The sequence below is a fragment of the Cryptomeria japonica genome, chromosome 2 (genome assembly GCF_030272615.1).
Source record: "Cryptomeria japonica chromosome 2, Sugi_1.0, whole genome shotgun sequence".
Classification (NCBI taxonomy): Eukaryota; Viridiplantae; Streptophyta; class Pinopsida; order Cupressales; family Cupressaceae; genus Cryptomeria; species Cryptomeria japonica.
In genome coordinates this window covers 132175811-132247899 of record NC_081406.1, presented here as the reverse complement: position 1 = coordinate 132247899, position 72089 = coordinate 132175811, and the positions used below count along the sequence as shown (strand labels likewise).

The window sequence follows — 72089 nt, the reverse complement described above, 5'->3', positions numbered from 1 at the left end:
TCTTCTTGTTTGAGTTGTCCTTTCCTTGATTTCATTTGTTCCCTTGAGTTGCCACATATGCTTGAGACTTAGAAGTCTTTAAAATGTCCATGCTTATCAACTTAGTTTCTTACATCATCAAAATGTTTGTGAAAGCATAAAATGTAGGCATTTTGTAGCTTGAACCAATTGTCATCCTATGAGTTTGGAAACTAGAAACAAAGGCTGCATAATCTTGTGGAAGCTTGCCCATCAAATTGTAGATCAATTGAGTATCCTTTTTATCAATGCCACAATCTTTAAGTTGTGCCCTCAACTCATTTGCCTTAGTGACGTAATCTTGTATTATATCAAATTTATTGGGATCTAACATGGTGAGATAACTCTCAATTAGATATCCCCTAATCTCAACCATACAAGTCTTGAAACTTTTGCCAAGAATCCTTAATGTTCTTAGTGAGCCAATCCAAGTGACCATTGGGATCATCCTTAGGATTAGCGGGAGCAACATAGTTCTGTCAATGTAATGAGTTACTCATTTTTCCATTAGTTTACTCCATGCATCAATTTTCCAAGTAGCATAATTATGTGGAGTTAAGAGAGGAAACTTAGGAGAACCCATACCACCAAAATGAAAGAACACAAGAGCACAAGAGACACCCCCCCCAAATTCACTCAATCAAAGTACCCCCTTCCCCCCAAAATGATGATTTTGGCACTTTATATGTACTGTGTGTACAATAGGCCACTTGCAAACAATGGCAAAGTGGACATCTGATTTTGTTTTACAACTTGAACCAATAAGATAAGAACTAAAATGAAAAAGACCAAAAGGATAGATCTATGCAATACAAGTGCCAAATTGACCAAAAAGGACCATATGTTGAAAGTACAATTTCTAGTCAAAATCACTACAAACTGATAGTTGATTATGAAAGTAGATGAAAAATCATGCACTTTCAAAAAAATGGCACCTAAAAAGGAGTCTGTATGAGCCAGAATGGAGTCCTGGAAGTTGCAAAAATGGGGATTCGACAGGTATAGTCACCAAAAACTGAATTTTTTGAAAAATTTGTCCACCCAAATCAGAAAATAACACCACCATGTGAAAGTACACAAAGCATTAGCCCAAATCAAAAAAATGTGCATTTAAAAAGGAGCCAAAATGAGCAATATATGGGCCTTCAAAGTTAGGCCAAAAATCAAAACTGCTCAATAGAGAGGGGTCTGAAAAAAATTTTAAAATGATGACACAGGATGATGTCATCATTTCACTATCTTAAAATTGACGGTTGTATGACCGTCACAAAGTTGTCGCACCCCTTTTGGTTGATCGTACGAATGATGACGTCCACAAGTATTGAGGATGATGATAGCAGATGACATAGCAGAATCTGATTGGCTATGTACATTACGGATTTGTTGACATGTTTGTTGGTTGAGCGTACGGTCAATGAATTGGTTGTTGACTGTGTGGGTGACATGCCAGCTGACTGGATGCTGATGTGGACATTGAGTCTATTGTAGGATATATTATGTGGTGTATGTGTGTGTTGCTGACTGTGTAGGCTGACCTGGCATAGTACGCTAACATGGACCAAAGAAATGTTGTCAGGTGTCCTACTTGGCAAAAAATGGCCGCATGGGATAATTGTTGAGCACCACGTGGCACGGTCTGACGAGAGGCAGTGGGGCCGCATGGCACGGTCTAATCAGAATCACATCAGTGGAGGAGGTGACTATCAGTCAAGAAGGACATCGATGGGAGGGGCTGCAGCACATCGGAGAAGATGTTGGCCAAGGAGGTAGGGCGGTCAGGAGGGAATTGGCGCTGGCAACAGAGATGACTGTTGGAGCGACCGAACGAGGACCGGAGGCTGAGGGTTCCTCCGAGAGTAAGGTCATCAGCTCAATAGAGCCTAAAGGTGAGTGGCATCAGAAACAGCTAGTACGGAGGGTGCCATCAAACTGTGCAGTTGTATAACCAAATTGGCTAAAAAATTTCCTCCAAGCCCCGAAATTGATTTTCTCCAAAATAGGCCAAATTTATAGTCAAAAATTATGGAAATGGCCACCCGAATGCAATGGTGAGGTCGGATCTGGTCTAGGATGCCTCTATAAGATGTTTCTCCTTGGGTCTACCTTTTGACCTCCTTCAAAGACACAATAAAATATCTCCAAAGGCTATGCAATGGTACTCCAATCACTTTGATACCATGTGAGATTATGCTTGAAGAAACAAAGATCAAAGGGAGACAAAATATCTGATGAGAATAAAGTGTATTCTAATCACTTAGATGCAAAAGAGATCAACTGGATCATTACATACAATGAAAGATGAGCCTGCTTATAAAGGCAAGGCTAACAGACAAGAGAGAACACAATGATGGCATGTGGCTCAATGAGATGCAAGGGTAGGTAGGGGTGGGTAGGAGAAATAGTAAAATTTTCCACATGAGGTGGATTACCCACCGAAGGTGGAATTATCATCCCAAAATAAGGGGATATGATAAAGTAACAACAATATCACACCATAAAAGGTGGAAATTCTCCTACATACACACTCCCAATGTATACATATCTCCCTAAATGTCTCATATGAAAACTACAATGTTATGCATGTACCTAAGTAAAATTAAGTAAATTATAATTATATCCAAGATGAATAAATAATTACACCAACAATGTGAATATCTTGTTGATTTTGTAGTTTTACAACCTAAAGCCCACCTAGTGGATATTCACTAATTATAGGAAGACCATGGTTGCTCATTGTTGATGTTTCATTGGTTGTAGGTCAGGAAACATGGCAATATCCAATGAGGATATAACTAAGAAACTAGTTCTCTATCCTCCAGCTCAACCTCATTCAAACTTGGAATAGTCCATCTAGCCTACTTTGGAAAAAGAAGAACAATATTTTTTCCAAACTCTTATGAAAATAGACTAGACTACTATGATGGAAGTGCAAGATGAAGATGTCTTTCTTGCTATAATTATGTAAAATTATTAAATCTTGGACCTGCAGTAAGAGGAGTTCTTATCTTGCCTAACTTGTCCATTTCATAGTTTGATGGTTAGTGAAGATCAGTCCATTTCACAAATGTTCATCGATATTTTACCTAATGCTTGCGGTATGAATATTACCAATCTAGACCTTGCCTTTGCTTCAACAGCAGCCAATCCCTTGGAAGTATCTCTAGGGAAGACACTCAATATTATCAATGAGTTGACAACATAACATGATCAACTGTTGTATATGCTACAAGCACATTCTTCAGTGTTCACATGGGACTACCATGATATGAGAGGTATTGATCCAAACCTCACATGCACAAGATATATCTCAATGAAGGCTACAAACTAGTAAGACAACCACATAGGTGAATGAATCCATCACTTAGAGACATAGTTAAAGATAAACTGCAAAAACTCCTTGATGCCAGATTCATATTCCCAATCTTGGATAGTGAATGGGTCTTGTTATTGGTTATTGTGCCTAAGAACGAGGGAAAGTGTTGAGTACATGTAGACTAGAGAATTGAATGTTGCCACTAGGAAAGACCAGTTCCCACTACCTTTTATTGATCACATGCTAGATTCATTGGCTAGTAAGAGATACTTCTCTCTCCTAGATGGGTTTAGTGATTGTAACCAGATTAAAATAGCCCCTAAAAACTGAGACAAGATAGCTTTCACATGTCCTTGAGGGACATCTACATATTCAGTATTCCCATTTGGGTTATGTAATGCACCAACCACCTTCCTAAAGGCTATCTAAAGCATATTCTTTGACTTTGTCCATGACACCATATAAATTAATATGGATAAATTTGCATCCTATGGTCATACTATGATGAGGCACTAGCAAATTTTGAGAAGGTACTACAAAGGTGTTAGGACCACAACCTCTCTTTCAACCTTGAGAAGTGTTTCATGGTGATGGAGGACTCCTTGCGCACTTTGTTTCAGCCAATGGAATTCAAGTTGATCCAGCTAAGATTGCAATCATCTTAGAACTACCAATCCCACAAAATAATTTAGGGATGTTAGAAGCGTCCTTAGGCATGTGTAGGATACTATAGGCACTTCATCAAGCATTTCAACAAGATAGCTTCACAACCATTGACATTGCTAACAAAGGACTCAAATTTTGATTGGACTTCTAGTTGCCAAAAAGCATTCGAAACACTCAAGGCTACTCTTACACAAGCACAGGTGCTCATAGGACCTAATTGGACAATACATTTCCACATACACACTAATGCATCTAATTTTGCAGTTGGAGCAGTATTAGAAAAGAATGTAATTTTGAATATGTTATTTATTATGTTAGTAAGAATTTCCAAGGTTTTGATTTCAACTACATATTTACTGAAGAAAAAAAAATCATTCTTTTTGTATATGTCATAAAAAAATTTAGGCATTACATCTGTAGCGTCCTAAAATTGCGACACTTGCAATTTCGACTGCATTTGGGTCTTCACGATGCCGGTGCAACGTTGAACCTGAATGGAGACCCCGAAACCTGCTTGTGACATCAAAAACTGCATATTTCTGCACCTTGGCATGATCCCTCCTTGCACCCTGCTATCTCGGGAGGTGGGACCATGGCGCCCAACGCCTTGGTCCTTCAGGACTAGGGCGCCCAGTGCCTTGGTCCCCTAGGACCATGGCACCCAGTGCCCTAGTCCCTGGCCCTATTTTGGGCCCGGTCTCCTTTTGGGCATCGGGTCTTTAAGTTTGCAAATTGGAAAATATTGTTTCTAGGTCGGCCTAAGGTCAGAAAAATCAGTCTCTCAACCCTAATTGACAAGTATATAAACTACTTTTCCTCTCCTAGAACAGAAGGAAGAAAAGAAGCAAGAGCAAGATGCGGAAGCGATATTCAAACATTCAAACATTCAAGCATTCAAGTATTCCTTCAAGCAATTGAGCATTCTAAGTCTCCATTCAAGGCTAGGTGTTGCATTCAAGACAAGGATTCAACCATTGAAGAGGAGATCACATACTACATACATTACACCTTCGCATGTAAGAATACAAACATTCTTACAACAAGGTATCAGTATTTGTTTACATTACAAACATTTACATTTACAGCATTCTCATTTCTTGGTTAATTCCAAAGTCGGGGTTTGACCTAAAGGCAAACCCCTAATCCCTAACCCCCCAATCATCCTCTCTTTTCTGTGTGTAGGTTGCAGGTATGCGGCTGTAATTGAAGATCTGGAATCCTTGTGCAGAGACGAACAAATCCCCCTTCGTTTCGCGGATTTTTCGGAGGACCGTGTGCACTCCGGGCACCATCGTCCTATCAAATTTTGCTCAAATTTACAGGACAGCACCATCTCGACATTTTACTGCTAATTCCAGGTCTGCAGCTTCATCCCGTATCCCTATCTCTGTTTATAAGCTAATCTTTCCTACTTTACATGCATTCCTAGTTCAATCATTCTATCTGCATTCTTTACAAAAGAGGGTATCCTTGATGTCTTAACCCTTGAAACTCATTTAGAATCTAGTCTTGCATTGCGTGGGATTGGATCTTGTGGGTTTCAACCCCTCTTTTGAATGTAAAGTCTCTCCTAAGTGAAAACCATCAACCCTAGTGACCTCCCTTCTCTCTCCTTGGAGTTAGGGGGGGAGAACAACTAGGGTTCGATTTTTCCGCTTTACATTTTGGTGAACCTGACGTGAACATCCTAATTCTGATTATTCATGATTAGATCTAAAAAATTTGCTTCCTTAATGACATTTCCATGTTTGATCTTTTGCAAATTTTAGAGGTTGATTGCATAAAAACCCTAAAATTTTCTTTTTAGTAATTGAGCTTGTGAAATGTTTAATTGTTAATGTTTGTTTCAGATCTACCCTTCTATTGTAAATCGTCAATTCATATTTGCGCTTTAATTTTGAAAATTAAGTGGTTAAGTGCTAAAACCCTAATTTTTAAAACCTTCTTGATTCAACCTTTGACTGATAATTTCACTGATCAAAACACCTCCAAATCAGCTGTAACTTTGGATTCCGCAACAAAATCACAATATCTTTCATCCCTGAAAATTTGGAAAAAAGTTGCGAGGACCGTGTGCACCCTGAGCGCCATCGTCCCCGACATTTTTTCTGAAATTTCGGGAGCTAGATCTTACTGTATTTTTCTGCTAAAATCCAGAATTTTGGCTGATTTTATCAATTCTAACACTTTCAAAAGTAAAGTCAAAGTTGGTCTAGTGATTGCTTGGATAAAGGCTTATAATCATTCAAAAATTGTTGAAAGTGAAATTTGTATCAAAATTGTGTTTCTTACTGTCCTAAATCTGAAAAGTGTGTTAGCATTCATTCGAAATTTCAATGCTTTATTCAAATTTTTACAATTTGTGACTTTTGAAATTAAGTGTTTAATTGCAACAACTTTGATTTCCACTTTCAAATTTGGATTTTGCATGAAATTGAGTCAACTTTTAAATTTCAAAGCCTGCATTGCTTTCAGTATTCCCTCTAAAATCATAAAATTCAAAATTTTAGTTTCCCTCATTTTTTTTTCAAAATTCAAATTTTGCATTTTTCAACAATCTTGGTAGGGTTCAATTTTGAGATTGCAACTTTAATTTGGCCTATCTATAGATCGTAAAATCACTCATTTTTTTCAGATTAGCTTTAAAATCATCATAGCTTTCATCCCTGAAAATTTTGAAAAAAGTTGCAAGGACCGTGTGCACTCCGTTCGCCACGGTCCCTAACATTTTTTCCAAAATTTCGGGAGATTGTCCTGATTGTATTTAATAGCTTAAATCTAGGAGATGGGCTGATTTTATTGAACTTTGCTACCTATAAAATTCAAAATCTTCTCTCTCTCTTTAGTGCATGAGTTTTACAACAATAGGCCCTACTTACACTATTCTCGTTAGACGAAGCCTTAGAATTAAGTCTTTCCAAGGTGTAATTACTGAGGAGATGGAACATAATTTGAATGGCCTTTTTAACGAGGACATGGGTAATTCCTCTAATCCTCTTAATGATGAAGAAGCTCTCCATGAGGTTTCTGTAGAACAACTTTCAAAATTGGATAACCAATTTGATGATTTTCGACAATGGATGTCTCAAGAATACCCAGATAGTGAAGCTCTTTCATTAATTGAGGGTCTAAAACATATGGTTCAAAGTGATAAGAATGGAATTGATATTTTGAGTGGTATTGCACACATTGTGCATTCAAATGTGATGCCTATGAAGAGTTGTGCTGAAACTTTGGGTTATACACAACCTCCTACTCAAGTTAATCATTCTATTCCTTTGACAACTCCTATTGCTAGTATACCTACTTTTACATCAAACATAATGACTACTTCAATACAAGACATTCCACCTATGATCACCAGTCATGGGGCAAATCCTTCTTCTTCAATCAACCCTCTTCCTTCATTCAATCCAACTTCTTCATTCATTCCTTCAATAAGTGTTCCTATTACATCTCCACAAATGAACATGACGCAAGGGGGCAATTCGTTTAATCATTCCATTCCTCCTTGCAGTGTTCCTCCTTTCCAATCATCTCCTATGACTAACTATCATAGTGTCCCACCACCTTACTCTCAATCAATACCTTCTTTCAATAACATAATACCTCCATCACAATCTAACACGTCTAATATGAACTCTTCGACTGAAGCGACCATTAACAATCTTGCACAAATTGTCTCTTCTTTACAGCAACAAATTGCCTCTATGAATCAATCTAAGTTTAGTGTGCCCACATTTGATGTTGCGAGCCCACTTTCTCTTGACATTGTTCGAGCTATCCCCCCTAAACATGTTGAAATTCCGCATTTGGAGCTTTATAATGGTAAGGGTGATCCTCTAACACATGTTAAGACCTTTCAAACAATATGTACTGATTTTGCTTATGACCAAAGGTTGCTTGCAAAACTGTTTACTAGAACATTAAGAGATAAAGCCCTAAAATGGTATTGCTCATTGCCTTCTTATTCTATTACTTCTTTCGAACAACTTGCAAATGCTTCCATTCAACAATTTCAAAACAATATAAGTCCTAAAGTTACTTTGATTGATTTAATGCATTGTAAACAAGGTGTTAAAGAAAAAGTGACTGATTTCATTAGTAGATATAAGCATTTGTATGCTCAAATTTCCTTTCCAGTACCTGTCAATGATATTCAAATAATCTTTATTTCTAATTTACAAAAAGATATTAGAGAAAAACTCCTGTTTTCTAAGTTTACTTCTTTCCAATAGTTGTGCGCAACTCTTCACAATTATCAACTGACTGTGAGTCAAATGGAACAAGCAAATCCTATGGCTCCGAGTGATAAGGGTGATAGTAGTCAACAACCATTTGGGAAGTTTAAACCGAACAGAGAGTCTATTAAATTCAATGAAAACATCATCAACAACAATGTGAATGCAGCATCAGGTGTGCCTCCTATTTCTAAGTTTTTCAAGAAAGAAAGAAAGTTTACTCCTTTGAATGAATCATTGCATAGTATTATGAATAAGTTATTGGAACAAAATGTGCTTACTCTTCCTCCTATAAAGCAAATAGATACTGCAAAGATTAACTCACCCTATTTTGATAACAAATCTTTTTGTCAATTTCATCGTCATCCTGGGCATGATACTGAAAAATGTTTTGCTTTAAAGGGTAAAATTCAAGATTTGATTGATAATAATACTATCTCTATTTCTGGTGTGAATGATAAAGGCAACACATCTGTAGCTCCTCCTAACCAAAATCTTCAGATTTTTACTGATCCATTACCTTCTCATACCTCTAATGTGGTTGAGACTAATGATTCCTCTTTCTCACCTGATAGTCTTGTGTCTATGACTCCGAATGTGATTAACTTTGTGGAACAGCAGAAAATCCCTAAAGAACCTTCTATCACATTTGATTCCAGTGAAACTATCAGGGCACCTGATGGTCCTTTATATATAGTTGCAAAAGTCAAGAATACACCTTGTCGTGGAGTGCTTATTGATCCTTCTTGTATGGTTAATATCATTACTGAAGAATTTCTTTTTACTTTGCAATTGAATCAAGTGATCTATGATGAAACAAATGTGGTTGTGAAATGATTTGATGCATTTTCTTCTCCTGCAATTGGTTCTATTACATTACCTATTGACGTCCATAACAAACCCCTTGATGTGGACTTTGCTATTATTCCATCGTCCAAACAATTTCGTGTGAAGCTAGGCTATCCTTGGTTATCTTCCATGAAAGCTATTGCTTCTCCTATTCATAAGTGTTTAAAATTTCCCCATAATGGTGAAGTTGTTACTGTCAATCATAGTCTCTTTAAACCAACTGAAAGAACTTCTAGCGTTCCTATTGATTATTCCTGGCCTAAACAATTCCAATCTCTTCCACCGCGTAGTGATCATCTTTTCAAATCTTATCAAAAGTGGAAAAAAGATATGATCCTATCTCTAAGTGAACCTAGAACACCCAAACTTGATATTCCTATCGTTCTTGAGAAGGAAGTTCTTCCTTTGAAAGATAAAACTAATGTCTTTCCTCAAGAAGATTCCCAACCCATCCCTATGAATGTGACTATGCGTAAAATTAGACCTATACCTCCTCGTCATGATGGACTTGGTCTCCTTCCTAAACCAAATATTCCTCCCTTATATGGAGTAGTTCCTCCTCCTTCCTCTTATGGAGAGAAGAGACCTTCCTCTTCTCCTATTATTCAACCTAAGAGACCACAACCTAAACACCCAAGTGATAAGGATGAGAACATTCCTCCTCCTCAATCTTCTCAACTTCCTACTAAGACTAGACGGAATCGTTCTGCATGTGAACGACGACAAAAGCGTCGTCTTAGAGCTCAGAAAGCTGCTTCTCAAACTTTGCAATCCCCAAAAACACCTTTAGCTAGTATTATTCCATTTTCTCCTCGGTCGAAAATTAAGCCAAAATCTCCTAAACATAAGATGCATGATGGTCTTGATCCTGTGCGAGTTAAAGATCCTATTTTTATAAATCTTGATGATGATATAGATGAAAATGTTATTCATGATGAAAATATTATTCATGATGAAAATGTTACTCCTGTTCATTCTGATAGTGAATATGAATATGTTGATGTTGATAACCATTTATCTAACGAATTTTCTAAAGCACATATCCTAGCTCCTAGACAAGAACAATGTGGCTTGGAACATGAACATAGCCCTTGTTTGGATCTTGTGATAGCTCCATCTGCTGTGTTGGATGTTCCTCCTCTAGCGTGTTTCCTGCCTTCCCGAAATATTGATCAGCAAGATCGGGGGGTAGATGACGTGCTAGACTAGTTTCATTAGCATAGCAGATTCTCTCCTCCTCTCTTGATCTCTTTTGTTACCTCTTCTATGTGTTATTCTCATCCTTCTATTTGTTGTCCTTAGTGTTGTCTACTTGAGGATGATGCAAAGCATTGAGATCTCTTTTGGTCTCTCTCATGTTGACTCAAAAGACACATGTGTTCCCTTCTTCTAGGTGACCTTCCTTGATTGGGGAATGAATAACAATTATACATACATACATGAATTATCATACAGCATACTGACCCCGAGGAAAGCGAAGTCACCTCGTGCTTTGTGTTTTGTGTCTATTATCCTTGGGCTTATCTCACACTTGGGGGCTAAATCCTTGTGATAACGTGCTCCTTTCCCTTCTCATTTCTTATGTGTATCACTACCTTAAAGCAATCACCCCCGATGAGGCATGTGCGATCGCTTTAACGTAGGGGGGCATACACCCCGTTCATATCTCTCCAAGATACTTGAAAATTTCTTGGCAAATTTAGCTTTGCCTTGAAAATTTTTGATATCTTTCTTGCATGACTCATAGTGAGGGAACCTTACTACTGACAGTCATGGTTCTCCCTCGTGATCTTCCCTTTTACTTTGTCAATCGAAGTCGTAAGATCCTTAGTCCACTGGGGGCTTGGTGTATCTTGACTCCTTGACATGGTGAAAGTCATTCAATGTTGTTTCCTTGTACTTTACCGGAAGTATGGGCGTACGCTTATACTCCCGCTAAAGTGGGGGCTAAATGTAGCGTCCTAAAATTGCGACACTTGCAATTTCGACTACATTTGGGTCTTCACGATGGCGGCGCAACGTTGAACCTGAATGGAGACCCCGAAACCTGCTTGTGACATCAAAAACTGCATATTTCTGCACCTTGGCATGATCCCTCCTTGCACCCTGCTGTCCCGGGAGGTGGGACCATGGCGCCCAGTGCCCTGATCCTTCAGGACTAGGGTGCCCAACGCCCTAGTCCCTGGCCCTATTTTGGGCATCGGGTCTTTAAGTTTGCAAATTGGAAAATATTGTTTCTAGGTCGGCCTAAGGTCGGAAAAATCAGTCTCTCAACCCTAATTGACAAGTATATAAACTAATTTTCCTCTCCTAGAAAGGAAGGAAGAAAAGAAGCAAGAGCAAGATGCGGAAGCGATATTCAAACATTCAAACATTCAAGCATTCAAGTATTCCTTCAAGCAATTGAGCATTCTAAGTCTCCATTTAAGGCTAGGTGTTGCATTCAAGACAAGGATTCAACCATTGAAGAGGAGATCACATACAACATACAACATACTACATACATTACACCTTCGCATGTAAGAATACAAACATTCTTACAACAAGGTATCAGTATTTGTTTACATTACAAACATTTACATTTACAGCATTCTCATTTCTTGGTTAATTCCAAAGCCGGGGTTTGATCTAAAGGCAAACCCCTAATCCCTAACCCCCCAATCATCCTCTCTTTTTTGTGTGTAGGTTGCAGGTATGCGGCTATAATTGAAGATCTGGAATCCTTGTGCAGAGACGAACAGATCCCCCTTCGTTTCGTGGATTTTTCGGAGGACCGTGTGCACTCCGGGCGCCATCGTCCCGTCAACTTTCGCTCAAATTTGCAGGACAGCACCGTCTCGACATTTTACTGCTAATTCCAGGTCCGCAGCTTCATCCCGTATCCCTATCTCTGTTTATAAGTGAATCTTTCCTACTTTACAAGCATTCCTAGTTCAATCATTCTATCTGCATTCTTTACAAAAGAGGGTATCCTTGATGTCTTAACCCTTGAAACTCATTTAGAATCCAGTCTTGCATTGCATGGGATTGGATCTTGTGGGTTTCAACCCCTCTTTTGAATGTAAAGTCTCTCCTAAGTGAAAACCATCAACCCTAGTGAGCTCCCTTCTCTCTCCTTGGAGTTAGGTGGGGGAGAACAACTAGGATTCGATTTTTCCGCTTTACAACATCATTGGCTACCCTATTTTTATTCACACTAGACATGCACCAATTTGTTACTTCATGAACAAACTGGTGGTCAATGAGAGACTTGTCATTGTTACAGGAGTTTGAAATTGTCATTGTTGACAAGTTGGGCAAAGCCAATGTTGTTAGGGAATTTCTCTCCCAGTTAACAAATTCAACAAAGGATTCAGTGGTGGATGACTCATCCTCAGATAGACATCTTTAATCCTTATCAATGCATTCACCATGGTATGTTGATATTACCAACTATCTTGTTGCAAGTTAGACACCTCCACACTTTTCTTAAAAAGGAGAAGAGGTAGTTGGTACATCTTAGCTCATCCTTTTCATGGACACCTGGATACCTTCCTACATAGTGCCTAATAATGTCATGCATATGTGTCTAAGGGAGGATGAGACATATGACATACTCAAAGCTTTCAATGATGATCCTTGTGGAGGCCATTTGTAGCCAAGTGCACTATAATCAAAATACTTAATTTTGGTTATTATTTACCTACTATACACAAGAATGCATTCAATTATACAAGGAGGTGTGACTATTGTCAAAGAATGGGAAGACATACAAGGAGTGAAGAGATGCCACTTCAACCTCAACCATCACTAGCACCATTTGATAAGTGGGGGTTATACTTTGTTGGACATATTGAACCCATGTCCAATAGAAAATCCTATATTCTGGTATGTACTGATTGTTTAACAAAATGGGTCGAGGTTAAAGCCTTGAGAAATGCTAGAGATACAAAGATGGCATAAGAAATCAACTCCCTACCATCCAAATCAAATGATTAGGTACAAGTGACAAACAAAGAATTGTAGACAATTTTGACTAAGATAGTCCATGTTCATAGGAGGGATTGGGTTGCAAGACTACTTAAAGTAGTTTGGGCATATAAAAATACAAGTTTCACACCCTATGAGCTTGTTTATGGGACAAAGGGAGTTTTGCTTATTAAATTTAAATACAAGGCATTGAGATGAACCACCAGGAATAATTGCAAAGGATTTCTCAATTCCTGGAAATGAACCTTTTGGTTCAACCATAGCCACTACCTCTAAATAACATGTTACACAAAAATCACATGCACACACTGCACTTGTTTCTTTTTATGCTATTTTGTTTTTCTTTTCAATACCACAAGGGGACATCTAGTTGGGAGTTGATGCAATATTTCTTCATTGGGACCTGACTCAATGTATTAATCAATGCTTCCTATTTTTCATGCAAACTGATCTTCTCTCTAGTTGCATGCAACAAAAGCAGGCAATACCTCACATGCATCCATTCATTCTTTCATGGCAATTAACACACTTTCATTTTTCATCCACATGTGCATTAATTTTGTCGCCAATTTTTAATCCTCCATGTGGCATTACCACGTCATCGCACAACTATCATCAACAAAATCTTATCCATTACATCAATCAAATCTATAACCTTTTGCATGTAATACATATCTTTTTTGTCATCTTTTGTATCTCATCAAGTGTACTTCAAATCATTTTCAAGATAACAAGTGTGATCTACATCAAATCTCGACATAATTAGCAATATTATCAATTTATGATTCACATTTGTTCTTCCTATCAACATGGAATTTATGAATTATTAAATAATTATTTCCTTTCAAAATCTCCCTCATTTCAATTTGAAGACAAATTAATACATAAGTTAGGGGGGAGGGATACAGTCATCATTGTATTCGTTTTGGAAAGGGTATTGTTGTCATTATTATCAAGATATGGGTAGTTGATGTGACTATTTATGTTTGTGTCATCTATCAAAATTTTGAACTATTTTGTAAGGTTTGGTAAATTCTGGTATTTTTAAACCATGGCTAAAATCAAATACCAATCTTGGCATCACATTTGGTCATGCATAGCTCACCTGCATATTGGGAATGGCAAGAATTGTTGAGGAAACTTGGTCTAGTAAATGTTTAAGCAAAGATAAGTGGATTTAAGTTGTGCTTGAGCTAAATTTCAATGGAATTGAAAAATTTTAGTTAAAAACAAAGGAATTGTAGCTCAATTTGTAGTGAAGAAGTAGGACAAGGAAAGAAAAAAAAGTGAAATAGGTGGTGACCCCATTAGAAGGGAGCCTTCATACCACACATTGTTGCTCACAAATGCGACCACTATGCCATTCTTTGAGAGAGCAAAGTGGGTGCACTATTTTCTCAGATGATAGAATATAATGACGAAATGACAAAGGAACTTGTGGCCACCTTCAGGAATAACGAAGCAATTGTTAAAGGGTTAAGGTTCGATGTGTTTAAGGTCACCATTTATGAAGTTTTAGTCTTCCAATAATGGGTGAAGAGTTTTCAATATCACCGGATGCAACATTGGAAAGTGTAGAGTTTACTCTCCCTAACAAGAAGTTTGATTCATCCTCTCAATCTCTTCCTCCACTCTGGCAAATAGTGGCTTCACAAGTCATAAGGTATTTTACCTATAATGGCAGACATTTTATGCTTCATATTGCTTATTTAAAATTGTTGATTCATCTTTACCAAAGAAGACTGGTTAATGTGCCAAATTTTTTGCATCATTTGTTAACCACAATAGTCATAGAATATAAGAAGATGATGCCCTATTCCTTGTCTCACCATTGTTTAGTTGTTTTATTGGTTAAAAGAAGTTTGTCTCGACAATTTCCAAATGTTAGTTTAGAAGAATTCAAAACATGGGATAATACCTATGATAGGCTTTTTGAGAAATGTTCAAGAACAGAGAACAAAAGGGTCGGGAAGGGCCAAGGGAGGACAAGCAATGATAGAGGAAGAAGTTAAAAACCTTGTAGGAGAACCCTCAAGGGCTAATAAGGATAATATAGACACTTCATCTTCACCTCACAAAAACCTTAGGAAATATAAGGGAAATAATTTGGAACATGATAATGTTAGTGATGATGAACATGTGGCCTCACCCACAAAATCACTAGAACAACCTCTGCAAAAATTCCCTCTTCATCATCAAAACACGGTCTTAGGTTTTCTACAAAGAAGATTAAAAAAAAGTGTCTCTTCCTCAACTTCAAGGCATAAGAAGTACCTGAAGTAGATAATGTTAGAGAAGAGATACAAGGGGAACATGATCCTAAGACTAAGGATGAGAACCCCTGTGAAGAGATACAAGGGAAACATGATCATAGGACTAAGGATGAGAACCCCTTTCACCCAAGAAAGATACCTACCAAGTCATCTAGCCCAAACGAACAAGGGATTATTCCCCCTATAGAAGAGTACAGCCTTGATAATGAACCAAAAGTTTGTCCTGAAATTTTAATAAGTCTTGAATATAGTCTTGAAGGAAGAAATGAAAAAGCAGAGCCGCAAGCAAATCTACCAAAGATAAAGCGATTGGAGCAGTAGTTGGTTTATTATAAAGAGAGAGAAATGGGGTTAAAAGGAAAGATACAAGAATTAAAGATATAATTAACCTTGCAGTAGCAAGAAGGGTTTCACTTCATAGGTTACCTAATTTGGCCATTATAGAGTTACACAAGAAAGGGTGCCCAGATGTTGAAGACAAGGATGAATCGGCACCATTAACCATAGTTAATCATGGAATTACTTTATGGAAACAACATTTAAAAAATCGAATGGCATAAAAACCAATGGGTGAAGGAAAAATAGACATTGTAGGCAAAATATGAAGCAGCATTAGAGGAAGAGAACAAAGAGGTCAAGAAGTTGATCATTAATTTGAAAAAATGGTTGACTTAGCCAATCAACTTAGAAGTTGTCGTCTTATTGCCTGAGTTTATGCATTTGCAAGAAAAAAAAATTATGTTTTTAAATTAGCCAACTATTGAGTAACCCACCCATTTCTATTTTATAACTAGGATCATTTTTAATTTCTTATTCTAAGGCCACTTTAGAGACACAAAACTAGATGTGTGAGTTTTATCTTCACAATCTCGCAATCCCCTAAACACTACTTGGAACTATGTGTTCTATGTGGGAGGTTTATAGTTGAAAAAACTCACATCCTACCTTAGAAATGAGCAAGAAAGGGAGAAATCATATCAACTCTATGAGGACCAAAGAATACACACCTATTGATGATCATGGCTAAATGTGACAATATGAATAAAATTACAATGGAGTGGTTCAAAATGACTAACATGCCAAAGGTTGTGATAAAGCTCCATGAATGCAAACAACAGGACTACCAAACATTCAACACTTTTATGTGTGAAATAGAAAAGGAGAAGATGTAGGTACATTATCAATATAGGTGGTTGGAACTATTAGATGCAATGACAGTCCCAAAGACACTGAGAGGGGGGGTGAATCAGTGTCTAATCGGTTAATGAAATATTTAAACTTATTTATAACTTTGCAACCCAAATCAATGTACTGGTAAACAAGAAATAGTGCAGTAAAGAGAAATAACAGAGACAGCATAAATGCACACCATAACACAAAATATTTTGGCGAGGAAACTTGGTGTGGGAAAAACCTCGGTGGGATTTGTGACCCACAATATTTACTCACTAGCCAATATGAATAAACATTACTTACAACATGGGCATGCACATGCAGGAAGGCCAACAACCTAGAGCTCATTGCTCAAAAGAAGAGTCTCACTGACTAAAAGATGGATAATTAAATCCAATACAATGTACTGCTCAAAATAGCATCTCTAATGCCTGGTTCAGTACCGATTTAAGCTCGGTCAGATACCTTAACCAAAAACCTTTCGTTGTCTTTACATAATATCCTTCTATTCCATGCTATTACAAAAATGTCCTATGTGTGTCAAAATGATCTATAAGATCTCATACATATATGAGTCTTTAAAATACATCATGTTGGCTTACAAATAATTAATTACATTTACAATACAAACAAAACTTTGTCTCATGTCAGCCTGAGAGCTAGTATACTTCATTACCGGTGTAATCTGGATGTCGTTGAATGTGTCTGCCAGTCTATGATGTCGGTGCCTATGTAGAAACTTGTTACCGATTGGTTGCCATAAATGACAACATCAACCATATTCTCATAGAATGTAGAATGCCAATAGGAACCATCCCAAGAACTCAAAAAAAGGGAGCCACACTCTACAATTTTATTGCCTTAGAGTGTTAGGAAACTCACAGATACTGAGAAGGGGGGGTGAATCAGTATCTAACCGATAATTAGAATTTATCAACTTAAAACATGCAGAACATATTATAATAGTGTACTAGTCTGCAAGAAATAATGAAATAAACAGAATTAAAAACATCCACATGAAAAGCACACCATAACATAAGGATTTAACGAGGAAACCCGGTGTGGGAAAAACCTTGGTAGGATTTGTGACCCACAATATCCACTTACTGGCCAATAAGAGAATATTACTTACAAAAGAGGGGCCTGCACATGCAGGAAGGCCAATTGCCTAGAGCTCACTGCTCAATGGGAAGTCTCACTGACTTACAATGTGGATTATACAAATCTAATATCTTGTACTGCTTTACAATAGCATCTATAATGCCTGATCCAATACCAGTTTCTGCTCTGTTCTTTACATAAAACCTTTAACCTATATTTCGCATAGTAGGTCTGCCTAATATCTTCCTTTTTCGCTTCCTTCCCTTACTTACAAAATGTCTACAATGATCTCTCTTATATATAAGAGTCATGTTACAACTTGCCAAGTCGGCTTACAAGGTTTTTACAATAATAAACAAAATGTAATATAACAAAAATCTTGTCAGCCTCTGTGTCGGTATGCTTCCTTTCTCTATGTCGGTGTAGAGTGTGATCTATTGATGCTGGTGAACTATCTTGTCAATGTAATGCCTTGTCGGTGCCATAGGATTGTAAGGTTGTCATCAATGACAAAACCTTCAATAACCTACAATGTCTCATTGGAGTGTGCATATGCCAACATAGAGCTCAAAGACAAGAGATACATGAAAGCCTCTAAGGATGCAAGAATAGCATGGATGTCACTTAGATTTCATCCTCCACTCCTCTACCCAGTGCCACATTGGTCAAGACACCAGATGACCAATCAAGCAAAAGAAAGGGGACATTGGTAGAGGATTGCAAATGATGGTGGCTTCTACTTAAATTAGCTCTTAGGAGTAACCAATTCCATAGATTACAAATTAGACATTTTAGGATTTAATCTTAAGAACTGGTTTGCTTGAAGACAAGAAAAAGGGCAAAGTTAGGGCTTAATGATGAGTCCTAGGAATGTCTTAGTTTGATTGGTTTTCAACTACTTTATCAACCTTTTACCAATTTATTATTAGACATGTTTTAATCATCCTCATATCTACATTATCATCTATTTATAATATATAAATGATATGTTGATATGGAATGATCTATGTGGTTTAATGATTGATATATTGTTGAATGTTATGGATGATAATTTGTGTGGATTATTATTTGTTGTAAAGGACTGGCATGGAGTTTGAAGGGAGCCTGAAATCACTCACAGCATAAAAGATCTCTTATCCATTTGCAACCAAAAGAAACATACTTTGTTGGTCCATGTGGAACTAATCAAGGAATGGCAAGAGAGTTGTGTTTGCATGGAGTCCTTGTTGACTCTCTCTTCAATGAGCATAGAAGGTTTCTAACATCATAGAGCATAGGGAGGTTATACTTCATTAATTTAGATTTAATATAGTGAAACACGTCTCTGTTTTGTGCCACTAGGGAATAAATGAGTCTAACTCAAAACATGACCCTTTTAGGCTAGTTTTTATTTCCTTTTGTTGAATGAGTCATCTTAGTGTAAGGGAAGTGCAACATCTATCTAGGATTAGTTAAAAGAAGAAAGGATTCACTTCGCATGATTACTTTAAAAAGGGCAAGTGTTGTGTCTATTATGATCTTTTGTTGGTGTCAAGTTGTTTTCTATTTTACCAATTAATTGATGTTAGAATAACAATGCAAATAATGGTTATTGCTAAACTTTTTGTTTAGTTGTAATCTTGTTGTCTTGGATATGAACTTATGAATGAGAATAGACAATGGTTGTTACTTTCTAAGTTAGTGTATTATTACTCTTCGAAGATTACACTCCTCAAGCAAGGGCCACTTGAGGCAATGCAATCCTCCTTTCTCTTTCTATTATTAGTTATTTATGAATGCAGAAGCTAGATTACTATTAGTTTCTTAATTACTGTCAAACGCCTTCTTATGTTTTGTTAAAATTGTCGTAATTAGAATCTCGATTGCAACCAACTTGTTACTTGTAATTAGTTATTAATCGTTACCCACAACCACCACTGAGCCACTATTTAAGTCTTTCGTAGCAAATGTTGTATCAAATAGCAATTTGTTCAGCACTATATGTGTTTCCATTAGTTAGTGTTTCTACATGCAACGATAGGAAGCTTGAGAAATCCTTTGGTGCACATACAATGCCAATACCATCTTTGAAGAATACGTCCCTAGTTGATAATTAAGTGAACTTCCATTTAAGACATTTACTCCATTGAATGCTCAACAGTTGAGTGCATAATGTATTGCACCAACTTTATGGACATAGTGGAGACCAATCGATGTACCTAGAAGAGGACCTCATAAATGTTTCCCCTCCTTGTATTTCCTTACTATCCCTATTATGGTTGATTATAGCATTTAGAAATATAAAGAATTGTACATTATTGCTTATATTCTATATATAAGAGATTAAATAATAAAATTAGATTCCTAGATTGCATACATATTGATCATAAGTGACTAATTATGAATAATATTCATTATGTTGTGGTGGAGGGTCATGGTCTTCTCCTTGGGTTACAATTGTTCTTAGAAGAGGCGCCTCTTCTTGTTGATCAATACGATTTTGCAAATTGTGTTTAGCTTTTAATAATGCCTCTTAACTAATCCTCATGATCTGACTTCTCCTTACTAAATTGATTGACTTGTAAAGTGAGATCTTACATTGAGGATTATACTTAAACGCCTCCTCAAGGTTTACATTCTTTAAACACCTCCTACAATATCTTCGACTTATTGTAGATTTTTTTATTAATTAAGTTGTGAAGTCTTGCATATTGTAAGACAGTTTCATGTGGCTAGGTCATTGTTTATATAATGTGAAATCAAGGGCATTACAGACAGAGTAAAGACCAATCAAGGGAAATGCAGAAAGATGGAATTGGCTCACTCGTATAATTTCTATTACTAACAGCATCATTCACAAAACATTCATGGCACAATTTTAGAGAGCTCAAAGATAAAGAAGCATTTGTAGAAGCAAAGAAAAGAAATCGTGGTCAAAAAGAAGAGACCAAAGGCAAGAAGAAGATAATCAACTATGTTTGGGAGGAATCCCTCAAATCCCTTACTGAAAATCAGAACATGATAGAATGATTTATGTTTTACAAGATATGTTGCTTTCTTTTATTGTTTTTGTTATAGTTGTATCTAAAACTTAGTTATGGCTTGCAATCCAAATCGATATAGCTTAGGTATGTGCTACTCTAGTATTGCGTAGTTTGATTTGTTTTAGGTTCGATACTGTGTGTGGCTAGTATGTGATTTTGATTTTAAGTGAGGCCTATTTGGCTCACAAGTGCTTTTGATAGTTTATATTTCATTCTAACTTGGGATCAAGGCCCTTTCCCTAATTAATATATCAAAAATATATCCAACTTAAGATTTGTAAAATGTGCCAAGTGATCATAACTTAATAGATGATTACCTCAATATTTGAAAACTAGATGTCTATACTTTTGATCCAATTATGCACATACAAAATCAACCTTCACACTTATAGAACTACACCTTGCATTTGGATCTAAACATTTCACACAATTCTAAACTATGTTGAAATTGATGTCAAGAAATCAATTGCCTTGATATTTAGAACTTGTGTTTGCTACGCTATGATTATTCTCATTCAATCAAACCTTTATTATTAAGTCAACGGCAAAATGATTGAAGACAACAAGCGGTCTTGCAATATGACAAGGATATTGATGTCATGTTAATGTTGTTCTCTAAATGTAACACAATGTGTAATAGTGCTCGTGAACAAGATTATAGCTGATCAAATTGAAATTTGTTTTTGTTCTTTTATACAACACCCTAGCATGCAATTTCAAATATTTCGTGCTTTAATCAACCCATAACAACTAGTGGGAAAATGAACCTAATTTAAAATCTAAAATCTAAAATTCTGAAGGTCAACTATGCCCCTACAAAACTAACCCACAAAGGCGGTAAGGAATGCATAATACAAAATCCAAATCAATCCCTAGGGCATGTAAACATTAAATAAGAATTAAATTATTTGTCAACTTCCATGCAAGAATAATTTGTTTTGTACACTAGTTATTACATTGTGAACAACCTTCTCAAAATGAACTCAAAATAATGAGAAAATTGCAATTTTACATGTTTCCCAATAGTATTTTGCTCCCCCTTTGAGTTGGATGTGAACTATTATGAAGATAAATGTTAAATTTAAGGAGAGATAATATGAATATAAATATTCAAAGACTCAGAAAAAGATACAATTCTGTGTACTCTCCTTTGAACAAGCTCCTTTTACAACTAAAAGAGGGTTAAAAGTTTATTCAATCAAAGAAAGAGATACAATGCAAGAAGAGCCACACACCCAACAGAGAAAAGTTACACAACTCTCTCAACATCCACTAAAATATCCAACATATGAGACATCTATGAAGATAACTGCCCCTTATATCCACTATATTCCATCCTTGCCTATGATCAGAAGCCCATTTGGCCAAACAATCAGAAACTCCATTCCATTCCCTAGGAATGTGACAATAAAATAACAGATTCCAAGGAGTTGCACAGCAAAGAATCTACCTAATCACCACAACTAAATGTTAGCTAACCTTATCTAACCAATGCTCATTGTTAATAAACAAGGTGTTGGCTTGGCCAAAGAGATCCTCCATCAAAGACGCTAAGGTCATTGGTCGAAGACAAGGCTATTTGTTTGAGCTATGTACAGAGCCCAATCTAGCATTGATCCATGAAGCAACTAATGCAAATGAAGTATGGCACAGGAGATTAGGCCATCTGAATTATAGAGCTTTGTCAACCATGGGAAACCTTGTCACAGGTCTACCTAAGTTGAAGCAATATCATTCAGAGGCATCCAAAGGGTGTGCCTTAGGTAAAAATACCAAAAATGCATTTCAGAATAGTACTAGGAAAACTAGCAAAGTTTTGGAGTTAATTCATTCTGATGTATGTGGACTTATGTTCGTACCCTCACTAGGGGGATTTTTGTACTATGTAAATTTTGTTGATGACTACTCTAGGAAGACGTGGATCTACTTTCTGAAATATAAAGAATCAAAAGAGATCCTAAGTAGGTTTAAAGAGTTTAAAACATTAACAGAAAATCTCTCTGAAAACAAAATTAAAACCTTAAGAACTGACAATGGGGGGGAATACACATCAGGACTATTTAAAGACTTTTGTAAAAATTCTGGGATTAAGAGGGAGTTGACAATACCTTATAATCCACAACAAAATGGAGTAGCTGAAAGGAAAAATAGGACCATAGTAGAAGCTGCCAAAACCATGATATTAGATCAAAATCTAAACTTGAACCTTTGGGCAGAAGCAACTAACACTGCTGTGTACATACAAAATAGATGTCCTCATTCACACCTTGAAGATAAAACTCCTGAGGAAGTCTTTACGAAGACAAAACTAGATATCAGCCATCTTAGGATATTTGGGTGTCCGGTCTATATTCATGTACCTAAAGAGAAAAGACTAAAACTAGAACCCTCTGGAAAAAGGGGAATACTTGTAGGATACAGTGAAACTTCTAAAGCCTACAGAATCTATGTACAAGGGCAAAGAAATATTGAACTCAGTAGGGATGTAATCTTCAAAGAAGATTTAGCCTTCAAAAGGGCCCAAAATACAATAGAACCTGAAATTCATAATCCTACTCCTGAGCTTCAGAGGGAGTATCTTGAGGAAACTATAAGTGAAACACAAGACCCACCTATAGATAATCGCAAGAAAAGACCACTATGGGCCACCAAAACTATAGCAGAAACTCAGAAGTTCGCTGCTCCTTCAGGAACCTTCAGGGAAAGCAAGAGGCCTAATAAATTTATCAACTATGTTGCACTTATGAATGATCTCTCTAAAGCTGAACCTAACAACGTTTCAGATGCACTCAAACATCAAGTATGGATAGATGCCATGACTGAAGACTATCAATCCATTATGAAGAATGATGTTTGGGAGATTGTTCCTAGGCCAACCAAGAAGTCTGTTGTGTCTTCTAAATGGTTGTTTAAAATCAAGCATGTTGCAGATAGCAGTATTGAAAAACACAAGGCCAGATTTGTAGCTAAAGGGTTCTCACAGAAGGAAGGAATAGATTACGAAGAAACATTTGCACCTGTTGCCAGGTACACATCAGTAAAAGTTGTCCTAGCCATTGCAACAGCAAAGGGGTGGAAGGTACATTAGATGGATGTTAAGACAGCATTCCTAAATGGCGAGATCGTGGAAGAAATCTACTTAGAGCAACCTGAAGGGTTTGAAATTCATGATGCAAAGTCTCATGTGTGTAGACTCAAGAAAGCTCTTTATGGGCTCAAACAGGCTCCCAGAGCCTGGTATGAAAGAATTGACACCTATCTCTCAAAGCTGGGTTTCTCTAAGAATTATGCAAATCCTAATCTCTACCTCAAAAAAAATAAAGGTGATATGTTAATATTAATTTTATATGTTGATGACTTATTAATCACAGGAGATGATCACCTAATAGATCAATACAAGAAAGATCTATCCACAGAATTTGATATGAAAGACTTGGGGCTTCTTCATTACTTCCTGGGATTGGAAGTATGGTAGAATTCTGACAATATTGTACTAAACCAAGGGAAGTACACCTTGGACATATTGACAAGATTTGGAATGCTAAACTGCAGACCCATGACCTCTCCTATGGAAACCAACTTCCATAAACTTAAAGAAGCAGCAGCAGAATCAAGACCTACTGACCCCACTCAATATAGGCAGATGATTGGGTCCCTGATGTATCTAGTAAATACAAGGCCAGATATCTGCTATGCTGTTAATGCCTTAAGTCAGTTCATGTGTGAACCTAAGGAGATACACCTGGTTGCAGTAAAGCATATAATGAGATATCTACAAGGTAACCTAAAGCTTGGTCTTAAATATGAAAAGGTTGACATAGATATACATGGATTTACAGATTCAGATTAGGCTGGCAGTGTGACTGACACAAAGAGCACTTCAGGGTGCTGCTTCAATTTAGGGTCAGCCATGATATACTGGATCACCAGAAAACAATCTTCAATAGCTCAGAGTTCCACAGAGGCTAAATATATTGTAGCTTCAATGGCTACCCGAGAAGCAGTATGGCTAAGGAAATTGCTCGTGGGATTATTTGGAGAACCTATGAAACCTACAGTCATTCAGTGTGATAATCAAAGCTGTATAAAACTCTCTGTAAATCCAGTATTTCATGACAGGTCCAAACATATTGAGATTCCATATCACTATGTACGAGATATGGTTGATAGGAATGTGTTAAAGTTAGAATATGTGTGTACAAGAGATCAAACTGCAGATATTCTGACCAAACCACTTTCCAGAGTGAAGGTTGATCACTTCAGAAAGGGTTTAGGTATGATAGAAAGGTAATCTGCTTTGTAATCTATACTTACATATATTTAAGATGTTTAAGGTGTAAACTTCTTTTTGGACTATCTCTTGGCTTCTTGCCACCTGTGTTCATATCTAAGAGGTGACGATCTCTCAGATACTGAACACTTGTATGTAGACATCATAAGGTGACGATCTTATGATAGTCAAACCAATAATCATGTTGGATCACTGGTAAGTCATGGATGTGCCATGACTATGTTGTGATATAGCATTTGTACAAATGTTATTGCATTATCACAACTTGGATATAATGAGAACTTAAGCACTTCTCATATAGTTATCCTTGTATTGCATGTTAGGCAATACTGATATCACGTGTAGGTGATATCTCAACCATTGATCATGTTGGATCTCTGGTAAGTCATGGATGTGCCATGACTATGTTGTGATAAACATTTATAAATGTTATTGCACTTATCACAACTTAGATATGATGAGAAACTAACCTTTCTCATAGACTTATCCTTAAGTATTGTGTGTTAGTCAATACTGATATCACATGTTAGGTGATATCTTGATGAATCTTATAGATCACATGTTTTGGTGATTTCTCACATGATCAGGTGATGATTCTCTTACTTTTATCACATGTTAAAATAATACTTTATTTCACATGCTCAGGTTATGTTCTTCTATTTTGTATCATATGTCTTGATGGTACTTCTCATGTATAAATGATTTTTGCTGACTAACATTATCTTAGTTATGAAAAGGAAATGTGATGCAAGTTGCCTTATCTATCTTCCAAAGCTAAGAGGGAGTGTTAATGCATGGTAGCTTATGCAAGATAAGATCTTCCTAACCTTCCTTGTTTTGTTATTTATCTACATGCTTCATGTCTGATTTATATTGCATATGATTATCGGATTGTACAAACATTGCTTATCATTATGCTATCGGACTAACAACCCAATTGCATATTAATGTCAATTGTTAATTGGCATTAATATGCTATCGAGGTATTAACCTGATAGCATATTAAATGCTATAAGTTATCGGGTTAAATTCGCCGATACATACTTGCTATCGGGTGCATAAACATTGGCACCGATTCACATCTGTTATCGGGCTTAATTATATCGGGCATATTTGTTATCGAGTTTAATGAATAGACCGCTTCATTTGGCATTAACATTGGTTAACAAATGCACCGGTTGGATTATATACATCGTGCACTTTGAATCATCGGTGTTTATATGAACCGATTCATTAAATTGATCAATCATTATATTATGATATTACAATATGCCATCGGGGGTTTTTTGTGTTAATGGTATAATTGCAAAGGCACCGATCAATGGGTGCATTGATCGGTCATGCCTAAAAGGCATGACCGGTCAATACACCAATTGACCGGTTGCCTAAATGATATATATGCCAATTGAATTCATTTGGAGAAGACATAGAAAATATTAAATGATCTCTCTCCTTCAGACCTGCAAATAAAAATCAGAATTATTAGACATTGACATAATTCCTCATATCCATATATATCATTCATAGTTCATAACTTGTTCTTTAATTAAAATTGAAATAACTTTACACTCATTCAGCAAAGTCACCACCACCTGAGAATCTGATTCACAAATAATCCAATTCTAGCCAAGAATACAACTACACTCCACCACAGGCAAAATGGTTTAAAAATTGGCATAAACAAATCTGCTGAAACTATCTTTAGGGGAAGAGAGACAAGAGTAAAGGTGAAATGACTCCACCTACAACATAAATAGCAATACGACTAGATACCTAAAGTTAAAATAATAAGATCATATGCCTAGTAAAAAAATAATAGGACTTCGTCTCTAGAGCAAAAATATGACTCCATCCTTGAGAAAAATTAGATCTCTATCTAGAAAATAAATAATCATCATAACCATGAATTAATCACTTCAATCATAATCAAAAAGAGTGCCCTCTCCAATTGGTTGCATACAAGAGTTGCAAGGAACTGGAGCAGACCAAAAAAAAAAAGGATATAACCATGTAAAACTTGATAAACATGTAAATAGTTGTCAAAGATGATTGTGATGATCATGTAAGCACATGTATGAAAAGGCAGGAATGTGCTCCCAATAGTGAGCACAAAGCCACAATAATCATGTGTACATCTGTCAAATAAGATGTGAGCATGTAAGTGTAGACACCTAAGTATATCCACTGAGATGTAAACATCAAAAGGAAACATGCCAAAAAAGATGAGGACACATGAATAAACATTAGGTGTACCCAATAAAATGTAAACATCACAAGGAAACATGTCAAGTAAGATGTGAGCATGTTAGCATATCCAACAAGATGTATACATGAATGCTCGTTTAGTGCTATCAGATTTCCAAAATCCATGCTATGGTTCAATAATTTCTTCTGGATTCAATTCTGTATGCCAATTTTTTATCATACACAATCGAATTCAGAAGCAATTATTGAACATGAATGCTCGTGACACATGGAGCAACAGGACTACTTAAAGACAGATGAAATAGTAATGGTACAGAGTTGAAAAAGAGATAGAAGTACAGATAGGCTAAGAAGATCTGTTAGAATCTAAAACTATCCTCCATAAAACCATTACTTGTTTCAAATAGAACCCTATATAATCATAGGAATTCCTGTAATGTAATAATCTTTGTATATGTCATCTCTAGCCAAAGAGCTAATTAAAAAGATTGATCCCCATGGGAATCTGTAAACAATAACATAACAAGATCTGTACCATGTAAACAAGACTAAACTAGTAATCCAGAGTCATTTATTCTTGTCGGCAGACCTTAGTCAAGCAATAATATGAACAAAATGATTTATAAAGAAGGTACATCGATCTAATATAAACAAGACCAAGTAGAAAATATGGTCCCAACAAAGCTGACATTCTCACTAAATGAAACTAACTTGTGCCGGAAAAAATAACAGTAGAAGGTACAGCTAACCATCAGTACACTCTTAGCAGCTACAGTTCACTACCTATAAACAGTTAGAAGATGTGCCACTGTTTTAGATTAATGATTTGGATGCCTATTTTTGGCATGACCATGCCAAGGAAAAATGTCTAATTGTTGTGATGAGACCAAAAATGAAGGTATGATAGACAACAATATGAACAAACTGATTTATAAAGAAGGTAGATCAATTGACTATCACTAAATAGAAAACATGCCCCCAACAAAGCTGACATTCTCACTAAATGAAACTAACTTCTGCCAGGAAAAGGAACAGGATAAGGTACAGCTAACTATCAGTACACACTTGGCAGCTATAATTCACTACCAACAAACCGTTGGGAGATGTACCACTGTTTTAGATTAATGATTCAGATAGCTATTTTTGACATGACTATACCAAAGAAAATGTCTTTGACATGACTATACCTTCAAATTTGGTATTTTATCATACCAAATTTGAAGGTATGATAAAATAGCTGGTTGAAATTCTATAAGGTTTTCTAGCCAAGCTCATGCAACATTACTCTATATGCTTAATACTTCTGAACTTTTATGCTTTCAGGCTACCTTTCAAACATTTTCAGACATTGATTTGGAAATTTAAATTTATCATCCCACAGGAAGTCCCTGGCAAAAACTTCTCACAAATGAGTTGCAACATTTGTCATGCAGCCCCATACATGCAAGCACGCAGACACTTTTAAAAGTATATATACATATTATAGTAAAATGATACAAAATTAATTTCAAATTTAAGCAGAAAAAATAGCAATGTTTTTCAGAATAAAGTGGGCAAAAATTTTGCCAAATGTACAAATCTACACCACTAGATTGTCCTGAGTCATGATACAAATTTATCTCGGGGGAGAATTTTAGTCACCATTAGCATATTTGAAACCAAAACTTGATTACGTCACAAATCATTCTCCTTTAATACTACATTCAATTTTTAATACTTAATTAAGGCAACCAAGTGAGACAATCAATTCCCATCCACTTATAAGACAGCCAAGCATCACATTTCCTTCAAGTTCTTTGCATCAAGAATTGGATCACGAAGTGTTCCAAACATCCAGTCCATCCAAATGGTGTAGTGACCATAATTGTGTCGATATGTTGTATGATGGATAGTGTGATAACCAGCCCCCATAACTGGCCAAACCTTACCATGTATGCAGTCATGGATGTTGGTTGTCCAAACTCCCTCACAAAATAGAAGAAACTCGTGAGAAAAAAAGTGTACTGGAATTATAAACAAAACGATCACATGGGGAATAGCCTGCAAAATCCCATCAAGAGGATGGAAAGCCAATCCTGGCAAAAAATATTAGCAGTTAGAACAATGTTTCTTTTAAATATCACTTAAGTCAGTTCATACATTCATCATATTTTGAGTCTGCACTCAAAATAAAATAAACTGTCCATGGTAACTGGGAAGAACATGGACACAAAAAGATAAGACAACAGACACAAGAAAGCATTGACCATTTCCAATATTCAACAATTAGACCAAAGAAATTCCACCAGAAATAGGACTGGCTGAAAATGAAAAGGAAAATCCAATCTCAGAAGAATATATTTATCTATCATATAAATTTTGCAATGCTCATTCAAACAAGAATATTTATATTCTGACATGAAAAGATAAACACCAAAAAAGAATGTGGCCAAGCATAATCTGATTAGAAAGTAACCTGAACAATTAAAACAAAATGACTTTATTAGGCAAAGAACAAATTCAATGGAAAGAATAGTTTTGATATGACAGCATTTCCCCAACAACAAGAATATTGACCCAAAATTAAAAAATTCAAATAATATTCATTAAGATTCAAAATCTCTGCTTTGCATAGCACACCATTTTCAGTATATAGGCCATTGGATATGTAATGTAACTATAGGTGTGTATTTGAGTATGTCAATCAATAAATAACTTCAAAAAATACTTGCACTAAAAAGTAGCAAAAACTCTGGAAAGAAACTTCCTTTTCTTAAGAGATTTTCCCTACAATAATCGATTTGTTTTGCCCTTTCATATATGCCTGTCCTAAAGAAGAGAAGAATTTACTTCTAAAAAATATAGATTCCAATAGTTGAACTTTTTGTGCAATAATTAGAAAAAAATTATGGATGTACACAAGTCAAAACACACTACACATGCATGCACACACAAAAAAGTCAAAGCACACAAAGTAGTAGAGAAGAACTATCACAATAAAAACCCAGGCTCAATCACCCCTGGGAACTTTTTGAAAAGCTCATGTTGCCTTAATGCAGCTAAAAGTGCACATTAAGCATGCATGGGGACCAGCCCCCTATTTGTATCACATGAGCCAGCAAGCCAATAAACCCTTATGGACCAATCAAATGTGTCTGTCTCCATGTGTGTGAATACTCACATATACAATATATATTCCACTAAACCCCCTTATATAGGAGATGGAAAATGCAAAATCATGGAAAGGGGATGCCATATGGGGAACAGAAAATGCAGGAGTGTGAAAAGTGTATGCCTAGAAGCATCCCAAATATTTTAAGAACAGTATCTTGACAAGCAAGAAACACAAGGACAGAAAGGCAAAGGTGGAGGATTTAAAGGTTAGAATGTGCTCTTATGGAACATAAAATTGAATATACACGTGCCTCAAGTGCAAACTTCTTCTCAAAAATTTTCCTATCATTTTTTGTTCGGTCATTCTATGCCTGTAGATTTCATTACTATCTGCTATTTTTAATGATTTTGTAGAGCTACTTGTAGTTTGCATGCTTAATCTTGTACAACCACTTGGAAGATACAACAAACTCCCCTTTCGGTCTAGGCACAATATCCCACACATCATTCTTGAGAATGGATTGATATTCCTCATCCATTGCATCTTTCCAAACCTGTTGTTTTGAGGCTTCCTCTACGCTGGAAGGTTCAGACTCAATAAGATTACACATCAATGCAACATAATTAGAGAATCTTTGTGGTCTTTTACTTTCTCTGAATGTGCCTCTAGGAGCGGCAAACGGTTATGCTTCCCGCAAAGTGTTTCTTGCCCAAAGAGGTCTCTTTCGAGACACAACAATATCTCTACACCAATCAGTGGGATCCAAAGGTTCAATTGGATCATCATTCATATCAAGTTCTGTAGACTCCCTCTGAATCTCAGGAGCATGATCAACATCCATGTCTTGAGGAGTCTCATCATCTATCTCCATGCGTGAACCCTTTGAGTTCCTGAATGCAACATCTTCCTCAAATGTGACATCCCTGCTTACTTCTATTTGCTTCTGACCAAGGATGTAAATACGGTAGGCTTTGGAGCTTTCATTGTAGCCCACAAATATCCCTCTCTTGCCATAAGGTTCTAACTTGGTCCTTTTGTCCTTGGGAATATGAACATACACAGGACAACCAAAGATTATCCAGTGACTGATATCAGGCTTGATCCTTGAAAAGGCTTCTTGAGGGGTCATATTTTGTAATATCCGATGAGGATATCTGTTCTGAACATACACTGTTGTTCTAGAGGCTTCTACCCATAGAAAATTCTAAAGGTCTTGATCATGAATCAAAGCTTTTGCAGCTTCAACAATAGATATGTTCTTCCTTTCTGCAACCCCATTTTGTTGAGGGTTGTAAGGGGCACAAAACTCCCTCTTGATCCCTACCTCAATACAGAAATTACGAAAGCTACCTGAGGTGTACTCACCTCCATTGTCAGACCTTAAAGTTTTAATTTTCTTCCCAGATAAATTTTCTACAAGAGCTTTAAACTATTTAAACCTACCTAGGACTTCATCAAACTCTTTAGACCTTAAGAAATAAATCCAAGTCTTCCTAGAGTAGTCATCTATGAAAGTTGCATAATACAAACATCCACTTGGGGATGGAATTGACATTGGACCACATAAATCTGAATGTACAAGATCTACTATTTCTTCAGACCTACTTTCACTGCTATGAAAAGGACTCTTAATATTTTTACCCATAACACAACCTTTACAAGTACCATCATGTACATGATTAAGTTTAGGAATACCTTTTACCATCTTCTCCAATGATGGAAGAGCCCTGAAGTGAAGATGTCCAAGTCTTTTGTGCCAAAGTTCGCTGGAACAGGAAGAATTATTTAGAGCTTGTACTGGAGGAGTGGAGAGTTTATACAAACTCTCATGTCGATTTCCGATTACACGAGCAATCTTGATGCTGGAGTTCTTAGGCCAAGCAAGAACTCTTCCTTCAGAAAATGCAATTTGATATCCTTTATCCTCCAAGGCTGAAATAGACACAAGGTTTCTTTTGATCCCCAGCACGAACAACACATCACTTAGGTGTAGAGAAACTCCAGATTCAAGGTTTAGAGATGTAGCACCAAATCCTCTTACTGAATAGCGTGCATCATCTCCAATGATAACTTGAAAATTTGACTCTTTTTCCACTAAATCAGAAAGGTGCTCCCAATAACCGGTGATATGTCGAGAGGCTCCACTATCAAATTAACCATGTATCACTGTTCATAGGAACATTGCTTGATAATGCTGATATGAAAAGAAAACCATTGTTGTTATCTTCAACCTCCTTTTGAGATGAGACTTCATTGATGTTTGCTCCTTGATGATTAGGTCTTGTCAAACAATCCCTTGCAAAGTGACCAAACTTGTCACACCTAAAACACTGGATGCGAGAGAGATCTTTCTTCCTCTTCCTAGAATCAGGTGCAGAATCTGATTTCGAATCTCTATTCCTTTTGAAGTTGCCCTTCTTCCAATTCTTACGTTTCTTGGTAGATTGAGTGGCAAGAACATGTGTATTTTCATTTTGAGAGCTCTTGATAATTCCTCTAGCGGTCAATCTTGATTCTTCTTGAATACAATCTGCACGAAGTCGATCAAACTTAGGTAATTTGGATCTTCCACTTATGCTTTGGATAAATGGCTCCCATGAATGAGGCAGACCATTCAAGGCTAGCATGACAAGGTCTTTATCAATCACTTGATCCCCAATTGTGCCTAGTTGATCTCTCAATTCTGAAATTTTCATGAAGTAGGTGATGACCGAATCTCCCTTTGCCATCTTCACTTAGTGGAGTTGCTGCCTCAAGGCAAGAGCCCTACTTAAGTTGTTAATTTCATATAAATCTTCCAAGGTTTTGAACATATCTCTCGCATTTGTCATCTTGGAGATGAGAGGCACCAAGTGATCCCTCACGGAGTCGATTAATATCTTCTTTGCTTTGATGGCATTTTTCTTGAATCAAAGCTTCTCCGCATGATCTTCAAGTTCGGATAAATCCTTTTCCTCCACGAATTGAAGAAGATCATTTTCTTCAAGTGTAATGAGCACTCTAAACTTCCATGAGGTGAAGTTAGATGCACCTTCAAGCCTATCTTCGACTTTAAGACCGTTCACCATTTTCAAGACTTAGAGAAACTACTCAATGGAGAGAGAGAGAGAGAGATAGACGAGAGAAAACTTAGAAGTTGTAGAGAATCTGATCACGATCTTCTTTCACTGTGGCTCTGATACCATGTTAAATTTATATGATCAGCTTATATAAATAGAAAATTCACAAAAAATGCACAGTGAATATCCTGGGAAAACCTTCCTCTCGAAGGTGAAAAACCCAGCATTAATGTTCCTTATTGTATTATCAATATAATAGATGTCTTTACAATGAATTGGCTTCAGTCTTGAAGTTGTATATGAATGATAACAATCTACAATCTGCTATAAGACTCGATCTTCCTTGATTAATTCACCAACTGCTGTAGATGAATATTAATGGACTGCTGAGTTAACTGCTGTAGAATGAATGCGCTTCGATCTGCAAGAGAAGGAGCACGATCTGCAGAAGTGAATCGCTGAAGATGGAGAACAGTCGATTGCTATGATGATGATTCGATATGTCTTTGGAGGAGAAGAAGAACCGAACTATATACCCACACATTTGGATATGTCAACCAGCACGTCTTCCTTCAAGAGTTGGCTCCTTATTAACAATCATATCTTTTCGCATATATTTAATTAACACGACTTTTTGTTAGAGAAAGTTTATATCTCAATATGTCTTATAATCCAAGGGTGGTGGATTAGACATAACACACATAATTGACACATTAGCAAATTGCTATGACTAAATTGTCTAAGGCCGATAGGCCAATTAGATAATTTAGTTCTCTATGTCGGCCAGAAGGATACTGAACAACGCTATTACATTAACACTTATCAACATCGTGCATTTGCCATACTATTTCCAAGATAGCAGCTCTATCAGACATAGTGCCATTGTAGCAGAAGACACCCTTATAACTGTGCAGTTATCATTAAGAAAACAATCACCCCAATTGTGACACAATGTAATTCTTGGAACAAATGCAAGGGTGAGAGGAATTTGGTAAAGTTTTATGTTATTCTCTTCCTCTCATGCCCAAGCTTTTCAAAACAAAAGCAACAAAGAAATCCTCAAAATTGCAACAGTTAGCACTAGAGCAATGGATATCCACGTGCACAGCCCCTCATCTATTTCAGCAGTATATGTCCTTGAGTTACTTAATCTAGAACAAGAAGCACACCTAATGCATCCTCCCATTCTCCAAAAAATACGTGCAGCAAAATATGGCATAATACAAAATACCATCTGAAGGTGCAAGAAGCTTCACTTCTTTTGAAATTTACCATTTCTTTATGCACATGTTCTGCCATAAGTAAACCATAATCAAATAACATATTCACATGAGAAATTTGGACATTGGTCACTACCATCACCAAACCTGTTTGAATTTGCTTCTTGTATTTGATGCCTAGCACTTGGCAAGGTGCTGAAAACGTCAGCCTGAAGTAGCCCTCAAATTTATCTAAATAAAAAGGCTCCAATTCATCTTTTTGAATAGTCTCCAATGGCCTTGTATTCTTATTTGCTCTTCACCTATGATCCGGAAGTCATATCACTCTATTGATATGCATGTCCTAGTGATACTCTTAGGCTAAGTTACCGGTTCAGGTTCGGGCACCGGTTCAGGTTCGAAGAACCCGGTACGCCGGTATTGCAAAATTTTGAAAAGGGGTTTGGGTTCGTTTGGGTTTGTTAGTACAAACACATGTAAATTTTATATATATATATTGATATTTGTGAAGCCTATAAGCATGAATTAAAATTTGCATGTCACATAGCATCATATAAACAACAAAACAAACATAAACTTGTAATCATAGCATCATGATCATACCATAATAGCATCATATACATCAAGTTTAATCTAAGTTGCCGGTTCGGATTCTGGTTTGTATTCTGGTTCGAGATTCTGGTTCGCAAATTCGTTCATTTTTTTGGGGGGGTGGGTTCGGGTTCGCTTTGGGTTCGTCCGTACAAAAACATATAGAAACAAAAAAATAAAAATATATACATATATGCAGCAGCAAATAAATAGCAAAATACACCACCATATATATTAATGTTGTAGACTTTTAGTCCAAATGGCAAATAACATAGCAAAATGCCAAAATACACCACCATATCAATGTTTATGTTAAAAAATAATAATGTCAACATTAACAATCAACCATCACTGATCAAATATCATCAAAAGTCATCAAACATATCATCATCATCCTCCTGTGGCAAATTAGAAGCACAAACAGTGCCACTGGCAGTGGTACTAGCAATCTCAGCCTCGGGAGCAGCCTCATGATCACCAAGTAGCTCATCATTATCATCATCAACTCCAAGTGCATTAAGGCGGGCAATTGAATCATCCAACTCTGCATGCTCTAGTTCAACATCCCAATGCTTTGCCTCCCCTTGTTTGTAGGTATTGTCTTTGTGTGTTAGGAGCCTCAAGTTTGAATGCACATAGACCAAGTCTTCCGCCTTCTTGGAATGTAGTTTATTGCGTTTTATTGAGTGTATGAAGGAGTATGTGCTCCAATTCCTCTCGGATGATGATGAACTAGCAACCTATCAAGATTTTCAATTTTGAAATCAGAGTTAAGAGTTATCAGTTTTGATTCTATGAATCATTGAATACAAATTTTAAGAATGAAGAAATTAGAAATTAGAACCTTAAGAGTTAAGAGCTTACTTGTGACAAAACTTTGACGGCAATGGGTTGTAGGTTCTGGTATATTTCTCCATGGTAGTACCACCATTTATGAGCATCAACATTTGCCTTGTCTTCAAGAGCCTCAATACCGCAATCATCCGTGCTTGTGAAACTCATGACTTCAGCCCTCACCACAGCCCGTAATGAATCTGGAAAGAGTCTACGAAGGGCTGCCTTGTACCCAATAGCAACTTCATGATCTCTATATGGGGCAACTCTAGTGCTACTCTTATTGAGGACCTCCCGACTATAGTATTTGGGGCTCAATGCAAAGGCAAGGAGATGCAAACGGGTAGTCATTTTGTTCCATCTCTCCACCATGATTTTTTGTATTTCCTTGAAGAATTTTTCTTCAGGATCTTGCTCTTTCTGATTTATGATTGTTTTCATATCCTTGATCATGGAGTCAATGCCATCATATACCTCACCCAAGCAAGGCCTATCCATGTCAGTGTATCGGTTCATGCTCAATATGGGCTCCGTAAATCTCAGGAGGTACTCAGCAAGATCCCACCAAGAGTCATCTAGTATCATTGCCTTAATGGCAGCTCCCCTTGTACCAATAGATTGCCTCCATATGCTCCAATTAGCATTGGTTACCATTCTAGACAATGCCTCTTTAACCTTCACAAGACGTCTCAAAACAATAGTTTGGGAGGCAAAACGGGTCTCGGCAACCTTTTTCAAAATCAAAACCAATAATAAATTATAAATCAAAATTAAAATTAAAAACTTTGAAAGTTTACTAAATAGTAAATACGAAACTAAAGTCTAAAACATATTTAAATTTTAAATAATTTAACTTACCTTCAAGAGCTCCAATCTCGAGAATTGTCTAAATATGGCTTGTGACATATGGTGATTCGTGATGAACATTTGGATCTCTTGGGCATCACCATACATTTTTTTGATCCACTCAATTTTATTGCCAATTTTTTGCAGCATTAGGTTGAGTGAGTGGACAGCACAAGGTGTCCAAAAAATGTGTTTATAACGCTCCTCAACCAATAACCCGGCAGCCCTACAATTTTTTGCATTGTCTGTTATCACTTGAACAACATTTTGAGGGCCAACTTGCTCAATGGCTTGGAAAAGAATGTTTGCAATGAATGGACTGTCCTTCAATTGCCCTTCACAATCCACTGCTCTCAAAAACATTGCACCTCTAGTGTACACTGCAAGAACATTGACCAAAGGGCAATTTCTTGCATCTTTCCATCCATCTGATACTATGGACACACCTGTTTCAATCCATGAATCCCTAATAGGCTTCAAGGAATTCTCTACATTTTTCACCTCTTTGTCCAATAAAATGGTGCGCACCTTCTCATACCCTGGGCCCTTGAACCCCCTTGGAGCCTCATTAATTGATCTCACCATTTTTTGCCAATACGGTGAGCAAACAACATTAAATGCCAATCCATTTGCATAGATGCATCTACCTATGTCTTCCTCGGCAATGTCTCCAGCCTCATTCTGAAATGACATTTCCAAGGGCCCCTTTGCTCTTTTATTTGTCACTGGTTGTTCAAGAAGATTCAAGAACGGATGGCCTTCTACGGATTGTTCATTGGAAGTTAAAGACATAGAGGCCTTTGTTGCTTTTTTACTTCTGGACCTTTCCAAAGTATGAGTAACTACATTCCCAACTGCTTCATCTGCTTGTCTTTGCTCTTCAATATATTTTAGTACAATATTGTTTGCAAGCAAGGTTTTAGGTCTAGGCTGCCCTGGAACTTTTGACTTGCCTGGACAAAACTTGATGCCTTTTTGAGGGATAAAGCACAAATGTGCTTTCACTCTACTATAAGAGCTTTTATATTCCTCTTTGCAATGCCTGCAAATCCAAAGGAAACCTCCTCCACCTGGTAGTTGCTGAACCATTTCCACATATTTCCATAGTGGAGAGCCTGGCTCTGTTCTGAACCGGGAGTCCCCAGTGCTAGAAGCACTTGCCATTCTATGAATGTTGAATCTATAAACATTAAACAACATACAAATCCACAAACCAAAATGAAAAAATATAATAAAAGTAGAACTAGAGAAATCATTTCATTTTGTAAAACAATGTAAAGAAAAATTTAAAAAACAAACAAAATCAACAAAAACCTACCTCTTTTGGTGAAATCTTCCTCTTCAATGTCTTTGAGGAGTTCTCAACACTTGCAACTACGTAGGAATAACTCACAAACCAGCTCAAAGCATGCAACTATCACCCTTCAACACTCCTTCAGCTATGGCAAGCAAACAAGAAAGTTTAGAAATGGAGCCAACGAGTTTTCTTTTTCATTCACAAATGCACAAATGAGAAAGGTTTTACCTATTTGACCTTTTTAGTGGTCTAATTTAGGGTTGGAGGGTCGAATAGACTAAATCAGGCAAAAAAAAACTTTTAAAAAGTTTAAAAAATGTCTTTTTCACCCAAATTCTTCCCGGGTTCTGCCGCTGGAACTGAAATTTGTTCCAAATACGCCAAAATTCGGCCAGGGTTCCTCTGAGAGAATTTGGGGAGAATTTGTAACGGACCAGTATTTGGTGCAAACCGAACCAGGACCCGTGGGTTTTTTGCAGAATCTGGCAACTTAGAGTTTAATATCAAAATGACAAAATATTCAAGTATCATTGTTTCAACTTTCAACAATATAAACTTAAAGTTTAATCATCAAATGGATCATCCAAAAGTGACTTTCTTTTCCAAAACCAACATGACACCCCTACCTTGGCATATACGGGTTTTTCTGTAGAAAAGAGAAATCATTTTCCAACAAATGACGCATTAGCTCTGACAGACAAAAGAAACTGCAGCCCAAAATTGTTTCAAAAAGAAACGCATAAAGCAGAAATTGGCGCTGGAAAGAACATTTCTGACAAAAAAAATCATCGAACAAACTCACAGCCACAAAAGAATAACGCATATTACTTGGAATATGCGCCATTTAATATGTGCCAAATACAACGGCTGCCAAAAAGAAACGAAGCTCAAGAATAAACACAAGGAATCGACAGCTCCAGACCACATACATATAGCTGTCAAGATAAACACTGCTGGGTTCGACCTGGGTCCGCCTGGGTTCGACTGGGTTCAACCCCGGGTTCGACTGGGTTCGACCAGGGTCGAACCACCTCTAGGTTTTTCGAACCCTGGTCGAACCCAGTTCGAACTGGACCCGTACCAGGGGGGCCCAGAGGCAAACCCGGTAACCTAGCTCTTAGGGATAACTGTACAAGGCATATTTAATGACTTGCCTGTAGATTCAAATTGAAGGTGGTTCTAACCAACTCTTTATTAATTGTGAATATAACTCTTTTATTAGTACCCTTAACCTCCCTGTTATTTGGATCATAATGCTTGCATAGGCAGCCTAATTGGTATTCATTCAAGAATGCAACTTGGCACAATAAATTTGGCTAGGTCAAACCTCCATGTATTATTCAAAAGGCTAGGTTTGAAGTATTTCTCAATGAATATCAAGCAATTTAAAAGGAGCCAACAGAATATAGACAGGCACTTGATAATTGATCCAACTCAAATCAATTTGGATATGCAACAGTGCCAAGTGCTGATGGGACAGGAGCTTAGCAGCTGGCAATTTTCTGCTGTAGTAATCATTACAGTTTCTTCTAATTTTAGTCATTTGATGCAGTTGGTGAGGATGTACCCACCTAGAATATTTATTTATATGATTTATACCTCAATTGTAAGGGGGCAGGGAGGGGGGGCAGCAATTTCACTTTGCAAAGACTCGGTTAAAATTTCTACAATTTTAGGAGATAAAAAACAGTTATTTGAAATGTCAACTTTTGGATTGAAAACATGTGCATGGCAATGCTTCCCAGCCTCTCAAATTTGCTGAATTTATACTGTTGTTTAGTTTGAACTTTGAAATAGATGGGTTTTTGCATGTTTATCAAAATTATACTACAGCAAGTGTTAGAAAATTCATTTTCACTTGACTTTAAAACCATTTAATAGTAATTGATCTAATATTCATTTGGGCTTAGCATCATTTCTTCTATTTGATTTCTATTACTTATGTGAGTTACAGTTCATGAGATCTGAAAGGAAATCCCACAATTAAGAATATCATCCATGGATCGAATCTTTCTTCCTTCTTATCCCTATTTCTGTTTTCAGTTTGATTTTTAAATTAAGTATGAAAATGTATTATAATTGAGTATTGGCATTTCGTTTGTTTTAATTTCTTTTAAGTTTTGGTTTGGCTTCTGTTTTGAGTAACTCAGTCTTAGGATGGTGATCCAGCAACTCATACACTGGAAACTAGGATTCCTCAAACAAGAGGAACTTGTTACATTAACTGTGCTGTATAAATCCTACATCAACACCACCGAACAGAAACATCCCAAAGTCACCATTTCCAGTTTCTGGCCCAAGGAATCCATTATGAACATGGTAACCAATTTTCGGTTCATAATAGTTGTTCACATCTCAGTATTCCAAAAAATTATAATCGTCACACTAGAATACAGACATGGAAAAATTAAGAATGAGTAAAAATTTGGCTGTTGATAGGTTCATAGCAGCCCTAAGTAGTAATAAAAATTGTAATTGATAATATTTGTGAACTAACATCCCCTTCTTTATGAATACCTGCAGTGCTTTTCCAATCCTTCCTTCCCCACAAGCCCAAGCATTGAGCCAAAATGGCACCCTATACATGGGATGTCCACATGCCCACAACCATAACTAGTTATCCATCTCTCATGCAGTGATAATTTAAATGACACACCCTTTGAAAACAGGTCTTTGAATTTTTTAAATCTAGGTCTAAACTATACTAAAAATGGCTCAATGTCAATTCTTTGACTGGGTATTCCTCTCTCTATGCAAGAAAAAAAAAGAGATCGATTGGGGAATCTTACTAAACAGGATTTTATTCATATGTTTTCTCACTCTTTGGGTTCTGCTGGGAAACAATTTTACCACTTTTGGACTTATGCACCATCTCCCTATAAGAGAGAAATATCCTAATCCAATTCACTAGTATAGGGAAGAACTTCTCTAAAGTATTTTTGGAGTTTGCTTTGGGCAGTTATGACAGATGCAAAACTCTAAAGAATAACAGCAACCCCTTTCCTGGGACTGACGACCCTATTAAATTATTAAAAGGAACAAACACCAAATCCTACCAAAACAGGCCCGAAACACAGAATGGAGCAGAAAAAACTAGCCATTATATTACTTGATTAATCTGCTGATCCATTTTACCTAAAACAACTGGTTCATCTGTTACAAATCATTATCAAATACTCATAAATCCATTGTAGTCTTAAGATTTTAGTCCAGCAAGATTAATTTTAATTCTATCCACTATCATCCTCATCTCAAAGCATCTTTTTTATAAGATCCTCTGCTGTTAAGGCAAATTGTCCTCTTGCACATCCATTCCATTTAACTTGGTTGCAATATTGTACTAATGTTTGTAAATCTGCTTATCCTAGCTCAGAACACAGGATCACTTGAAAGTAAACACCATGTACCTTATATTCATTCTACTATAAACACTTGCAGACAAGTAATGTTAAACTAGATGCCAAAACTATTGCATTTTGGAAACAAATGCAGCTCTTCTTTGAAATCAGGTAACAATCTAGTCATTTTAGTGTTCAGATACAGAAAAAATAATTATGTTAATGTAAAACTTCAGAAAACAATAAACTAAACAAATCAAAACTGTATACCAGCAAAAGGCGATAAAGTATTTTGCTTGTTGTAGATGTGATGAGTTGCATGAAGATGCTTGTACAGAGGTTTTATGTCATGCAACTCTCTGTGCATCCAGTAAATCCCAAACTCCACCAGTATTAAGTATAACACAATCAATGCAATATAAGTGAGCCAACCAACTTCACTTACACGAGCATAACACTTTGTCCAACCATGTTCAATCATATATTCTGACACCGTGGGAAGAGCAGTATACAAAGGCATGGCCTTCATAGAGACCGCTATCTGCAAGAAGATGGGTTCTTTTGAAGGTATATCCTCTGAAAAAGAATTGAATATTAACGTTAAACTTCATATCCTCCCATCAACCAAATATATAAAACAAATACTTCACATACCTTTAATCATAAGTGCAGATAAAAAATGGCAATAACGTTAAACTTTATGGAAAATGAATAACCAACTTCGGTTAAAATTTCTGAATAACATGTTAATAAAGTTCTTTGACAAACGTGAGTACAAAAGCCTCAATAATATGATCAAGAAACCACATGTACATATATTTGAGTATCATAGTCATCTGGAGATGTGAGGGTATTGATACAGGACTGGGGATGCCAATAAGGGATGGGGATAGTTTAAACTTTGAAGTAAGAAATAGCAACTGCAATGATAATGCACCAAGAAATATTGCTGGGGAACTTGCACATTATGCATGCACGTCAATATATTTTCTGTTCATCTATGTAATGTGGATATTGATACTACAGAGATTATATTTTCATTCATTGATAGGACTTGAATTGACAATCTGGTTTGCCTTAATATTCTATTAATCATTTTTTGTGTTCTCGATTTTAAAAACTTTCTTACAAGTTATTTCATAAGATTTAGCTTAGGTAATATGTCCATCCACTATTTTACATTGATTCAACATCTTTTATTATGTTTGAATGGTTAAAACATGATAAATGACAATACATACACACACACACACACACAAACACAATTCTTTAAAGATTGATATTACATTTCAATATATAACTGCCATCCTTGGTTCAGCTGGTCATCCAACCATGATTTCTAATTAAAGAACTTTACATGAAAACAAAAGCAACATCATGAGGAGAACTATTAAGTATCCTCCACCTCTCGTAGTGAAATACCCAAATGAAGTCCTTCACCATTTGCAAAACACAGAATTCTCTAAAGATTGATAGTACACATCAATATATAACTGCCATCCTTGGTTCAGCTCATCGTCCAACCATGATTTCTAATGAAAGCACTTTAATTAAGCATGAATGCATCATGATAAAGAGAACTACAAATTACCCTCCATCTCTTGTATTCACATGCCCAAACAAAAATCTGCCATTCACCCAAACTATGTTCTTCATCTCTTGTAGACATTACTAGCAAAACAATATTTGTAATTATTTGTGCCACATATTTTTCCATAAAAAAATGTTACTATTGTATCGGTAGATAGAATATTTACATATGCCGTTAGCTTGTTATGCTTGTAATGCATCTTTAGACAAAACTTCTTATTAGATTGTTATGGGTCACTCAACCGGTGCTCGGGCACTAAACACAGAAAAATCAGCCTTACTCTTTTATGACTTTTCTCATTTAGCTGAGCATCAATTTCCTAGCTACTAGCACTTGCACCAAAGCAGGTGCATATAAGGTTTCCTTGTTCAAGAGAGGATGGAATACTTAGTATTTTATTTTGTGTTGGCAAGTATCACAAAACACACATCAACACAATGGAAAGAAGGGGGCATGATAAAGCAAGGCAACCACTATGCCAAAAGCCTAGAATGGTAGTGAATGGCAACCACCAACGTTAAGAGTGAGATTTTCTTCTCACTAGCATGCTAGTGCAGGCCAACCCCCTTGCGGACACATGGCTATTGGTCCACCATCCAATTCCAATACATGCCCACCAACATGACGGAGGAACATCCGTTAGGGTTTAGCCATCATAGTGGGTTTTCGTCCAACAAGGACATTACATGCCCATTGTTTTCTACAAGGCTCAACCTGGAGACCTCGGCTATGATAGCAAGCAAAGCAACCACAACACCAAAGGCCCAAACTGATAGTAAATGGCTCCCACCAACATTAAGAGTGGGGTTTTCGTCCCACCAAAGTGTTAGCACAACCCAATCCCCTCATGGACACAAGGATATTGGCCCTACCATCTAGTTCAAGTACACACCCACCAACAAGATGAAAGAATGCCCATCAAGGTTTAGCCAAAATGCTAGGTTTTCATCCAACATGGACATTACAAGGGCAGAGCCCTTGATGGGTTCAAGGGACAACATGTGCCATTTCATAATTTTATCATTATTTTTCCTACAACACCAAGTCCTTACTATTGTTGAAACTTGGGAATGATTTGAAATGAGGCTTAGATGCCTATTTATAATTTTTTGTGAGTACATAAGGTTTGGGTAGTGCCCATTGACCATCAGGGTTAAAAGCTTGTGGCAAGTAGATCAAAAATGCTTTTTTTTTTTTTATATTGGCTTTTTCATTTTCCTACCAAGGGGGATGTGTTGTGACGTTTTCACACATCGCCCCATTGCAAATGGGGACCCCCACTTTTTTTTTGTTTTCTGCGATAGTTGTAGAGTCTTTTTGCTATTAGCCTTTCATTTGGAAGAGGTGTAGTATCTCAGGTGGCTAAAATGTAATCAAGACAAGGCTCTCTCTTTAGGATAAAGTGAGGTACAACACTTCCTTTGCCCTCCTAAGCCTTCAACCTGCCCCTCCCAGAACTACCAATGGGTGCCCAAGCCCAATCACTTCCATTTCCATCTCCCTTCCTTCCTTACACCCCTCTATGCCTTCACCACACTCTCCTATCCTCCATCTCACCTTCCTTCCTCACATTCACCTCTACTTCCTACCTTTCTTCCATTCCTTATCACCTCTTACCCTTCCATCTTCTCTCCATTTCCTTTCACCATTCCTCACTTCTTTTCACCTTCCTACCTTTCTTACCCTTCACCTATCATCACCACCTCACCTACATCTTCTATCCCTTCCTCCCTTTCACCTTTCTATCTTCTCACTTCACCTTCCCCCATGCTCCATCCATTCTACATTTCTACTTCCCCTTCACTTCCTTCCATTTCATCCCATATCTCTTGCCTTCCACCCATCCTTCTTCCTTAATCCTCTTCCATCCCTTATCCCTCCATTATCTTCTCTTCCTTCCATTACCACCTCTTAACTATTCCATTCACCTTCCCATTTCCTAACTTCCCTTCCCTACACCCACCCTTCCTTTCATCTGCTATGCTTCCTATCCTCCCACCTTCCTTTCCACCCATCTCCTACCCTATGATGTCCCCAAACTAGACCTCATCAAATATTGTTGATATTGATTGTATTATCTTTATAATAAAATTGATGTAGTTGAAACCAGATGGTTCAAAGACAAAGAATTAATAATGATCAAGATTATTATCACAGCGATCAGCATAACCAATAAGGGATTCACATTCAGATCAATCAAGGCATATTTAAGACTCATCTGATGAAGGACAATGATATTTATGAATTCTACTAATATGAAGAGGAATTACATACACCGATGGAGGAGACTTGTGAGCAACTATTAGATATTGCATCTCGACCATCAAAATTAAGCATTGACATGGAACAATAAAACAAGCATATTGATTATATATGAAGATGTCAGGAGATGAATGAATTCGACATTATTCCCCATTCAAATACATAAAACTCGATACAATACTCCACCCATTGTAATACATTCGAACCAATATGATTGGGTCCTTCTAGGATCACCTTTCCAAATACGAATAGAAGTTACGACTCAATAATTCAAACCCGCTATTGGATGAAGAGGGATCCACGTCAAGTCGGAATGATGAATCCCACAAGGCTTGTGCAACGAAGGCAACATTTCAACACCGATATCAAGTTTCTTCAATACTGAGGTGATTCACACATCTTTCTTATTTGAATTGAATCGGTATAACAAGTATCGCTAATATTGTTGGATGGCATAACAAATGACATTTGTAGCCAACTCAATACTTCCTTGTTGTAAGAACACGGATATCAAGTTTCTTCAATACTAAGGTGATTCACACATATTTCTTATTTGAACTGAATCAGTATAACAAGTATCGCTAATATTGTTGGATGGCACAACAAATAACATTTGTAGCCAACTCAATACTTCCTTGTTGTAAGTTGACGGAACACACAAAAGAATAAGTATTTCAAACACAATACGACACCTTTCACCTCCCAATGATTCAGATGAACAATGAGAGTGTCTTCATAACGTACCCGATATTTGGTGTTATCATAGGGGATCTTGACCAAATATAAGAGTAGATAGCCCTCATTGCAAAACCATTGGGAAAATTCGAAATTATTATTAAGAAAGCCCGATGAAGAATAAAGAATGGAATGGTGTGATTTGTATATAGCTCATTATGATTTGAGTGTCTTCCCGATATAAGGCACGATAGTTTGAGAGGCCATCTTTCTAAAAAATAATGATCTACGTGGCAAGGTTAATGATCAAGACACTATGAATGAGATGACAATATTGATCACTTATCGAGTCGCTGCTAAGAAAGGCGATCATCGATAGTACCAAGATTATCGACTAGCAACACATAATAGCAATGGGGTTCAAGATAGCAAATCTGGTAACAAGCATCAATCATTTCAAGGCGCGATTTGTAAATGAAATTAATATAACCACTACTGCTAGCATGAGAGTTGGTAAGGTGCGGTCAAAGAATATTGACCAAGGCAGAGTCGACATATGTGATAATTAAATACAACGATTATAATAAATTACCAATATGTCTAAAACCGATCTAACTAAAGGTGGCAACGGTTGCTTTTCATACAATTACGCAGCAATCATAATATGAAGTATAATTGGTATCCTTTGGAAGTAAACCAATGGTTATGAAGAAGTCTAATTATGACAAGAGATGTCTCATCAACTTTAAAAGGATGTCATCTATTGGTTTGAGCCGTATAAGAGCAAGTTCAAACATACTCAAATGAGAGGAAGGGATAGGTATGATTATTATAGGGAATAGCAAGGATTGGTATCCTTTGGAAGTAAACCAATGGTTATGAAGAAGTCTAATTATGACAAGAGATGTCTCATCAACTTTAAAAGGATGTCATCTATTGGTTTGAGCCGTATAAGAGCAAGTTCAAACACACTCAAATGAGAGGAAGGGATAGGTATGATTATTATAGGGAATAGCAAGGATTACACTATATTGCTGATTAAGACCCAAGAAGTACGACGGAGTACGCATTAATAATTACCAAGCCAGCAATAGGAGGAGAGATAATACGAAAGTGATTTAGAATAATGAATAATCAGGAGATAATAAATGACTATCAATTAAGAAAAGGAATGATTAATTGTGAAGGAACGTGACCCCAAGAAATGTCGCCCTTCAAAGATATATATAGTGAATAAAACATCCATTTTTGGAATTATGAACTGAAAACTTATCTCTTCTTTTTATCCATGTTTTATTTAAAGTCGGATCTAGCAATCAGATTAATGCCCCTAGTGAGCAATGTCATTGGCACAACATCGTGTGCACAATCTTATCAATTTCCAATTTGGAGGCAGCCCTCTAAGTTATGAATATATCAGCTGTAATCAGAGGAAGCTATCAAGATAAGTCCTATCTTCTGAATTGTTCTTAGAATTCTGTATTAAATATTATAATAAAATATCTTCAAGATTGTTAAAATTATATTTACAAATGTATTACAATTCTCACTTAAGTTGGAATTGTTGTCTCAGGGAAAAATTAAGGTAAATCCCAATCGGGGACATTAAATACCCCCATCCTACCTTAGCCTATCCCTTATACCTCCCTATCACCCGACACCTTCTTCACCACTCCCTTACCCCCTTTACTTCCCTTTCCTAACCTCACATCCCACCACAGAATTTATTTTACCCCCGTATCCCTTCCTTCCTACCCCTGTGGCTTTTCCTTACTGTATCCCCTCATCCTTTCTTGCCACGGTATCCCCTCAAAACCCATTCCCTTCATACCGCACTCCCCTTACACCTTATAACCTTCAATTCTCCTTCCAATAGCATGTCATTGCTTGGGCCCCACCAAAACCTTTGGAATGGACAGTGAAAATGTTTCTAAGGTATTTACAATGCCACATAGTAGAGGCCAGCCATTCCTTTGACTATTCAAAAAGCAAATTAAACCTTGCATTTCCAATTGTGCAAGCTAAAACAGCAACTTAAGGGAATACACCCATCCTTAGTCAAGGTGAATGTGCGACATAAGCAATACAAGCCCATCCTTAGTTTATAGAAACCAGCGAGAGGTGAGACCTATACTTGCAATGATTGGGAGTCAGCGATTCATCTATAGATTGCCTAATTGGAAATTAGAAATTTTGGCTAAGGCATGGAATTCCAAGGATATTTCATATTGGAAATTAAGAAAATTTGGCTAAGGCATGGAATTCCAAGAATATTTCATATTGGAAATTAAGAAAATTTGTAGAAGGCATGGAATTTCAAGGATATTTCATCCTTGTGCCAGGGACATTTCATCCTTAAGCTAAGGATATTGGCGACTTAAAGAAATCATGCATCCTTTGACCAAGGACATCACATCCTTTGACCAAGCACATCAGCGCATTAAGAATTTCGTGCCTTCCTTGTCTAAGGATATGTCATCCTTAGGCTAAGGATATTTCATCCCTAGGCTAAGGATCCTTAGACAAAGGATATGTGTGATACATCCTCCTTGGGCAATGACAATCAGCAATCCATGGATTAGCACCTCCTGTGCCACATGAAATCAATACAGATCAGACCTGTCTCAGACCTAAAACTTATCAAATCAAGCATATAAAAGTGAGAAATCAGACATAAATCAGGCCTGAGACACAAAATCAGACTTAAAATCAGATGTTTTGTGATCATAAAATTCATTTCCAGATTGTAGAGAGAGTTTTTATGGTGCAATTGTCAATGATATCAATTGGATTTGAATGCAAGGATTTTCAATTTTCAATTTCTATCATAACTAACTTCAGGTTTCATCTTTCTTCCAAGGTTTAAAGTGTTTCCTTTTATCTAATCCAGGTTTGATGCAAGCAATCATAAGACATAAAGGAGGAGCTTCACCACTTGAAAGTGATTTAAGATATACAAGGGATCAGCTCATGGTGATTCAAGGAAATGGATACAGGAGGGTAACAATGTGAAGATGGACAGCATTCACACTTCAAGGTACTAAAGATCTCAACATGAAGATATACATTTGAAGGAGATACCCAAATGGAGCTTGACAACATCTAGGATGAAAGGCTCAAGGTTTCAAATAAAGAAGGCTTCTATCACACCAACCTTATCAAGCATAAGGCGTCAACATCAAGCATTCAAGGAGGAATTTTCACAATCTTGAATTTCCTCCCGAAATCCAAGAAGATTGCTAGTACAAAGGAGTTTCCACACAAGACAAGGAGAATGCAAGTGATCAAGACAAGGGATAATTTCAGAAGAGTTAATCAAAGTTAGAAGATCGACATGAACAAAGTCATCATCACATGAGGAGCTTAGAAATGTTGACTATCAAGAGATATGCCTCATTCATTTACAACTTGTAATGAGTTACAAAGATCAAACAAGCTGAAGTGGCGTCTAATCTTCACTTATCAAATCACGTCCCTCTAAGATAAGGCATACAAATTCAATGAACCTGACTCATCCATCAAAGAAAATAACTACCACATGTGGGCACAAAGTCTGAGGCACTTACCGTCGTCATTCATTGGTTGAATTTTCAGAGGACATGTGTCCCATCAAATGTAATTTTGTCATTGATCAAACATTAAATGCTTTGCAATGGGTGTAACAAACCCTAATTAGGGTTTCTATCTTTCAATCTTAGCCATTGATTGTGAATCAATCTGAGCCACTCAATTGTAATGAGAGCACTATATAAGGCTCCACTTCTTCATTTGTAAAGGTTAATAGATAGTGAGTGGAAAATAGTTAGAGTAGAGTAGGAGGAGAAGGCAAAGATTGTTGCCAAAACATTGTTGCAAAAGGCATGTAAACTTCATTAAAGATATAGTGAAATTGATATGTTGATTCAACAATTTGCATGATCTCTACTTCTCATATTGTTTTCATGTTGTTTAGATGAATGGAAGAACTTTGTATATGATCAATGATGAAATTCGTATATCCATACTACTAACACTTGTCGATGGTAAACTGCCTTGCATAGTCAATTGGATCCATCTTAGCCAAGCTTAACTTCAATTATCAGCCCTTCATTGGTATGCATCAACTTGATGGTATCTATGCTTGTAGTGATGATTTGAAAATCATAAAGCTATCCTTAGAAGATCGCACTAGCCTTGTGGAGATGTTCACTACATGTCAAAGCAAGACTTAGTTAAATTTCACTAAAGATTGTCCATTGCTCTTAAATTCCTAGGAGTTAGATTAGATCTCTCTCAACCCCTATCATTGTTCCTTTTTTTTTCAAGCCAAGTTAGTTTCCATGTTCCAGCGAAATTCAAAGCATTCAACATAAGTCCACCTTGTGATCCTAGCAATATCACATCACATACAACTGAGTCTATCCAAGAGTACATCAAAACCTGACATTCGAGAACCTTGGAGTCGTCACATTTGATCACGCAACTTAGCATTTGGGGAGTCTTTGTTCAAGAGAGGATAGAATACTTAGTATTTTATTCTGTGTTGTATTGTGCATGAAAACACCATCAACAGGATGCATGTAATATCCCTTGCTAAATCTGATTGAAAATTTCTGATTTAAATGCTCAAGGAATATTGTCAAACACTTGTCATGAAACTTTTGTATTTGCTGATTGTGGTTTCTTTTTGATATTCTGATTTATGAGATGATAATATGCATTCATTGAACTCGAAAGGTCATATATCAAAGTCTGAAACTAAATGAGAATGCAATGTAACACCTACCACTAACCTTTCAATGACAATGTGTGACTGAAATCATATGAAATATGCATCCACAGCTGCTAGACATTTCTACAAACATTTGGCATGCATTCTAAGAAACCAAAATACGCTTACAGCATATTGTCATTAACACAAACACTTGTCATATATGCATATATGCCAATGAGTGGTACTAACAGCAATAAATGTAGCCTCCAACAATCTGAAAATCGCTTTTCAAACCCCTTTGAATTTCTGTAGATTAACTCTTCTAAAATGCATTAGTACTGTAGCGATTTACTATTCATGGGTACTGTGGCGTCACTATTCACGGGCACTGTAGCAGCTGATAAAAGCCTGCAATCTGCTCTTTAATGGCTACCAAGTAGAAGCCACAAGTCTCTAATTGATCAATATTTAAACCCCTTCAAACTCTTGATAAAATTCTCCAACTTTAAGCACAAATAGAACTCCTGGATGAAGCTCTCCCGAATGCCACAATTCAGTGGATATTTCACCACTTCACAGCAGCTGCAACATTGAAGAGTATCATGTTCTCCAATGTCCTGGAAATTCGAAACCCTTGGCTTCTTCCTCTCCAAAATTCTTCAAGTATCAAAATGCATAATTCACAATGAGGTTCAAGTTCTTCAAGACAATATATATATTTCCCTCACAAGTTCTATTTCTCCTTTGCTCATTAAATGATAATAAATGATAATAAAATTAGATGCACTTTATCATTTAATAAGTACCTTGATTTGAGAGTCTAATTAATTAATTCCAATGGCCCCAACTTATGATACCTTGACCCTCACTTAAGTTATATTATAACTTAATAATATAAGCTCAAAACCATTAATGTTTATTTAGACTAAATAAACATTAATATCTCCATTATTACTCATCCTTTTTGAACGTCGTCTAAACTGGGAGCTGACATGATGAAGCTGCATACGACCATACCCCTTTACTAAAAATAGCAGGGGTCCATCTCTAACATCTCTGACTTACTATAAATAGTAAGTAATGCATACGGAGTCCAAATGAAGGCGAACGAAAGCCAAACCTACAGAACTCTGACCACTGGAGAAGCTGCATCCCTCAAAGGACCCTCTATTCAATCTTATTAGCCTACGAGGGTCAGTAATAGGCTAATCCCATTGAATATCTGATGTCAACAAAAAGGGGACATCACAATGCATAGAATCCCAAGGAAATTTGAGAGAATTTTGGAACTCCCCTAGATGTCCCAAGGATGTCTAGAAGTCCCCAAACCAAGGGGATGTCCCTAGAAGAATCCCCTCTTTGAGGAGGGTGTCCCAAAAAATATCCATGGGTGGATAGCAAAGGTGGTGGGACGATGAGGGGGCATTTCCCCCAAGTTCCCACATCCTAGAAACCTCCCCATCCCAAAAACATGGGGATTTTGGGGGATTTGGGGAAAGGGGGGAAAGCATCCTCGTGCAATACTTTATGCAATACTTAACTCCACAATTCCCCACTAATAAGATTTTCGAGGTCATGTTTCCAACATCACTTTCAATAAGAAAAAGATTTAAAATATAAAAACTGCCTACAAATTAAGAAACATTATACTTATAAGTTATAACCCACAAGTACCCCTTATCAAATTTTGGAGGTGACATTTCCAGTGTCCTGTAGTGTCAAAAAATAACATAAACTTTCCTAGAGACAAGTAGCTTAGAACAAAGGTAGTGATTCACAACTTTGCAAAATATTTATGCTCAAGCTTATTAGATATGGATCTGAAGCATATATCTTTAATTTAAAATTTATTAACCAGGCCACGAAGAAATTCAAGAAAAGATCACAAAATTCTGAAAATAACAGTCACTAAGAAATTTCTGATTAATCATAAGATTTTGGCAACATTCTCTTTTTTTGCTATATATGCCCTCTGCCCTGTGGTTTTACCCTCATTCTGCATTTTCTTTTTTAAAACTGCAACACTGAACACAACATCCGAGTATCTGTACTTCCCCCTGCTTCTTTTTGAATCAGTGTTAGTTTTTAATCATATATTAGCTGGCTAGTTTCAAACTAACTATAAATTCCTATTTTGCTTATTTGGATGTGTATTTTCAATTTTAATAGATTTTAGCTTGGCTAGCATCTTCGGCTAGGTCATTGTAACTGTCCCCTGCAAGCATGTGCTTGGCCAGGATTTTTGAATTTTATAACTTTTTTTATATATTGAACTTTTCTTTACTAAATAAATAAATTTACCTTTAAACACAGATTTGATTAACATAGGCCTTGGGTTATTTATTCCTAATTTATTGCATTGCTTGTTTGAAATTGTATTCTGTGTATATTTTTGGCAATCAGGTGAGAAAACATTTTCCTCAATTGAGGAATGTAATCAAGAAACGGTGGTCTTCCAAGAAAGGCTTTTCATTTCATCTACAACTTTTATACCTATAAAGACAACACTAATTATCATGTACAACAGCTCTTTAATTCATGCAAGCTTCATTATTCAGACACATATCTTCTTTAAGTCTCCACTCTGTTGTTAAATCCATATTGCTCCGTATGAAGGGCATCAATTGATATCAGAGGCAAAATTCACCTTTCCTCCATATTCCAGTTTAAAATTATACTTTATCAGTTGACATTTGTATTTTGTAGTTTGTAATCGATTTTGAGGTTCTGACTTTGAAGTAGAACCATGTAGTAATGCACTAATCAGCAATCTCGAAATTAATGAGAAAACTCATGGTGTACACTCTCTTTTCCTTTCACTCTCTCACTCTCTAAGCAATCAGGATGACTTTAAATATAAAACCGTCAGTTATTTCTCCTTTTTGAATTTTGTTGCATTTTTTGGGTTACCAATTTTATCCCAAGAAATCGAAAATATCTTTATCTTTTGGTTTGCCAGTAAATCCCCAAGAAGAATATTTGCCTCATGGGATGAATTAAAAGAATTAACACCACCAAACCAGAACAGCTAGTGATGTCAGCTTGAGACTAGGGTGTCAAGGGATAAATTCATAGCCCCTGAAAACTTCAAAGTCTTTTCCAAATTTTATAGCTTCCTCAAAAGAAAAGGTAGATGGCACTAAGACTTTCAATTGTTGATTGACATTGACTTTAATCATTTGGGGAAGTGAGCATTATCCAACGACATTGAATAACACATACTCCAATTTTCTGCTAAAACAAGTACCTAGTTGGATTTCAAAATGTAGTTATTTGGGCAAATAGATCCTTCTTTCAAAGAATTATTCCTCGCTTCCTCACAAGTAAAGCCATGTGGCCTTGTGACTTTCAATTGTCCTGACTATTCGTTGATTTCACTCATTTGGGGAAAGCGTCTTGTGTCCAGTGACAAATAAAAAGGCACTACCCTAATTTAAAGACTGCCCTAATTCTCTGATATTTAAATAGTGCCTAACTAGATTTGAGTATGTACCCATTTGGCTTAACAGGCCCTTCTTTCACGGAAATGTCCAAGAAGGATTTCCTTTCAAGCTCTATATACTCAACCCTGCTGCACAAACAATTCTCATTTTATAGCAGATCTCAAAATATGTCCCTTAGCTAAATGGATGAATTCACAGAGCTATTTGCAATTTTTCTTTATTGACCAAGTTATTCTGCTGGTGTCAAAAGATTTGGGGACTTATATGTAAGCTAATATTGCATTTAGAGTTCAGCTTCCCCAAAAAAAGATGCAGGATTATAGAGGTTCTATATGCTCAAACCTTTTACACTAGCAATTTATTCAACCACAAAACTCAAAATATTCCGATCATTATGCTGAAATGAACAGAATTTAAAAACTAGCCTGGAAATACACCTCAGTGGCTATGTGGGTGTGGATAACACGGGAGGTATCACATTTAGAGATGACAGCTAATGAGATTTATGCATTTTAAGAAATCAGTTCACTTCTTTCAAAATAAATACACGAATTATAAGTTCTATATGCTCAAACCAACCGTAAAAGCAATCTATCTTCATGACAAAATGCAAACTATGCACATTCCTTAGCTGAAACAAATACCACTTGCAAAACTAGCCACAAATGAACCTTTATGGGTGTGCAGCCCAAATAAGATTTGTACACAGATCTCTCAGAAAATAATGCAGCCACAGAGAAGCTTTTCCCCAACTCTAAAAGAAATGGAAAAAAATTAAGATCTACGTAGGCTTGAGATTGGAGGAAACTATATGGTTAAGTGCACTTGTACCAGAATAGTACTGGGATGGATGATCTCCTAAGCAGTTCTAATTGTGCCAGCGTCACATAGCTGCAACGAGTGTTAAGTAGACTATTTATGATCAACGAGAGATGGGTTCTGATGAACCATTAGTCATGTAAAATGGTGACGAAGATTGACTTGAAATGATGCAGTTGAATCTATATGCTCAATCATGTTGAGCGAGCAATCCATCTTAACAACAGAACACAAGATATACACACCGAATAGCTGAAATTTAAAGGTTAATAGAATTAATCACCAATTTACCTCAGTTGTCATGTGGATGTGCAACCTAATAAGAATTGGACCCTCATAAGTTAATTAACAATACCTTTTCAAAGAACCAATTCATCTTCTCGCACAAACAAAATCTGCTTACTCAACCCTACGGTACAATGAATTCATGTCCCGAACAAAACCCAGATTATGCCCATCTCTTTCGCTGGAATGAATATCATTCATAAAACGAGCCAAAAATATGCATCTTATTCGCCATGTGGGTAGGCAGGCCTAATAAGACTTGGGCCTACTATGACAAACGCAAAGGAACAATTCAAAAAAATACTACGAGCTTTCTGAGATCCAATCTTGTTTCTTAGAGATCGAACTTAAATAAACTCTAGTATTCAGATACTAGGCCAATGAAATTTTTTATTGAGATGATTTTAAGAAAATAGCATACCTGCAGGTAAATAGGCATTGCGCTTCCAGTAATATATATAGAAGCACCAGAGTCCTCCGCTTACGAAATAAACAAGAATCCCAGCAATGTAATTGCGCAGCCATGTCTGCAAATATTTAGGCAATGGCGACCAAATGTGCCTTGGCACAAGTGGGCCCAGCACCAGGCTATTATACCAATCTGTCTCTTCCACAAACATCTGCAAGTATTCAGAGCTCCCCTTGCCATTTGCATTCCATAACTTCTTGTCAGATGAGGAAGCATTTGCAATTACAGACTGAGATGCAGCCGAAAAATCCAAAAACGTTAAGCTGAACGCTACGAAAACAAGGATACCCAACTGAAATCTTTGAAATCCCTTCATGATTAGCGATTTGGGTAATGATCAAAATCAATCAAATCTACAGAAAGTACAATGTGAATTTAAGCATACTAGCTTTAGAAAGGACAGCATGAGGTCACAGTTTCAAAACAGCATCCTGCGGCACTATTAAATACAAATATAAACAATATGGGTATCTTTAACAACTAAGTTATTATGATATCTGGGCTGTGCAGGATGGGTGTTTGGATTCAGGGTTATCGTTATATTCGAACTGGTTTACCTAGATTTGGGGAAAATCTCGGGCACAAATTGTAGGTTGCCATCTAGGTTTCTTATAGAAAATAGAATATCTATGTCCATCAAATATATATCATACATGAATGCGTAAAAATCAATTTCAAGGATTTGAATTTAAATAATAGTGATTAGTATATTTATATTTTAAAAAGTTTATTTAAAAGATAAAAGATAATGGAAAGACACCATTATGAGATCATTGTTTTTATAAATTTGTTTGTAATTATATTATAAATCTTAAATGGTTCTTAATTGAAATTTAAGTAAATGTAATCTTAATAGTATTATATTATATTGCTTTATTTCCAGTCATCATATAAATTCACATGCAAGAGTTGAATCTTAAGTTTATATGAGACAAGCTCAAAGTCTTATATTATTATTATATTGGTGTACAAGAGTTGGAACTTTGTTCTACATGTACCAATAGTTTGAACTAGCATGTTTCTCCCATATTATAATAATATATTAATATTTTGTATTATTTTGGTGTTCATTACATAGTGTGTTGGTTAAATGGTAGTGTTGTTGTTGTATCCTCCAAGATTCAAACCTCATTGAAACATTGTTAATATAAATTTTATTATTACTAATCTTTGTAATATAAATAAATAATAATAAAATGATTTTTTAATATATATTTAAAACAACGTAAAAATATTGTTTTACTTTTATATATATTAATGAAGGATATTAACTTACTAATTTTGTAATAAAAATAATATAAAATGGAGGTTCATCTTGTAGAGTGATGGTTAAGTGGTTGCATTGTAAATGTTGCAACTAAGGCCCAAATCCTTGATTGTGAATAAACAAGAGGAGAAATAGACTACAGGCGTACCCGTGGTGGAGGAGAAACAACAAAGGTTTTACAATGTCTTTTGGTCTACTAATTAAAGATAAATGCAATCTATTAATATTATATTTATCCTCGCCTTTATCTATGAGGAAAAGAGTATATTATTATCATTATTTTTATAAGTTATATTATATTAATATTCATTTCATATATAATTTATTATTTTATTATATTATATTTATCTTTACCTTTATCATTGTAAATATATGTTGGTCTTATATATATATATATATATATATATATATATATATATATATATATATATCATTATTATATTTTTTTTGTTTTTTGTTCTATAATACATAGCGGTGCTACAAAAGTATTTATATTAATATTAAAAGATTATTTATGTATATATTTTAGTAGGGTATCGAGCAATGCTTCAGGATCGCCATCCTAAGTACATGTAGAAGGGTAGCGAGAGCTATGACACACATATACCTCAAGCAACATGTTCATCATACTACATATACATACTTAAACAGAGGCTATTTATATGTTTTGTATGTCTATAAAAGGTAATAGACAAACTTGCAATAGTAAATAGAAATCAATAAGAGTGGAGAGACTAATTAGTTGCAGATGTCTTACCCTTGTCCACAGCTTGGCCCAGGTTGCTCAACAACGACCACATTTGGCATCTCCTCCCCCCCAAAGTCATTGTCCTCATCCTCACTTACAAGGCCCTCGTCTCATTTATATTCTTTAATCCAGTCACCACCTTCATTCAACTTCAACCCCAACAACTAATGCAAGAAATATACATTCCTTTTAATAATGAATTTTCTAATCTCAAAGACCTTCAAGTCCCATAATGTGACCACTAACATTTTTGGCACTTCTTTGCCCTAGTGCCTAATCACAAAATAGTCATGTGGGTATGGGATTCTTAGCTCTTCATCCACATTAGCCATTACCAAGTCCAATTCACCCAAAAAGGATTATTTGAAGATCTTCCAACATAACTGCTTGGCTCCAACCTTGGACTCCCCCACCGTAAGAATGGTTGCCAAAAAAGTTGCAGTGATATTTGTGTTAACTTTATAGCGATGGATAGAGAAAATGAACTCCCCACCCAGAATCTTCCTCATGGCATGAATGATCAACTCATGAGAATAATTTATCACAACTTCGAGTCTCTTCTCCCTTATTTCGCCTATAAAGGACATTTCCTTTTGTTTGAAATCAACCTAATAGGGAAATTTATGGAAGTAATATATAGAGTCGAGGGCAAGGATGAAAAGGGAAAACTAGAACCAAAGTGTGTATGAAGCTTGCTTAAGAGTCTATTCATAGAGAATATGCCTCTCTTTTCACCCTCGTTTCCTCGAAAAGGAGGCTCATAAATACATCATTATTTGTAGGTTAGTTGTTATCCTCCTTGTCCTCCATCCAAGTTGATTTAGTGTTGATCATGTGAATTCTGTTAGCATTACTCACTCAAACTCTTGTATCCTTGGATATTTTTTAAATAGGTTGGCATGTGTGAGGGCTGCCACCAATTTGATGAGATATGATGTCATTTTTAGTTATTGTTGTCCCATTTTCTGGCATACAAGTTGCTAAAAAAACATCTTCAAGATTTTGTCTTAATTGCTTCATGTATTGGCGAATTCATTCTTAGCTATTGGCATCATTACTATAAATTGCTCTTTTCTCAACCAAGAAGGGATGACCATGTCATGATGGTGGCCAAAATTTTGCACCTATTGATCCATATTCCAACCCGTCAGTGGCCAAATTGGCAAGCGTGGTAGCCTCCTTATTTACGTCTTTATAAACATGATTAATAGTAAAGTTTTTGAAAAAAATTAGAACTTCCTTGACTGTGTAAACCATCTCTCCTATCTTCTAATTTGGCATTTCATCTTTTCATATAGCATTAACTACCATTTCCAAGTCTCCTTCGATTTCCACTTTGTTGATCTCAAGATATTTGCAAAATAATAATCCTTAAATGAGAACAGAGAATTTTGCAACATTATTGGTGTCTTCCTTTAGTGAGACAACCAATCTACCAACAGCATTCTCATCCCATAGTCTAATAATGCATCCAAAACCGGATGGGCCAAGGTTGCCTCTAGGAGACCCATCAAAATTTAATTTGAACGAGCCTCAAGTCGAAGGCCTCCATCTTGACTGGTCTCTCGCATTTTGTGCCCCTGATACACCTTCCCTAATGAATGGGGGAACCCTCATTCCATTCCATCTTAGTCTCATCTTGCCATCCCTATCTGAAAACTTGTCTTTCTTTGGATGCATTGCCATTTTGCTATTTGTAGTTTCCACTATAGTAGCTTCGACCTTATTTAGAAAAGAGTCTACATTCATTGACCTTTATCTTCAAAATTTATTTTGTTTCTTTCTTTTCATATCTCCCACGGGAGTAAGGTGGGATTGATTATCCATAAGCTTCCTAGTAAACCCATTCTTGTTTTAATTGGTTATCCTTTCAACAAACTCATAACATCATTAGGTAATGTTGTCAGTCAACCCAATTTGGCACATAGCCACATCCAACATTTTATGGGAGAATGGGCATCCCAATAGAAAGTGATCCATTGTTTTATCATTGCTCATACATAGAACACATCTGGATGGTCCAGCAAATCCCATTTTCCTTAAACCTTTATGTAGACACCTAAAAATGTCTCATCACTAACACACTAATTATTCGTCTTAATTAATTAAATAATTATTTAATTAAGCTAATTTATTCTTTCAATTAATATTTCTTCATCTTCTCTAATTATTCAATTTCTCCTTAATCAACTGGCCATTTAACCTCCTTTTCTTATATTAATTAAATAATTTTATTATTTAATTAATTTTTAATTAATACCGTTAATTAAATAATCTTTATTATTTAATTGGATTCAATTTCTAATAATTAAATAATTTCTTTAAATTATTTAATTAACTAATTCATGCTTTTCAAATTCAAAAGCTCAAAAATCCCCAAATTCTAATTTCAATAAATTTGCATTTCATTTCATGATTTTGAAAAATCCAAATTCATGTCAAATATAAACCAAATTTGAATTTCAAGCTAATTTCCTACAACACAAGTTAAAATCCTAATTGGCACTAACTTTCACTCTAACTAGCAATCACCTTTTTTCTGACTAGGCAATCAATTCAGTTAGCTTCCTAATCAACTCAGTTAGTTAACTCATCAATCAACTTTTTTGAACAGACTTATCAATTCAGTTCACTAATCAATCTATCCAATTCACTGATCAATCAGTCCAGTCAACTCATCAATCAAATCAGTATAACTCCCAATCAGTTTTGTCTCAACTCATCTCAACCGTTGATCAATTATGTTCTCAAATGCATCTTGATCGCCGACTTTCTCTATTTTAAACCTATAAATTGAGCTTCATTCTTCCATTTTCAAGGACCACTATCTTCAAAATTATTGTGTCGTTCTTATGCAGGATTTCCAATGCAGCATTGAGAGCAAATCAACCACGATAGTTGAGAAAAATAATGGAAGCCAATTGGATCAACAAAGGGGGTTTAATTAGTTTATAATTCATTTTTTGTTGATTTGATTGTGTTTCATTGTCTTTTACGGATTAATTAGTTATATTTAGACTTTTGGTGGTTAAGTTATTTAATCTAGCTTTATTATGCTTAATTTTCTCGTAATACGTTTGGTGAACCCGACGTGAACAACTGCACTCTAATTTCTCTTTTATTTTCTATGTTTTTGCAAATGTAGTTTATGACATTTTGTATTAGTGCATAGGATTTCGCATCCGTATTTGCAATATTTTGCATACGTGCAGTTAGAATAGAGGATGTGTCACATTTGTCTCTCGAGTGTTTCACATATGTAAAAAGTAAAGGATTGGGTAAGGAGTTTGATTCATTTTGTTATTTCTCACATTGCCTCTCAATCTACAATTTTGTTCTAATTCTATATTAAAGAAAATTTTCTAACAAGTATGGGAATAGGATTTGCAATATTTTCAACCATGTGGCTTGCAGGGTAAAGATTAAAATTGCAAGATTGCGATAATAAACAAATCATGGGTGTAAAGTGGAAAATTGAACCCTAGTGACTCCCCACCTAGGAGAGAGAAAGGAAGTCACTAGGATGATTTTCACTTGGGGGAAACTTTACATTCAAAAGAGGGGCTTGAATCCACTAGATCCAAATCCAAAGGAAGCAAGGATATGAATTCCAAGTGGATTGCAAGGGTTGAAGCATTTTTTGCCCTCTTTTATAAATGGGAAAGTTGACTTGTTGACTATGTGGAACAAAGAGAGAAAATGAGTGAAATGAGGAGCTACTGGTTCGGGATCATGTTGTAACTTCGGATCTGAGCTAATTAGATTGATAAGAATCTGCCCTGCAAATCTGGAGAAAAGTCGTCGGGACCATGGTGAAAGTGTACATGGTCCTCCGAGAAATCCGCAAAACGAAAAGGGTTTTTCCACCTCTGCAAATGGAGTCCAAATCTGAAAATACAACTGGGCACCTGCAACCTACACACAGAAAAGAAGGGAAGAAGGGTTGTGGATAGGGATTTGCCTCAGTCAAACCTCGGTTAAGGAATCAACCTTGAAAGAAAGTAATTGCAAATGCTTGAATGTAAACAATAGAAATGTATACCTTGTAGATCTGCAATTTATTGATGATGATTGCTTTGCTTCTTGAAGGTAATCACAAGTGTTGCATGAAATGGCATGTAATGTGACAAAACCCTAACACACACACATACTTGTAAATGAATGTTGTAATGTTGCTCTAATGGATGAATGAAGAAGACCTAAATACTTGAATGCTCGATGAAGACCTTGAAATCATGTGTTGTATCCTTATGCCTCTCAACCTTATCTTGTGTTCCCCTTCTCAAATGAGGGAATTGAATCTCAAGGATTAATTCTCAATCACTGAAGGCCAACAAAGAAGAATTGCAAACCCCAAAGTCGGATTATGCATAGGGGACCGGGAAAACCCATCTTAGGGTCACCCTAAGGAGTGGGGACAGGGGTGCCATGCCCCTGTCCTGCCCTATTTTGGGGCTCGGATAGGGTCTAAGGCAGAAATAGAGCCTAGACAAGGAGGGTTTCAAGGGTGAAAATGCAGGAAAGGGGTCTTGGTTGGGAAGGAGTATGTCGTCGCCAAGGTGAGGACCTCAAATGTGGTTAAAAGTGCTAGGATCACAATTTTATGACACTACATTTGAAGAGGGGAAAACAGATTAGAAGGTTAAATGATCAAAACATAACAAAATAAACCTGCAAAAAGCTAAAATAGCATGAAAAGACCATTTTACCTTGCTATTTTACCTTCTCCTTCAGATTGAGCTTGATGAAGTGAAGGCACCCCTTGATAATGCTCTGCTTGATGTGCTCCTTTGATTGTTGGATGTGGATGGCTCTCCAATGATGTGCACAACATGAAATGGATTTCAGGAGGATGATAAGGATGAAAATGATGAAGCTGCCAAGATGATTTCCTGGGCTCAAAAGGGCAGCATAAGCTTATTGGATTTCGAGATGTTTAAATGAAGGGATGGAGCCCTTTATTTATAGGAAGAGGAGAGAAAAATAGATGGCTAGGATGGATTTGAGATGAAGGGCTAAGATTTACTTGTGAGCTCACACAAGCTCCAAGAGAGGGTGTGGAGACCAAGAAAGATGCCTTAAAGGCATTTCGTATCTCCACACTCCACAAGGTGCATTGGAGGAATTAAAAATTCTCCAAAAAAGGATACCATGGGGATTGGAGGAATAAAAAAGAATTAAAAATTCCTTGGGAGAGGGAATGCTTAGAGGAATGTGAGATTTTGAAAATCTTACATTCACCTAGGAAAAGAGTATTTAAAAGCAAGGAGTTGACTTTGTGGCTAATCATGTTGATTAGCCATTAACAATTCATTAAGAGGGGGATTAGAGGAAATGTTAGATGGGATTAGGATAATTTGACTAGGATAATTTGACTAGGAGAGAGAATGAGTGGAGGGATTAAAAAATTAGAAAAATAATGTTAAGTGAGTTTAGGGAGTGTTTAGAAGAATTTATTAGGTTGATGATGAATTAAGAAGATGATTTGTAGGAATCATGTAGGTTAACTAATTAATTGAAATTAATTAGCTAAGAGGAAGATTTGTGAGGATTTGATTTTTTAGAAGAATAAAGAAAGGGATCGATTTATTAAATAAATCAATCACATGCTATAGTGACAATATTAATTATATTTAATTAATATTGAGGAGAACTTGAATTAACATAATTAATTAATTAATTATGTGAGGCATTAAAAATAATTAAAATAATTATTTTTAAGTGTCTACATTTTGCCCCTCTTTGAAGCGAGGTGTGATGACGCATTGATTCAAAGAATAATCTTGTTTTGATGTTGATATTGGTTTGATAGGATGCCTCGGCTCTTGATTGATAGATTACGGTATGGTGATGCCCCCTCAGGAAATCATTTGAGGTAATTGATCTTTGGAGTTTTGTGAGATTGATTTCTCGATAGATTTGATTCGATTCGATTGGTAAGATTTGGATTCAGTCTGGTTTCAGGAAGGATTCATCTTGTATAAGACAAACATTATCAAAGCATCTGGTTTCAGGAAGGATTCATCCTGTATAAGACATGATCGATCACAACGTTTGGTTTCAGGAAGGATTCATCCTATATAAGACATGATCGGAGCGTCTGGTTTCAGGAAGGATACATCCTGTATAAGACATGATCGATCACAACGTCTAGTTTCAGGAAGGATTCATCCTATATAAGACATGATTGATCACAACGTCTGGTTTCAGGAAGGATTCATCCTGTATAAGACATGATCGGAGTGTCTGGTTTCAAGAAGGTTACATCCTGTACAAGACATGATCGATCACAACGTCTGGTTTCAGGAAGGATTCATCCTGTATAAGACATGATCGATCACAACGTCTAGTTTCAGGAAGGATTCATCCTGTATAAGACATGATTGATCGCAACGTCTCATTTCAGGAAGGATTCATCCTATATAAGACATGATCGGAGCGTCTGGTTTTAGGAAGGATACATCCTGTATAAGACATGATCAATCACAACGTCTAGTTTCAGGAAGGATTCATCCTGTATAAGACATGATCGATCACAACGTCTAGTTTCAGGAAGGATTCGTCCTGTATAAGACATGATCAGAGCGTCTGGTTTCAAGAAGGATACATCCTGTATAAGACATGATCGATCACAACGTTTGGTTTCAGGAAGGATTCATCCTGTATAAGACATGATCGATCACAACATCTAGTTTCAGGAAGGATTCATCCTGTATAAGACATGATCGATCACAACGTCTGGTTTCGGGAAGGAGTCATCCTATATAAGACATGATCAGAGCGTCTGGTTTCAGGAAGGATACATCCTGTATAAGACATGAATCGGAATCTGAATTGATTATGTGAGGAAAAATAGAGGAAGAAAAATTAGGGTGGAAGGGATAAATGAGGAAGATATATGAAGTAGTCGTGAGGTATTTGGAAAGAAGAATAAGAGATGCGAGACTGCGGAGGAAAATGGGGGCAATTGAGAACTCCATGTGATTATTGAGTTTAGGATTTGATGGAATGATGGTGAGATTTTGTGCACAACAAATGTGGAGAGCCAACCTAGTTTGATGTTGCCTTGAGTGACTTGCACCACTGATTATAGAAATCAGGATGCCATGAGAAACCCAGGGCATGGACTGACTCTGTAGACAAACGGGAATTTCTTGCACACAACAATGCAAGTGTTAAGAAACACTAATACAAAATTGTGGGTTCGTGCAAGGAACCCCTCAAACACACCGATACCTCTTGTACACGAGAAGGTAAGTGTTGGTAAACACTGGTACCAGGTCGCCGGTTTATACAAGAAGAATCCAAAACATTCCATGCTATGAAATATGCCCCAGTATGCGCCTATCATAACGTACTTGGATATGAAAGAATCCAAGCAGTTGTAAATAGTGGCAGTCGTAGGGCAAAGATGCAAGTCTATATGAAAAGATCTAACAAAATCTAACAAGTCTCTTCCTTGCGACCAAATGATACCTCTTGCCAAGAGTAGAACTATGATGGACTTGGGATTGTTGCTCAAGACTTCTTGAAGCTTACATAGAGGCATAAAAGCTTGGTTTCAATGGGACATTCCCTGTTCATGACTCAGGTGAAGACTCATCATCATACACATGTTTTATTGGGAGGCAGAAAAGGAGGAATGTTGCGCATGGGTGGGCTGGATGGCGGATGATTTGTAGTATCGACATGATAGACAGTGGATCTGGTTATTTACCTTGGCACCTGCACACAGGTTTTCGCCAAGGTACTTGTCCATAGCGCCACCAAGTGGTTTTCACTAATGGACGAATTGTTTTTCTTTCTTTTTTTGATTTTTTAATTAAAAAAAATTTGTCATAAGGTGCCTGTTTGCCAAGTTTTCACCAAAGTGACGATTTTTTCAGGATCTTTTTCTGATTTTTTATTTTTTTTTCTTGATTTTTTTTTTTTTTGACAATTTAAGACTTTCTGAGGACTAAGCATAAAATCTTTTGAGGTGCATGATATTCATTGGATCATCCATAGGATCGCCTTCAGGAGTAGCCAACTGATAAGCTCCTGATCCATATTTCGTTGTGATTACATATGGTCCAATCCAATTAGGCTCGAACTTTCCTTTCTTTTTTCTTTCTTGTAGATTTTTCTGATTCTCCATGAGGACAAGATCACCAACTTGGAATTCTCGGGTTTTGACTTTTTTATGATAACTCATGCGCAGACGGTTTTAATATACCCAGAGATGATTCAAGGCCTTGAGGCTCCTTTCATCTAATAATTCTAGCTCTTGTAAGCGGACAATTCTGTATTCTTCCTCTGGTAGGATGTTTTGCAGCGATACCCTTAGAGAGGGGATCTCAATCTCAATAGGAAGGATGCCTTCAGAACCAAATACTAGGGAATAAGGAGTGGCACCTGTGGGGGTGCGAATGGAGGTGTGGTAGGCCCACAATGCAGAATGGATTTGGAGGTGCCAATCACGACCTGTTTCATTGACTATCTTTTTGAGGATTTTTATTAGGGTTTTATTAGAAGCCTCAGCTTGGCCATTGCCTTGGGGGTAATATGGAGTGGAGAAGCGGTGTTGGATGTTGAATTTCTGTGATGATAACTTTTGGGATGCCATACCGACAGATTAGGTAGTTCAGGATGAATTTGGCTATTTGCTTGCTAGTGGTGAGAGTAAGAGGGATAGCCTCTACCCACTTGGTGAAGTATTTGGTGGCGGTGATAATGAATTTATGTCCGTTGGAAGATGAAGGGTGGATTTTCCCAATGAGATCGAGCCCCCACTGCAAGAAGGGCCATGGTGTAATGAATGGCTGGAATTCTTGTGACGATGCATAAATCTTGTTGCCATGTTGCTGGCAAGGGATGCATTTCTTCACATAGTTGTATGCATCTTCTTCCATTTTAGGCCAATAGTATCCTGTTCTCAAAAAAAATTTAGCCAATGTGAGTCCACTTGAGTGTGCCCCACAGATACCCTCGTGTACTTCATGTAATGCCCATTCTGCTTCTTGTTTATCTAAACACCTTAGGAGGGAACCATCAAAATGCCTTATGAATAAGGTGTCTGCAAGGATGGTGTAACGGGCACATCGGCGGATGAAGGTTTGTTGTTGGGTTTTGGTGAGGTGTGGGGGAATGGTGTTGTCTTTGAGGAAAGCAAAGGTTTCTTGGTACCAAGGGGAATCAGGACCAACGAGAACACACACCATTTCAGACTCTGGTAGGTCATATGCCAGTATAAATAATTGCTCGACCAAGAACTCACACTTCTGACTATGTGCTGGCATTTGAAGGAGGGAGCCAATGGTGGCCATTGCATTTGCAGCCCTATTGTTTGTTCATGGGATTTGATCAAACTTGATTGCCGTGAACCGTTGCTTAAGATCTTCAACCATGGTATGGTAGGGAAGGAGTTTATCATCTTTTGTCTGGTATTCATCATTGACTTGTTTTATGACGAGCTAGGAATCGCCATAGACTCGTAATTCCTTTATTTTCCAGTGGATAGCTAAGCGTAAACCTGTGATGAGGGCCTCATATTCTGCTATGTTGTTGGTACATGCAAAGGCTATCTTGTATGATTTTGGGATGCCATCTCCTTGAGGTGTGACTAATAACATTCCTACCCTCGATTCATTTTGAGTGTAGGAGCCATCAAAATACAATTGCCATGTGGAGGATGTAGTAACAATCATAATGAACTCATCTGGTAATTCTGTGAGAAGAGGATGGTCGCCTGGAAGTGGAGCTTCAGCCAACTGATCTGCAATGACCTGTCCCTTGATTGCTTTTATGTCCACATATTCAATGTCAAACTCACTTAAGAGCATGACCCATTTAGTCGTTCTGCCAGTGAGAGCAACTTTGGACAAAAGATATTTAAGTGGATTGATTTTAGAAATTAGTTTTGTTTTGTTGTTTAGCATATAATGTCAGATTTTTTGTGTGCTAAACACCAATGTCAAGCATGCTCTTTCAATGGGGGTATAGTTGAGTTCATACCCTACCAATGTACGACTGATGTAGTAAATGGCATGTTCTTTCCCTTGATCATCTGTTTGTGCCAATAATGCCCCCAATGCCACTGCAGTAGTGCATATATACAAAATAAGGGGTTTTCCAGGAGCAAGAGGCATCAATACCGGAGGTGATGCTAGATATTCTTTTAGTTTCTCAAAGGCCTTTTGGCATAAGCAGTCCCATTTGAATTTTGTACCCTTGCGCAGGAGGTGTGCAAATGGATGGCACTTATCTGCTAGTTGTGAAATGAAACACCTGACATATTGGAGTTTTCCCTAGAGACTACGCAATTGTCTGAGAGTTTTTGGTGGAGGCATTTCCATGATAGCTTTTACTTTTGTAGGATCGACCTTGATGCCTCTGCGGGAAATAATGAATCCTAAAAGTTTTCTCGATGTGACTCCAACACACACACTTTTTTGGATTCAGTCGTAGTTTGTATTTTTCTAATCTTTCAAAGATTTGCTTTAGAATGGGAATGTGTTCTTGTCTTGTCCTAGATTTGCATAGCAAATCATCCACATAGTCCTCCATAATTTTGTGTAAGAGGTCATGAAAAATTGTTGTCATTGCACGTTGGTATGTAGCTCCAACATTTTTGAGACCAAAAGGCATGACCCGATAACATAAGTCCCTCATGGTGTTGTGAATGTAGTTTTATGCGGATCCTCATCTACAATCATGATTTGGTTGTATCCAGAGAATCCATCCATAAGTGACAACATCTCATGTCCTACTGTAAGGTCCACAATCATATCTATGTTTGGGAGTGGGAAATCATCTTTAGGACAAGCTATATTTAGATCTCGGAAATCTGTGCAGATGCGGATGCTCCCAGCAGGTTTTCCGACAGGTACAATGTTGGAGACCCATTCAGCATAATCTATTGGTTTGATAAATTTTGCGTCTAACATCTTTTGGAGTTCCGCCTTGACTAGGAGTGCAATATGTGCGTGCATTTTGTGGAATTTTTGTTTTACAGGTTTTGCATCTGGGCGGACGGAGAGATTGTGAACCACCAAGGCAGGATCCAACCCTGGCATATCAGAATAAGACCATGAAAATTTGATTTTTACCTCTATAAGGAAGTTGATGAAGTCTTGTTTCTCTATTTCTGTGAGGGATTTGGCAATGAGCACATTTTTCGGAATGACTTCGGTGCCCATGTTGATGCTGTCTGTTTCTTCTATCAACAAATTTGACTTGTCCTATGGAAGATAACCAATGGTAGGGAGATCAATCCCTCATCATTAAATGCCTTTTCCAGGTTTTCACTTTCAGATACGCCCTTTGTTTTTTTTTTTGCTCATCCAAAGGTGCCTCAGGGAGGTTTTCACCTAGGGAATCATGTCTTTTCCTTTTATTATCTTTTTTGTGGCTAAGAGAATTGATCTGACTACCAAAGTATCCCTTTTCGTGTAGTTTAATACCCTTGATTCTGTTACAATCTTCCAGATTTTGCGTTGTCAGGAGAGCAATGAGAGCATTCTCGTCGGCACAGATATCTAAAGTGGGTTTGTCTCGTTGGCCCCAGTCAATGAGTTCAGGATGGACAAGATGTAGCTCATGTGAAGTGGGAAGGGTTATGGGGGTGATGGTATTGATGTAAGCATCCAAGAAGACATCTTTCTCGTATTCATAAGGCATTTCATGGAATTCCTCTTTGTTAGCGCTTTCGATATCCGAAGAAGGACTAGAAGGGGCACTAGCGATAGTAATCTTAGGCACCAGAGTGTACCCCAAGCCTCTATTGTATTTGTAGGAGATAGGATTTATGGGTGTTTTTCTTCCTTTCTCCTCTGGTCCCAGGGCGTGTCCTTTGTAACCCATTTTTTCAACTATGGAAGATGCTTTTGGATACATTTTTTTGGATATTCTTGCTGGATCTTCATCCTCTTCCCTGTACAGCCATGAAGAGATATCTGCTTCGAGACTCTCATTATCAAGTGGGCCCCATTGTTGGAAGGTGGTGTTTATGCATTGCATGACTGGTTTCGAGTCCTTTTTGAGCTCTTTTGGTTTGCCAAATGACTTAGGAGAGAGAGGGAGGTTGCCTATCAATAAGACGTCCTCCAATTTGTATTCTCCACAGCTATTGTCCAAGATCTTGATTTGATTATTTGGTTGGGATGATGTGGAGGCAACATTTGATGTGTTAGATGGAGGCGTTGGCGAGGGTCTATTTAGTGGGCAATGATACAGATGCTTCCCCTCTAATAGTTTGCAATATTGAAAAGGTTGGGGATCACCTTTGATAGTGATCACTCTTCCATTATAGGGGAATTTGATGCATTGGTGATAGGTGGAGGGTATGGCTTGCAAGGAATTAATCCATGGCCTCTTGAGGAGAATGTTGTAGGGGAGATCAAGATCTAGTACTTGACAAGGGGTTTCAATTGTAATGGGGCCCACTTGAAGAGGTAAGGTGATCATGCCCTTTGAAATTCTTTCTGCATCATCATATGCCTTTATTGTGATCCTTCCTGATGTGTCTATCAGATCCTTGAAAAGTCCCAATTGTTTTATTAATCTGTATGTGCACAGATTAAGCCCGGATCCACCGTCTATCAGGATACATTTGACCTTGTGCTTGTGGATGAGAGCTTTGATGTGCCAAGGTTTGTTATGGTCTTCATCTGCGGGAGCATCTTTGGAGTTAAATACAATGTGTTGTTGGGCAGCAAGGTTTCCAATGAGGGCTTGGAATTGGGTGGCATTGATGTTATCAGGAACGCATGATTGGAGAAGGGCTTGTTCCAAAATTTCTTTATGGACCGGGGAAGTCTTGAGAAGTTCTAAAATGGAGATCTGCGCGGGTGTCTTCCCAAGTTGATCAAGGAGGTCATATCGGCGGGTGGAAGACATGGGTGGGGGGTTTGGTGGGGGAGGGACTCCTTGGATAGTGACCCTTCCTCGACGTGTAGTTGTATTGCAGCCATTCTGGAAATGGGAGGTGGAAGGCGTGGCGCCTTGAATGACTATCCTAGCAGGATTTGGTCCGCTTTGGGAAGAAGAAGAATTGACTCCTTGGATGGTTATGACATTGACATGATTATCTGCAGGTTCAATGCGACCTACTAAAAAATCAAAACCAGTTATGTGATTAGCGTAGTCATAACCCATTGCATTAGATGATGAGCCTTTTCCTTTATCATGATTCGGGAAGGGGTCCTGGTACATTTTGAGTTTGTCATTGTTATTACTAGGTTTTGCATTTGCTACTTCAATCTCACCTCTATCAATGAGATCTTGTATGTAGATCTTCAGTTTCATACACTTTCGTGTATCATGTCCCTTGATATGATGGTATTCACAATACTCATTTTCATTATACCATCTCCGTTTAGGTTGATTGGGATCAAATGGGCGAGTGATTGGAAAAACCGCTACACCTGCTTGGACAAGTTTTTGAAACACCACTTAAATAGGCTCAGCCAAAGGAGTGAAATCTCTTGGAGTCCTATTATTCGATCGGGGTGGTCATCCCTGGATTAAGACATTGTTGTGAGGTTTTTTGGATTGATTTGGATTGTCTTGATTATTGAATTGATGATTATTGGTGGTGGATTTTGGGGGAGTAGCCATGGTTTGGACCCGCTTTGCATCAGTTACACCATCATTGACCACGTTTTTGTTTTTAGACCAGAATTTTGGCTTGTTGTTATGATAAGAGGAAGAACTTTGTGTCGACTTCTAGTAATGTTTCAAGGTTCCTTCCTCCAACAAGACACGTTCGAGGGCGAGGCCCTTATCGGTCAATTTTTGGAAGGATTTGATGCATTGGGATATTAAGGGTCTTGAAAGTTCAGGCACCAAGTTCTTTTGGAATAGTTCAATTTGATGTTGTTCTGGCATGTCCCACTGGAATTTCTTGATAAGATGTCGCCATCTTTGTAGGAAATTGGCGAAGGTTTTTCTGGGCCTTTGTTTTGTATTACATAGGTCCATCATAGAAACATCATTACCCATGTTGTATGCATAGTGGGCCACAAATTTTTCTGCCAAGTCTGAAAAAGAGACAATGGAACCTTGTGGTAGAGATCAGAACCATGCCAGGGCGTCTCCCATGAGACTCTTGGGAAAGAGTTTGCGAAGATAAAGGTCACTATAGGAGACTTCTTGGCATAAGATGTGGAATTCTCGAACATGATCGCAGGGGTCTCCTTTGCCTTCATACTTGGTGAATTTAGAAATCTCAAATCCTGGGGGATATGGTGCAACTGATATAGATGGGTCGTAAGGACAAGGGCAAAACTCTTCAAACGAGTAAGTTTTTCTTTTATTAGTCTTTTGTTTCATGTCCTTGATGATATTTTTCATGTCTTGAATTTCCTTGATGAGGTCTTGTTGTGGGCTTTGATAATGATGAATTGTATTTGCCCCAAGAATTGGATGAACCAAAGAAGGTGTACCGCCACCAATATA

General features: G+C 36.9%; 2 protein-coding genes across 3 annotated transcripts; both read right to left on the bottom strand.

Annotated features, from left to right (window-relative positions):
• Positions 1-28613: 28613 nt before the first annotated feature.
• LOC131073260 (delta(7)-sterol-C5(6)-desaturase) lies at positions 28614-56271 on the bottom strand. Its single transcript, XM_058009667.2, has 3 exons — positions 55591-56271; positions 41672-41977; positions 28614-29197 (listed from the first exon to the last, which is right to left on the bottom strand). Exons 1-3 carry the CDS (start codon positions 55952-55954, stop codon positions 28899-28901), a joined length of 969 nt encoding a protein of 322 aa, XP_057865650.2. The 5' UTR covers positions 55955-56271; the 3' UTR covers positions 28614-28898.
• LOC131073259 (uncharacterized) lies at positions 29204-41664 on the bottom strand. Of its 2 annotated transcripts, XM_058009666.2 has the most exons (4): positions 38085-41664; positions 36779-37946; positions 35951-36649; positions 29204-35826 (listed from the first exon to the last, which is right to left on the bottom strand). In XM_058009666.2, the coding sequence occupies exons 2-4, from the start codon at positions 37928-37930 to the stop codon at positions 35452-35454; spliced, it is 2226 nt and encodes a 741-aa protein (XP_057865649.2). In that variant the 5' UTR covers positions 37931-37946; positions 38085-41664; the 3' UTR covers positions 29204-35451. The 2 variants fall into 2 exon arrangements, with proteins under 2 accessions (XP_057865649.2, XP_057865648.2); XM_058009665.2 differs by having other exon boundaries at positions 36779-41664.
• Positions 56272-72089: the final 15818 nt, after the last annotated feature.

Bases quoted from the DNA above. Each gene is read 5' to 3' on its own strand.
- LOC131073259 (XM_058009665.2), bottom strand. From the start codon at position 37,966: ATGTTGTTTAATGTTTATAGATTCAACATTCATAGAATGGCAAGTGCT. The intron at 36,650-36,778 runs GTAAGTTAAATT...ATTTTGAAAAAG, and splicing joins CGAGATTGGAGCTCTTGAAG to GTTGCCGAGACCCGTTTTGC. The intron at 35,827-35,950 runs GTAAGCTCTTAA...AAATCTTGATAG, and splicing joins CCGTCAAAGTTTTGTCACAA to GTTGCTAGTTCATCATCATC.
- LOC131073260 (XM_058009667.2), bottom strand. From the start codon at position 55,954: ATGAAGGGATTTCAAAGATTTCAGTTGGGTATCCTTGTTTTCGTAGCG. The intron at 41,978-55,590 runs GTATGCTATTTT...ATTCTTTTTCAG, and splicing joins CAATGCCTATTTACCTGCAG to AGGATATACCTTCAAAAGAA. The intron at 29,198-41,671 runs GTATACAGTTTT...ATTTTTTGCCAG, and splicing joins TACTTTATCGCCTTTTGCTG to GATTGGCTTTCCATCCTCTT.